At 39.6% G+C, this 72089-nt stretch overlaps 1 protein-coding gene across 1 annotated transcript; it reads left to right on the forward strand.

Moving 5' to 3' along the window:
• The first annotated feature begins 23805 nt into the window (after positions 1-23805).
• On the forward strand, positions 23806-51851 carry CDC42EP3 (CDC42 effector protein 3). The gene is made up of 2 exons (XM_074925734.1): positions 23806-23947; positions 49728-51851. The coding sequence occupies exon 2, from the start codon at positions 50013-50015 to the stop codon at positions 50778-50780; it is 768 nt and encodes a 255-aa protein (XP_074781835.1). The 5' UTR covers positions 23806-23947; positions 49728-50012; the 3' UTR covers positions 50781-51851.
• The last annotated feature ends 20238 nt before the right edge of the window (positions 51852-72089 follow it).

Below are 72089 nucleotides of genomic sequence, written 5' to 3' on the forward strand. Positions count from 1 at the left end.
AATATCTGGCAGATTCCCCAAAAACTGTCTTTGTAGTATAAATATGTCAAAGGGTTGACAGTTCCTAGACAGTTTTCTGTACTGCCTTCATTTCAGAAGACATGTTCAGCTGTAGGAGTGAGGATTAAGAGAACAGATGCACAGTCAAGGAAGCCTCTTGTTTAACTACTCCATGTGAAAAGAACCAGTTCCACCATCTTCTGCCTGCTGGGTGAAGGGCCGTGCACAGCTGCTCTCCTGCTCCACCACCTGCACTAAGCATGCCGTGAAGTACAGAGGTCTTAGTCGAGACTGAGACACACCTGCAGTGCTTTGCTAGAGGATTCCTGGGTGCCAGGGCAGTGAGGGTACCTAATACTGAAATGCTGTATTTCAGCATGCAACCTTAAGGTCTTGGGATATCTCCAGAGTGCTTGGGGGGTGTGGTAGTGTTGCACGTGGCTCCTAGTACTGTTGGGAATGGCACATTTCCCAGCCCAGAACCTGCAGCCCTCCTGGAAAGGCTCCTCTAATGCTTGACAGTGATTCATCCGTACCACCCACATCTGGCAACCTTTCTATGTAGTTCTGCATCTGCAGTATTCATACCGTTATCCTTCATCTTAGAGTCAAAAGGAGGGGAGAACTCATACAGGCCAAAGACCAGACCTGCAGACTAACAGCCTCACACATTCATCCCAGTTTTGTAACTGCTAAAATGCCTAGGGATTTTGGAAAACATTTAACTTTTGCTTTGAAGGAAAGAAATTTCTATTTCAGCTTTTGTCTAATGAAAGTAACTTAACTTATTCTGTCAGAAATAGTTCTCTGGATGTATGAAAGTTTCTGTTTCTCTCCGTTTACAGTGCACAGTTTGTAAGAAAATTCTGTAGTGGCAAAAAGCATGGTCTTGTCCAGAAGCTCAGCCCATTAATAATGCACAAAGATGCACTGTATTCTGCCAGGCAAAAACACCAGACAAGCTGGAAGCCAATATGGAAATATTTAATGATTTTTTCAGTAGAAGTGCCAGCTACTGTATTTCATTAAAAGGGAGGTGGATTTTAAACTAAATAACACATAGGTTTTGTAAAATGTGGGTATCATAATTTACAATGAGAATAATTTGGGTTTGGGTCACTGTAGTCACTGAAGATAAGCTGTTATTGAAAAAATGAACTGATTTTCATAAATGGTAGCTCAAAAAATGTCTCTGGAGAAAGCTCAATATATAATTTTTCTTAAATTTATATATATTTGCTCTGATCATTCTCTTATTTTATAATTTATATAAAAACTCAGGTAAAAACATGAGGAAGTTTGGTATTATTAAGGAGGAAAGAGTATATTTGTTTGAGTTTTCTTTCCTTGAATGGATTTTAGAAGATACTGTACTTTAGCTAGGAAGATCTACTGAGAGCTTTTCTGATCTTTGGCAGTAACAAGAGATACAGAGAAACTGAGCCAATACTGTAACTCAGAGTTACAACAGTAATCTGAGTGAAGTTATAAACTGTACTGGGTTGCATGTATTGCCGCCAGAGAGATACTGTTCCAAATAGCAGAGAGGAAATCTGTGGGAATTCCTTGGGTTGATCAGATCCCTGGATAATCAGTAGGAAGTGATGATAAAATACTATCAAGCCAAAAGAGTCATATTTCATATCTGCTTTCCACCACTGGAAGTGACCAGGTGATGGAGCACAGTGGCTATTGGAGTTACAGAGCCAGATATGTTTGGCTTTTAGAGCATATAGGATGTGTCTTTAGAACTTGATCTCAAAATTTCACCTTGCACTTCTGCATGTGCATCCACAAATAAGCCCTGAAATGTGCTTGTGCAAGCAGTCATATATCCCTGTATGAAAGACTTCTCAGTAATACATGGAATGATGCTGCCTGCGTGATTTGGCTTAAGTCATATAACCAACTGGTATAATGTTACATTGAAAATTAATCCATATACCTTTCTAACTGGAGGCAAGTCTCTCTAAAATGGAGGATAATTTTCTTTCCATTGATTCAATGTTATCCTACCTGTTTCCTGTGTACCTTTTATTTTTAATGTGCATTCTTCTGTTATATCTCAAGTACACTTCTGGGTTCCAAATATGAGTGTGATACTCCTGAAGATGATTTTAGTTCCTCTTCATTTCTCTCAGCACATTTATTATATAATACATTTTGCTCTTTGGGAAAAATCACTCTTGAACACTCTGAAAGGCAAAAGTTATAGTTCCAGGTTAACATGTGTCAAACTGATTTGTCTACAAAAAAGAAATAGGCATGTGGAATAAAGGAAGAGGATTTCCAGGCAGCCAAGTGTCATGATAACTGAGTGACTTATAGTGTTACCCAATCTTAGGGGCACTAATGCACTACAAGATAAAATCCCACCCTTCACAAGTCTCAGGAAATGCATATTATATGTGCTTCACAATCTCTGTCTGATTTACTGCTGATACTGTAAAGTGCTCTGTAATCTACATCCAGGCTCCAACTGTTCTTTAGGAGTACCATCAAGGAAATTAGCATTAATTAGATAGAGGAAAGATGAAAGACTCTAGGAAGCATTTAGGACCCAGTAATCATGTTTCCTAAAGAGAGAGACTGAGCGTGGTTAAATAAAGCTGCTGAGTGATTAGGTCAGAGGTTTCTGCTTTGCAAGGGCCAAATGCAGTGAAAAACGCTGAGCAGTCAGAGCTGAGAGGGGAGAGCAGCTCCACACTCGCTATTTCCATCTGAGCTTGTTCCCTCTTCCTTTCCTGCCTGCCCTTACCATAGCCATGGCCACAGGCTGTGAATTGAAGGCATCCCCCTCTGGCCCAGCTTGGCGTTCCTCGGAGAAATGCTTTGGTCACGTTTAATCTCTGAGGTGTCCAAAACCTGGAAAGTAAATAGTAGAAGTACTGAAATAATTGCCCTCTACTGGGGTTGTGTTCTAGTGGTTTAAACTGCAGCATTTCTCTGTTCTCAGTCCAGCTGCAGCCACCAGGCTGTATGTAGCTGTACGGAATGGTGAACAAACTGAGCGACAGTTCCCCAGAGCTGTGACTGCAGCAAGAGGGGAAATATACATGTACATGAAACAAGGCTTTTGTCAACAGTTAGTTCTTTAGATTGTGCCTGTAGAGGTATACAAGCCCTCCTATCACCACAGAAATTATCAGCAAGCTGGGCGTATCCTGCAGAAAGGACTCCAAGGTTTAGTGAGGGTCAAAGGGATGCAGTAGCCCAGAAGTAATGTTGAGAGCAGAAGAAAGGAGAAAAATAATATTTACAGACTGAGATAGCTTGTGTGAAGTAAGTATCTCCTACTCAACGTAACTGACCTGAGCTGGAGATGTGTCTAAATGAAGAGGTAAGGGTTTGGCTTTCAGGTCCCTGCCTTGGCATTGGTTCCCAAAGTGTGCCCACACCATCTGTAAAGCTATTGTATTTCTGACATGGGGTGTCATAATTTCAGAAAGGCAGTGGTAAGATTGTGCTGTAGAGATGATGGGTGCCTTGCTTTCATAGTCTTTGTTCTCCAGAATTTACATTTGGAGCAATGCAGTGTACTCCATCTGCCTTACCATGTGAGGAGCCTGATGACACTACAGACTGATATTAGAGTATGATTCATGTCCAGAGACCCCCACCACTTGTGGAATCCCTTCCACTTGTCTGGAAGTGCACAATGAATGTAAAATGTTACATTTCTGACTTGCAAGCAATTTATCTTCACCTTCTTTTGGTGGAAGCAACCACGTAAACTCTCAGAAAATCCAGTCTGCAGACTTCAGGGTCAGATAAATCAAATTCAGTCAGTAGTTGATTAACTAAAAATTACCATTTATAATGCAGGTTAACTACTGAAAAGCTTTGTTCACCTTTACTCTGTTATATGAATGTATCAAATTAATTGCCAGGGGGAAGACAATGTGCTCAGAAAATTGAAGCGTGATCTTCACCACATCATGGAATCAGCATCTGATGTCAGGTAAAACTGATCCATCCAAATTACTCCGTGCATAAAATGGAAGTCACTGCTACGTCAGAGGGGTTAAATTAGTAGATCAGTGATAATCAGTAGATAATTAGTTGATAATCAAATGTGCTTTGAATCAAAAAATGCTAAATATTATCAGGATTTACCTCTACAGTAGGATATGACTCATCCTTCAGTTTCTAACTGTTCACATAAGTATATAATTTGATGTCAATATTTTAATAAAACTTTCATTCTGATTTTATTGGACAGAATTAAGAGAGCCCTCTAGCGGACATAGTTTTGTCCGACAACAAGAATGTGACAAACTAGCACCAATCTTCCCAAAATAAAAAACGCATTTCCATTACAATTTTAAAATCTGATTATCTGATTCCTTCCCCACTGTGTGTAAGTTAAGCTAAAATGTTGAGGCTGGGGTTGGGTATACATCTGGAGCAATGCCTCTTTTTCTGGACGGATTCAGTGGCATTCAGCAGGGTTCAGCTGCGGAATGGGATTTTACGGGTATTTTAGCTATCTGTGGGCTTGCAATTTTAATCTGTATGAATGGCTCTGACATGGTGGGTGATGTGTGCATACCAGCGCCAGCACAGAGTCCTCTCCAAATCACTATCAGTCAACATCCATAGCTCCTCATATGACTTCTCAATGAACAGCAGATCTGATGGACGGACTGTTTTGTACATTTATGTTTTACTGAGTATGTCTTGTGCAACATATTGATGTCCAAGGTGGTAGTTTGAGAAACTTCAGCCAGCAGAAATTGGTATCAGCTGTTGATGGAGGAAGCAATCTTCCCCTGGCCTGAGCCATGCATACCCTTGCCCAGATTATCTATCTCCTACTTGGTGCCAATCCAAGTACTTGGGCAGCCACAGGGTGAGTTGGAGAACTGATATGGCTGAAAAAGAATGATACTGCCATAGAAGAAGCCCTCCCACCCCCAGAGAAGGGGACATGAATCTGGGGTAAGCAGAGGGAGAAAGACAGCACTGGCAACTTAAAACATTTCTCCAACTAAAGCTGAAAAGATCTGGTTCATGCATGGGAAGTAGCTTAGCTGCAATTACCACAGGGCTCTTTGAAAGACCATTTATCCTGCTGAGAGCCTTTATTAAACAGCTTCAGGTGGAAAATGTGTTTAGCTTATTATCAGAACCCTTTCACTGAATTAGGAAGTATAGGATAAACATATCTTGTGCCAGAGGTGCAAAGTTTGGTTTGAGAGTTTCACAAATATCAGGTGTTCCTGAATCACGAATGCCAATTTCAGTACACGTAGGGGGCTAATAACACCCAGTGTGGACCACGTGAGGCCTAAACAAATTGTATGTTACTGCTGTTTAAAGACCCTTGAAATATATATGTGTATGTACGTATACATGTGCACACATATATGTGTGTATGTGTGTGTGAAAAAACAAGTTATATGATTAAAAGATTTTCAAAGAATATGTACAGGTTCATTAAGGGAAGAAGAAATCCACTGCAAAGAGAAGGAATTTCTCAATATAATCATAAAACTCATTTATGATGATTCCACAAATCAGTAAGACAAGTGTCTAAGAAGGATTTGAATTCTTTATTTGGGTACTGCCAAATGAATGCAAGTCTGCTGAAGTACGGCAATCCTTCAATTGGCTCCAACCAGCCTTGAATTAGGTCTTGAATTTTCAGGAGGCAGTAGGGGATGGGGGACACATCTCATTGCAACAGCTGCTAATGCTGAAAGTCACAACAATTTTTGTCTATCAATTTGAAGAATAATGTAGCCAGTTGCTTCCCCATGTATTTGAACGTAATCCACACTAAATATGCCTAAAATGTGGAGACTGTTAATGTACCACTCATATTCCGTATTGAATGTTTCAAGTATAGAGTTTATCGGAAAGTAGCAAACTGTGCAGTGGTTTTCACATCTATTCTCGAGTTACTGTATTTTTCAAAACTGAGTGGTTTAGTAATGTTTGTATATAACATAAAGGCACTACAAACATTTGTGTTTCTGAATTATACACAGTATTAGAAATTCTAGTTCACCCATCTGCCTATTTTCATGGTAAGCATGGTGTATACAACATTCTAGATACAATGAACTGGAAATTTAAGATAGATTGTTTGGAGTTTTAAACCTTTTTTCAGTCCACTATTCATTTCTCATTCAGATTTCCTCACTATGGTTTCAAGTACATGCAAAAATGCAAGATCTATACTTAAAATTACCAATTTCATTTTGCAAACCAGACACTGATTTTTTTGACAGTTTCTCAAGCCCTTTGTAGACAGACTACTATATCTTTCCCCCTACATCACTTTAAATGTCCTTATATATATCTGGCAGGGGAGGAAAGCCAGAAAATTTTGAATGATGTTACAATGGCAGTACAGCTGCCAACATTACCTTTCACTCTAAGTCCTATGACATTTATTATGTTTCATAAAAACCTAGTTCCTGTAATTTTGTGCTGCAAAAAGCATGAACACTGGTACTATTAAATAAGTTCTAAATATACAAAAAAAGATCAAGAAAAGAGAAAAAAAGAATACAGCATTTATTTATTTTTTTAATACTGTGATTTGTAGGCTGACCTCAAGGCTTGACTCCTGTTTTGCAAAATGTTGGGACTGGTAAGGTTAAGTGAAGAAATACAGTACCTGGCTTATGCTTAAACAATATTAAGTCTTCATATTGGCTATAGCTAATATGTGTATGTGTAAACAGACACCATTTTAATAAGAAAGCTTGATTAATTTAATGCACATATGGCATGATTCTTACTTAGAAATACTTTCGATTTGAGTGAAACTGCACAGAAACCGATGATATGTCAGAGAGATCTGCTGAATGTCCAGGGACATAGTGAACTTTTAAGGAGAATGAAATACAATATCATGTGCTGGTTTTAGAACAAGGTATTACGCAGACTAAGTAGAAGGTCACACAAAGTGTATCTAACATCAAGGAATAAAACCAGCATCAGCATTTTTATAACTTAAAATCTTATGATATGGGAGAAACTATCTTATTATTTTTGGATGCCTGAGTTCTGCAATTGCATGAAATAAACTGCATGGTAAACCAGCTCCTGATAAAATTTTAACTGGTATGATCTGTCTGTTATTCTGACTGCTTTTACAGATCCCAGAGTAGCTTAGTTGGGAAGGGAATTGGTGTGTTATAAATGCAGTTAATATTTTAAATAAAACATTTTAGTCAAACAAACGGACTAAATTCCCTAGGATTTATAATCTTGGCAAAAGATTATTCTCCTTTTTTAATGTTTATCTTTGTTTCTATATTATATTATTTCTGGAAAAGAATGGATAGGGAACCCCTTCTTGATTGAAAATTCAGAATGAGAGAGTTAATGAAGCAAAACCATGTAATAAGCATAAACGCAACCACCATTAAAAGGTAAACATATATTTGAAAAGCTCACATATATGGAAATGCTACCAGCAGGCCTATCTGTGTACACATCTATCCCATACATCTATAAGCAAAGGACATTGCACAACCCAAAATGCAGGGCTTTTTTTTTTTTTTTAACTCTAGCTCATTCACCAAGCACCAGACAAGCACATCTTCAGTGATGAGAAAGCCACGGGGGTGGCATGTGCATTTTGCATAGAGGGCTGCATTCCATTCATGCACTGAAATTAAAGCTAAAGGGAAACTGGAGTTCCTCAGGGCAAGAACCATAACTTCTAATTACCAAAGGTAAAAGATAAGCTGGGAAAAAAATATTCTTTCAGATATGTCTAAAATTATGATGTGTCTTAGAAATATTTATCTTTCCTTCCATAAGTGAACATTCTTCTGGTAACTTGAAGTTTTTCTTGGACTGTTATTGCTGTTTCACAATGATCTAAGGGTTTATTTGTAGTCTTAGTGGTGCTTATGTAATTACATAAATCTAAAAAAAATAGAATGTCTGATTATTCTAAATTCCAATTAAAATGAGTCAATTGAAAAAAGGAACTATACCTCAGTGTTTCAGCTAACTTCAGAGGATCATATATTTCTGTGCCCAGCAGGCCACAGAATGAATGCTCTTGTCACAGGAGATCATCAGTAGTTCTTTGAAATCCCAAATATAATTAATGTCTAATGTGTATTCACAAATATACTAAGCCACAAAAGGCAGCAGTGTCCAAAATCTCTGGTAGTCCTGAAAAAACCCTAGAGCTGGGTCGAGTAAGAAACAAGACTACCTCTGCTGAGAGCTTGTCTCTGAGAAAGCACTCAAGAAAGCCAAGACTAACTGAAAGTATGGAATTAAAATTGATTAAATAGCTATTCTCATGCAATTGAGAATAGGACCAGCTGAAATCTGCCACAGATGCTTTATCTCTGTGTGGCACCGCCATAGATACTTCTGGGATTTCCTAGCCCTTCTGCTCCTCCACAGAGTCACCCTGCAACACCAGCCCAGTAATTAAAGCTGATTCTTCCTTTGAGCGTCAAACTGATTGCACAGGTCCAAGGTGGCTGTCTAATGCACATGGGGTATATCCTGTGCTTGCCAAACCACCAAGCATTGTGTGAGTGAAGTATATATCCATACTGTGTGTCCACACTCTGTGGTTGTCTTTGACCTCTGTATACAAGCCAGGTCCAAAACTGTCAGTTCATGTGTCAGTACAGGGCATATGCAAAACAGCTTCTGACCTTTCACCAAGAACTAGTCTCTAGGAAAACTGAAAATCTCAGACAAATATAGAAAGTGATCAAAATTTGCCCAAGCAAGATTTCCAGGCAGGAAAAGAGCACATACTGGTAAACAGAAAGCAAACAACAAACCAGGGATTGTGCCAGGAATGGCAGTTTTGCTGTATCATTCACAGCTGTTAAGGCATGCTATTGCTGTTGGAAAGTATGTAAAGAGCAATTTAAAAAGTCCTTCTGCAGAAGCATGTCTTTCTACTGACTAATCACATCATGTAATCAAAAGTCTGTATTATATTATATATTAATGACTAGAGCTGGATCAAGATCAATTCAGATTCATTGCATAATTTTCTATGATTACAGTTCATTTTTTTTCTATTGCTCAGGTCAGAAAAGTCTTATTAAAGATATAACTATAATTTCTCTTGTTTAGGAGGAATGAGACATGCTGAGAAATTCTCTCAGTAGTTGTTCATGACAAAACCCAAACACCTTACAAGATGATGTGATAAAAAATACAAAACATTTTTTAAATGCACACTGTTTAAAAGGAAACACGATTTGAATGACTAGAAGTGTAATGTGTTGCCAATAGAGTAAGCTGAATTTTGTAGGTGGAGTCCTTTGCAGAGCACAGTGGATCTGACTCTAAACTTTTCCAGATTACAAACTGAGTAACAATAGCTCTCATCTTTTGCACATGCTCTCCCCTGTGCTCCACAAGAATCTCTTGTGGGTGAGAAGTCCCTAAGCTTTTTGGCTGGCTGCCAGTCTCAGGATGTTCACTTTCTTTTTCAATGTAGGCTAGAGGCAAAAATGGCAAAAAAATGTAGGAAAACATTCAAGATAGCTCTTAGTACTGGATCCCACTCACTAGTGTGCTATTGTGTTTGGACTGCTAAAAAAAGGAACCAAGGCAGAAAGTCGAAGCAGATCAGAAATCACTGTATTTCCATACCGCACTAAGTACTATATGATGCCATGAGGAGTTTGGCTACCATGACCTTCTCATTTGGAGAAAACATTCTCCATCTAGTAGGAATTTGCTGAATGTTGAGTACCTCCCTATTAATTTTGAGTATCAGGGCCAAGAAATGTGCACCTGCAGATCCTGATACACAGCTGGAGCAACATTCCAGCAGGTTCCTGCAATGACTCATCAGCTCTGATCCAGTTCATCCCTCCAATTAATGAAAAAATAATACCTTCAAAGTCCAGTTTTAAGCCTTTTATCTAGAACCACTTGGCCATTGCTAAAAATAATGAATGACTTCCTCTAAGACACATGGAGAATCAGGTCATTTTACAGAGAACACTATAAAAGTATATTCGTCTTCATTTAAAAGCTGATTTTCATGTCAGTGCCTTAGTTTAGTCTGTTATATTAAGGACTTGCTTTTAAACAAAAAGTACAATGTTATCTACTTAGTGCAGACTCTTTTATTTCCTCTCTTATTCATGAATTTACAAAATTATCCAAATATAAGGTAGAAGAAAATCTAGACATATATGTTTTGGAAAAGAAAACAGGAATTAAATAATCCTTGTCAGGCTAAGATTTTGGTTTGCATCTTCTTCAAACTAAACTATCACCAAACACAGGACAGATATGAACACTACAGCTTTTCTTATAAATATCTGAGATCCAGTTATTATCACTGATATTTTTGCATTATGGCTCCCCTGATACCCGTGGAGTTTCCTTCTGATTCGCACTACAATTAATGAAAGTAGAATCAGCCCCTTAAAAGGCCATAATTTTATCAGAATTTGGCCTGTCAGCATATCCCTTTTTTTCTTACCCTAATAGTAATGAATGGGAGCTCTGAGTAGAGGCCTCAAGCACCAGACTTTTAATGTGGAGGATGATGAAGTGGCAAATTATCTCACCCTTTCCCATATATTAATTAAGCAATACAAAATGCTACATTATTTGATTATGCTATTTTCTTTATGAGACCTACATTATGGAAATGAATACTAATAGTGCCCATTTGGTTGCTGGCAAAAAGCATGTTAGCAAAAGGCACAGTTATTAGTAGAGTCTGTTGTTACATGGAATCATACGAAATTCCCTTTTCACTCTTTAAATCTTGGAAAAAAATACACAATGAAAACATAGGATGTGGATGAACTGTGAGGAAGAACAAACAGCCCTGATAAAAGTTACAAAATTATTGGGTAATTGCACAGACAGTTAAGAGAAAACACGTAAATCTGTGCAGTCAGCTACAGGATTAATCTGGTCCCTGCTTTCCTTTTGAGGTGCCCACAGCAGTCTTGCGGCAGCCATTGGAACTGTGAGTTTCTGCCAAACCCACTGCCTGTCTCTGCAGCATATCTCTCACTTCACTCCTGGCAGCTGCTTACCCCATGGCCAGAACACCAGCACCTGAGGGGGAGTCCTGTCCTGCTTGAAACACCCTGAGGCTGCACACCATCAGTGCAAGGAGCCCTCAGGTGGCAAGTGGGAAATGCCCAGTTCCTGCCTTCCCACTGTCCCCTACTCACCCGTCTGCCCCTAATTACACGTAATGACCATGGAGGGAGAAGGCGGCTGATCACCAGAAGGTCATTACTTCTGGAAGGTCAAGAAGCACCATATGGATGCTGTGGAAAGAACTTCAATGTGGGATGCAAACAAGGGTGAGGTGTGGCTCATGGGTTTTGAACCCAGAGAGGGGTGAGTCTCACGGTCAAACCAAACTATTGCTGTAGAACCAGCCTGAAACCTGCCTAAACTGGTGGATCCAGAAGTACTTCCCGTCCTCTGGGTGAGGGCAGCCCAGCTACTTCCCAGGTCTGTACTGAAGAGAAAGTCAGACGTGCACTGAGTCCTTCCTGTCTGGGTTTCTGCACGAAGCAATGTGGAAATTGAGCAGAGAGCTGCCAAGGCAAGACCTTGACAGAGCAATGAGGAGGCCAGGATCCTCACTATATACCACAGCAGGCATCTGCCCTCATCATGGATACAGCCTGGAGGTGTCAGCTGCATTTACGAGGGACCAGGGATACCTGTGTTCCACAGGGAATGGGAAAGATCCTTGAAAAACAACGGAGTGAGGTTTGTTTGTAGTAGCTATCAGCCCAGGGTGATCTAATGGTGCTGCAATTTCACGTACTCACATTCCTCGATTCAAACCTACCATGAGCTAATTGATGATCCATTTGTCTCCCCATTGGATAGCAAATAATAGGGCTTTAGATGCCAAATAGGAATGCAGCACAACGGGGGAAGTTTAAAGCTCCTTTTTATTTGGGACTTCCCCATATTGAGATTAGCAGCGATAGGAGGGCCAACTGAGCAGGAAGGATATTATGGACTATTGCCTGCTCTTTGCAATCAATTCCTTTCAAATCCGTGCAGGATGTAGCCTTGTCATCCTGTTTAAAAACATTCTTCGTATGTTGGAGTATTCAGTGGTAAGAGAAAAGGTGGCTGAAAGGTTTCTTATGGCCACAGGCATCAAGAGACACATATATTTGTAAGGATGAGCGTCACAGAATAACTCTATATCATCCTGCTGGCTCACTGCACCTGTGCAGGCATTGTGTTTTTTTAGGAAGTGTTTCAGTTTACAATATCCTGTGCTGCTCAGCTGAAGCCACAGCTATATACAGAAAACGGCAATACTACACCAAAATGAGAAGTGCTGGAATGTAGAAGTTCAGTGTTTCTTGATCCTTCTATAGTGCTGTCTGTCATATAGAAAAGATAATTTAGCTGTAAAGTAATTCAATTCAGATCAGTATTTACCTCTATGTTCAATGTTTTCCTTTCTGGTAATTCCTTTTGAGAAGAGTAAAACTTTCTTACCTTGCAGAAAAAGAATGCCCCAAACTGTAAGGCATGCATAATAATGCCATTAACACTATGTCCTTATAAGTCAGTTTGATGTCGGGGCAGGACTTTCTGTTAAGGGCATGTTTGGCCAAAATTCATCAGCAAGTACCAGCAAGTTCCATGGGAACTAATAGTGAACTATAAAGCCCACCTGTTTGCATACTGCATCGTTATGATAGCTTGCTTTTAATGACACTTTTCTGCTCACATTTTAATTTCCATTTCACTTTTAAGAGACAACATATTTCAAAATTCATTTCTGTAGGTGCTAATAATGTTAATTTGTTAACATTGTGGGGTTTTTGTGGAATGGGCTGCCCAGGGAGGTGGTGGAGGCCCCATCCCTGGAGGTGTTTAAGAGTCAGGTCCACATAGCGCTGAGGGATATGGTGTAGTTGGGAACTGTCAGTGTTAGGTTAACGGTTGGACTGGATGATCATCAAGGTCCTTTCCAACCTAGACGATTCTGTGATTCTGTTTTATTTATTCTAAATAATGGTATAGTTTAAAATTAGATATAAAAAACTTGCTAGTCAACATGCTTCCAACTTGTAAACCTTATTAGGCATATTGCCAGGCAGAGTTACCTGAAGTCAACAAACTTTTCTTTGAACTCAGTGTGGGTTGTAAGATAACCTCTGACAGGCAAAATCTCTGGGACTGATGCACTGCAGGGAGTGCTGTGCATGGTGATTGGCTATACAGACTAAGTCTTTAGCTTGGAAGTCTGCATTTTAAAAATTCAACAGTTTTACAGGTAATGTAGCATCGATGCGTGTAAGCTCATTAAATGTGACTTCCTATTTCAGTGTGTGTGGAGGGGTAGGCTCTGTGGGGCCTGTGAGCTGCCACCAAACACTATGGAAGACTTTTTAGGTGGGTAGACCTATACTCTGAAAGTCTGCACATCACAGAATAGGTTTCTGACAGAATTGTTAGAAGGATTTGTCAGCACTTGTTATGTTTCACAGCTCAGAAATGCAGTTTCATACAGAGAGGGTATTATTAACCAGCATGCAATTTCTGCAGGATGTCATGAATCACAGGTTGTGGGACATCCTCCTGAAAGGCTCCATAAATTCTGAGTCACTTTTAAAACAAACACTGCACAATGGCAAGCAAGGCCAAAGTATGGTAAATACGAAAACACTGAGATGCAGAAATAGAATCCCTTCATCTGTCTCCTCCCAGCTGATACCCTCCTCCCTTCTCCAATCCACTGGAATTGCTGAGAGCTCTGGCATCCCTTCAGGAAGGATCCCCCCTGCATCTCCACATGCACATCCTACCAAATCAGAGCCTGAGTAAATCTTTGTTCAGGACTTCAGGAACTGGTTGACTATGAGTAAACACTGAGTAAGACTCCTTCCTTTCTTGATGGAATCCACCAGGGAATTTATTGTAATGTGCTCTGGCATTTTTTTCTTTTCATATTTGGACATGCCATAAGAAAGTCATCACATGACATTTTTCCATGTTGCCAAGGTCTTTTTTTCCAAAAGATGTGCCTGTACTGCATAAAATACACAACTGAGATTTGCGTGTCAGTAGGAGTCCAGTTAAAAATGGAATAGACTGAGTAGAAAAGTCATCTCTTCAAGGATAGAAATGCAAGATAGCCACACGTGGCTGGAAATCCAAAGCTGAGCACTAATACCCTAGCTTTAAGCTGATGTGGCTCCAATATTAAACTGAAGATTGATGACTCTACCTAAAATATTTGTAAGGAACTTAAAGTTGGCAGGAAAAAAAGACACTCCCACTTCTTAGAAATAAGATCAAAATGGAGGAAAAATAGATATCTGAAAACAATTTCACATTTTTATATTTCTTTCAGGTTTACTTTTTACAGCCTTCAACAGACAAACAGAAAAATATAAAATGCATGCAACGGATTTTCTAAGTATTCAGACAGGCTGAATAAACAAATGGTTGGACAGCAGTGTGGTTTTCTGCTCTCTATGCATTACAAGCTCAGATCCAACAAGGTTTGTTAGATTCCATATTGTCTACACTTACAGGAGGGTTTGTGACAAACTTTGGGGCTTTTTATTTTTTAAAAATGTATAATCTGGTTTGGGATAGCACTCTGTGTAGCAACCTGAAAACTTAGACCAATTAGAAGGAGCTGTTCTTAGAGGTTTCAAATCACTGGCTGCTGCAAGTAATGGAAATCTTGCAACAAAAACACTTAGTGTATTTCTAGAAACTGGCAGATGTTACTAACTGACTGTATTTGTTCCACTCCAGTAGTTTTTACAGACATAAGTGTAATACACCTATAGTAAACAACTTAAAAAAAAAAAATAAAGCCAACATTAAACAAACAAAAACCTATAAGTATTGTGGTTACTTAAGAAAAACAAATTATGTCATTCAGCAGAAAGACAGTTGATTAAGGTTTGGTACACTTCTTTCTTCTCTAAAATATATATTCCATTTATACCAGTTTGCTGAAGAGGTTACTCAAAAGGAATAATTTAACTAAAACAGAATGGGATTAAAAATATTCACTGCCAAATTTCCCCCCAAAACATAAGCACCTGGTTCTGGACTGAGCTAGTGCAGGCAAAATTCCTACTGAATTAAGTGGGAGTTTTCTTATTCTAGGCTTTAAGTAAACTAGCAGGGCACTTTTTGCCTCTAGTTAACAGCTAGTTTGTAGGCTGTTACCACATTTAAAAAGATTAGTCCAGTTGCTTCCCAAATAATCTTCTAGGATGACAACATATTTATATATGTGTGGGATGGGGAGGAAGTGAGGGAAGGAGTTAATGACAGTTATATTCTTCAGATGAAAGTATTTTTGTCTGGGGAAAAAAACCACCACTATTTATCACAAGCAAATTATTTTTTCCAGCACTGTCTTATTATTATCCCATACAATCTGATCAGTGTTTTAATCACATACAGTATGTAATTTGTTTAGCCAGATGTCAGGTCAACTAGTTATATAACAGGAGCACTGGTAAAAACATTACCATAATTGATGTGAATATTATGAAAATTAAAACATATATGACAGTTATATATTTTATGGGTTTCCAGACATTTTTCTGCAAATGCACTAGGTATCTTACAAAATGGTATCTTTAAAAAATTTATTTCAGATTTTATCATGCTACCCATGTGTAAGAAAAAGATGTGAACCTGCATGTCCTGGATTAGCTACTTCCATCTTTCTCAAATTGTGGAGTCCTAAAAATTTTCCTGTGCAGATAAAAACCCACTGACAATCAACATTCTTTTCTTATTTATTTTTCATTAGAACCTCAGATGTGGGCATCAGGGGCCCAGAGACAACAGGTTCGAACTTCAATAGTAAGATAGCAGCTCATTTCTCTTAACTGCTTTGGGGACATTGGGCAACAGAAAAAAGTCAGACCTTTACAATCCTAGGATTTTTGGTGGTTTCAAGTTTTATGACTTGTGTAAATTGTGAACTAGAGAATATTTGTGGAACTGTGGAATAGGTAATTTCATTTTGCATTTTAAATGCAGATTTTGTTGATATTGATGTAGAGGATAGACATAGCTAATCACACCTGTGAGAAGGAGTAAGTGTCCAGTGTTTGTGAAGTCTATGGTAGAGGCAGTTGTGGTCCCAATCTACCGCGGACAGGAACTGCATACCTATGGTAACATAAGGAGATGCAGAAGTGCACACCATACTAAATACATAGTAAAGACACGCCTCTATGAAGTGCATTTCTTTAAGTGATGATTGCATTTAACTTCACACCAGCATCATGCCATTGATCTTATTCTCAACTTACAGTAAAATCAGCTGAGAACCAATTTCGTAGTACTTAAACAACGTGTGAAGGCCAGCACAAGAAAAGATGAAACATTCCTTTGTTTCTGGTGGGAATAGGGTTTCAAAAATATATTCATGACAAAGAAAATGGGCAATTGTTAATTTTTAGCTCAAGTCTAAGCACGTGAACAGCAGAGCTATCCTCAAAGTATATCCATCCTGGTACTGTAGTCAGTTATGAGACATACCATGATGTCTGGGGTTATATTTACTGGTTTTAACTGTATGCTCAATTGCACCATTCTGTGGTGTGCTGTGAGAAAACTGGTCTGTCCTTTGTGAGTACCTGTACAGATGAGACTTTGTCCCATAAACATAGTAAACTACTTTTAGCTTGGCGTGCTGAAGTTTTCTCTCAGCAACCTCTGTTCCAATTGGTGGTAAGGAATGAATCCAACTTGGAGCACTGATCTATTCCAGCTGTTGGCATTAATGCAACTTTCATTTTGGAACCAGGAGGTAAACACAAGACATGAGACATATTTGAAGGCATTTTCACAGTGACTTCTTGTTAGCCAGCAGCATGCCTGGCTAACAAAACAACATGAAGACACAGGGGCAGCTGATACAGATTTTTATAGCTGTGAAATCCCATAATGTTGATCAGTGATGCTGTGGTAAGGCTGCAAGCAGAGAGCAATGAAACAACCCTGTCTTGCAGACTAGAAGGGATGTCAGAAGAGCCAGATCTAGAAGAAGAGGAAGGTCCCGCGGAGCTATTGAAAGAGCTTGCCCCTTCACTTGTCCAGTAAAAATAAACCCTTAAGGAATCTGTAAAAGAAACCCCAGAAGAGCTTCTGATCCTCCGAATACATCCCATCCAGATTCAATAATGAAGAAAAACCGAAGCTCACAGCTGGTGTTGTCCCATCGTCCAGGTAGGACACTGTGGTCTACAGGTATTTGTGGTCTTTTGCTGCGTTATTTATACCTAGCTGAGGGAGTGGGCAAGAACTCAAAGGAGACTACTGGCTTGCTAAGCTTTTCTCATGTGATGGGGGAAGGGGCTCTGTAGTAGGTGATGTTGGGAAAACACAACTTTCTGTGAGGGCGTGCAGAAAAACTTCCTGGGAGAAACTGCGGCTGCCTCCCTCCACAACCTCTTCCTTCCAGCACTAAAAGCCAGAATAGAGCTCAAATTCTCATCTGCATCAAAATAAGAATGTGACCAAATTTGGTTTGTCCTGCTGGGTTCACAAAGTGTTTACAAAAGTTTCGTGGAAGTGAAACTTGGGGAGCAATTGTTTAGCTTAGTAGTGAGGGTATGAGGAATGTGAGAGATACGTATGTGATATCTGGATTCGGGACTGAAATCTACACTGTTACCTTTGCTTTATCCTCTGTGAACTCTCATTTTCAGTAAGTGAAGGTCATGTAAAATGACTCTTTACCAGCCCATATCCACACCCATCTGACTTCAGCATTTCCTAATTAGGTTATATTCAATCTTTATAATGTGCTTGTAATAGATGTGGTACTGCAGCATAATCTCAACTGATATTATTCACTTCCCAGGAATGTACAGCTGAAGCTGCTCTGCAGGCTCTGACTGAAAACAATGGGTGTGCAGCTGACAAATAAAAGTAGCTGTTTTACATGTCCTGGTCTATTTGGATGCCATTGTTTAAGCGATGTCTGCCGAACAGGTATTCACATTAGAAAAACAAGCACAATTACAGTTTTCTGATGTGGCAGCTATTTTTGAAACTCGTTAAAGCTTGCTAGTGCTTTTCCCATGCAATGAAAAACTGGAATTGCCTGTTGTAATATTGGCTGGCAGTTATGAATGGCTTCAGCTCACATTTTATAATGAAGAAATGAGCTCATGCTATATAATTGTGGGCTATCCCCAAGAATATTTTTATTCAGCGTTATTGTCAGAGTAAATTAAAACCGCCAAAGAGCCTGATTCCTCAAGATGTCAGGTGCTCTCAACTCCCGCAGTAGTTAATGGAAGGGAAGAGGACTCAGCAGTTTCAGAATTAGTCCCTAAATGCTGATAGTGATGCACAAATGTTCACAATAAGCAAGACGACATTTCACAGAGCTCTCATTGTTCTTTCACTTGTCTTTTTTTTTTTTTGTAAAGTAAACAATTATTGATAAAAGTAATATTTATTCTATGCTCTATGCATTTATCACATTTGTATAAGCTACTGCAATATCCTTTCAGGTGACTTTTGGTGTACTTTTCACCTTCTTAGCTTAAAAAAGACATTAATGTCCTTTTATTAAAAATTAATTAGTGATGCATTTGAAGCTGCTGGTGGTCCTAGACAGTGGCATTCGTCTGGCACTAGACTTGTTTGCATCCCATCCTGTCAAAGGTTGTGGAATTTTTGTCCTTTTCTCCCTGTGGAGTTCTGCAGAGAAAAGTGCTCTGAGCTTAGGGGACACAGAGAGAGCAGATGACAAAAGAGAGAAAAAGCCCTTTGGGGCAATGTATGAACTACCACCTCCCTTCACCAGTTGAATCACCACTTCACCCCATGCACTCCTTCAGGCAGTACTGGGCAGCCTGGGAAGACTGGGGAGAAGGGGGAGAAGATTGGTGCCCGTACACACGCCTGCTTCCACTTGGCGTTTCATAATGCAGTAAGCAAAGGCAGACTAAGAAAGCCAAATTTTGTGCAGTGTTTGAATACCAAAGAAGTTGAAAGTCAAACATCCATCATTAATATGTACAAGGTCAGGCAAAAAGCTTTGCTCAACTTGTGGGTCAATTAGTCCTTCTTTTCTCCCCTGAGTCCAAAGAGTTATCACCACAGAGGATAATGAGTTAAAGCCAAGTAAGGTCCTCTGGAGCTCCGAGGTCATGGAACAAGAGTCAAAAAAAATGGGTTCCAAATATTATAAGTCTTTCAACACTGTTTTCTAGGTATTCTTTTAAATATCCCACTGGGAGGCTTCTTTTCGTCAAACCTAACCACATTTCTTTGGACTTTCTTCTCTGAGTGATTTCAAATATATAAAGAATTTAGATGAAAAACAGATCTGTATTTTTTCATTGTTTAAAAAATGGTAGTAAATGCTCCTTCTCAGAAGAGTGATAGTGATTTTATTTATAGAAATTCCCAAAGTGACAGTTACAGAAATAATCTGTGGCAAACAAGTTGCAGGAGATTTTCTCCCTCAGTCAGATCATATTCTTTCTTTCCAATGCTGCATAATAATTTCCATTAAATGAAGCTGTATTATGTAGTCCTGATCATTGTTTTGACTTGGTGAGAGCAAACAGCAAGGAAAAACTGTAAGGCTGGGGAAAAGAACAGCCTCCAAATAAGATTGTTATAGGGAAGATGGTCTCACTGTTCTCCGGGCTGAGTGAGAGAACAAAGCAGACTAATTTGCAGCAGAGAGAGATGTAAGTTATGTATCTGTTGGGAAAAAGAAAAAATATGGATAGTGAAAAGATGAGACTATGGCGCTACCTCATGAGGTTGTGGAATTTCCATCAGTGGATGATTTTAGGAACAGAGGATAAATGAACAGATGTAGGAATAGCCTAGATGTGTGATTGGCCAACTTGCCCACAGTGCCACAGGGTCTGGGAGGGACTGTGAAAGGTGGCTGAGGAGACGAGTTTGTATGCATTACACAGCAGCCCATTTCAGGGACCTCTAAAGGCTCTACATCTCTCCCAGAAAACAGCATCGTGAGGTCTGGAGATTTTGGAAGTTTTTAGAAGTTAAGTGCTTGATCCTGCATTGGGGTACAATGTGGAGGAGATGACCCCAAAATCGCTTCTGACCCTACAGTTCTGTCAGTTCATAAAGTAACTTATAAGAAATGTTGTATGTTTGGGTATGTGTGCATTGGTAATCCATGGGAATTTTAAAAACGAGACAAATATTTAAACTATTCCTATATAGTATTGCTAAACACTATTTAGAAATAGCATTTTGAAATGCAATCTTCAGGAACACTGGAAAATAGTATTAGACAGTTTTTTTAAAAGGGTTTTAGTAACATTTTCTTGTTTATGGTGGTAATATGGAGAATGTTTACATCAACTAGTTTAACTTCTGAGCTTCCAGAGCTTATGTTAATCATGTACATTAAGGATCATAAAACCTTTGTCAAAGTACAGCTTTTAAACAGACAATTTCAAAGCATAACAGACTGCTTAGCAATTCTCACTAAACTAATAATCCAGCTCCATCTGAAAGAAATGCAAAAGCACCATGGACTTGGGAAGGGCATATAAAAATAAAAACAATATTATGACAAATAGGAGTTGTCCTGATTCAGCAAAGCACTTAACAGATACTTATATTCTCTAGATATCACAGGGACCTAAGTATTCAAGTATTTAAGTATTCAATCATACCTGCCATTTAGGAATCTTAAGACCATATTTTAAACTCCAGTTTTAGTTCCTAATGAGAGAGGTTTGAAATGATGGGAGAAACAGCGTAAATTTGTGGTGGAAAGAGACCAAACAGCTGAGGATCCCATCACTCCTTCCTGATGAGCAATTCAGAATCTGCATGCTATTAATAATGCTGATACTTTAACTGCTAAGATGTTGAAGAAATTCAGAACTTGAGGTTTCCTAGGAACGTTGGTTCTGTCTCTGGCCTTCTGTCTTACAGGGTTTCCCATAACACGCTAAGCTGGGAAAGGGATCAGCATTTTTTCTGCAGAGAAACGGAAACTTTTCTCTAAACCGTTACTGCCTCAAAACGCTAACTGTACGTGTACACAAAACACTTTCCTATTAACATGCACTTTGCTTCTTCATAAGAGAACAAACCAGTATCATTATGGCCTATGACAGTACACTTGGGTGCAGTGCAGGGTAAAGAACATACTCCTTGTACTGGGGAATGCAGCCTGCCTTTGATAACCTTGGGATGAATAACATGGGATTGAAAAAGGTAAGCGGGATGGTACAAGAACAACAGAAATGGCATGGCTGCAGCTTTGGGCCAAAAAGGCTTTTAGAGCTAAAGAGAGGCAGGTCATCTCTTCACCACAGTGCAAACAAGCATGAATCCCAGAAGGGGTAAAGACAAGGGAAAACTGAAGAGGAAAAGCTGAAACAGGTGCTGCAGGAGGCCACAGTGCGAAAGAGCGCAAGAGAGAAACTTGAGTTAAACCAACTGTGGCACAGTGCAGTCATACACAGAGGTTTGAAACCCAGCTCTGAAAAAGAAGAACCACAGAAAGGGTTCAGAAGACGCAGGGATGTGTGACCTAACTGGGACAAGGTTTTGAGGGCATTGCTGTAAAATGTTGCCAGCTGTTATTATAGCAAATGAATCCGTGTCTGTCTTGTTTTGTCCTCAGAAACGTTTGGGTGGATTTTCTTCAGCTTCAGCACATGGAATCACACACATGCATGCCCACACACATGTAATTTCTGAACTAAAAAGAAGTATGAGCAATGTCATCCCTTGAGTGTCCCTTTTAAAAAGTTTAAAACCACTTAAATTAGGTTCCTAAATGAGAAAGTAGTCTCAAGAGTACAGCTGGTAGATTAAAGGTAGCGTGGAGTGCATTCACGCAGGAAAAATAATTGAATAATTGCGAAGCTGGAAACATATCCAAAGAAGCCAGGATTTATTACAGAATTCTTTTTTTCTTTTGCTTACACAAACTTTATAATAGCTGTTTTCTCTGACTGTCCTTTTGCATAAACTGGGAGCAGCCTCTGGGCTGCTCTCAAATTTACTTTGGCTTCTGCAATAGCAATTAAGAATTACTGGAACTGTGCAGTCTCTGGCCATGCCTGCAGTCCTGTCGGAGGCTGGGGCACCGAGCCATCCCGCTCCCTTGGGCAGTGGTGGGGCTGCTCCCTCCAACCACCTGCTCAGTCGGGGCCTGCTCCCAGCTGGGGGGCCAGAGGCCGGGCACCAGGAGGGACCACTTGCACGAAGTCCTTGCCCCAGCATAGCAAGCAACATCACCCTCAACTATTAAACCGACACAGAGAGGGCTTGGGTTTTGTTTGTTTGTTTGTTTGTTTGTTTTTAAATCATGTTATAGAAATCAAATGACTGAAAGGATTTTCACGGAATTGAAAATACTTTAGCAGTGAGCAATTTTATGTAAGGGCAGTATTTTCTGTGTAAGTTTTATTTCAAATAGCAGGATCAGGGTACAAACTGCTGTGTATGACCTGATGTTTCCTGCCCAGAGACATCACCCTGGCTGGGTAAGGGCACAGCAGTGTGCAGGCACGCTGAATCTTAGTCTCGACACCTTGAAATGAAAATGTTCTCTGAATTTGGGTATGCTATTTACAGAAAAGAAAACACAACTGCCCTGTGGTAAAGTGCTTCAGCATTAAAGTGCTCCAATGCTAACAATTGCAGAGAGCAAAGGGGAAAATTCTCTCACCCAGATGTGGGTATGTAAACATATTTTAAACTAAGTACACATTTATATACAATGCATTCACTGTTTACACTTATTTTTAAACACCATGCGTAATGAAAATTATGCAAATATTTATAAAAATACCTGAGCCTGGGTAAGGTATGTACCACACTTAATTTTCAGTAAATGCACATGCAATGCTTGTATGGCAGTGCCAAAGGTAACATTCTGAAAAATGACCCTTTGGTAAAACTCTCAGGCACAGAGTGTTGAGTTCAGGTACCTGCCAACAGAAACCTCTGGGAGGATGTCACTGGGAGAAGTGAAACAATACCGGGGTCTCTATCTGGATTAACCAAGGAACCTGTAAAAAATTTACCATCAGGCCAGTATTTATGGGCTTCCTAGTCAGCAATCTGCTGGACTGCCAACAGCTATTTTGAGCCCTTTCTCGTTGTGGGCAAGGCAGTTTCACTCGTATAAAACAGACGGGCAGGTGCCCTGAAATCTAGCATCAAAGGGCCCTTGGCCGCGGCGGGTTCCGCAGAGGCGCTGCCAGATGCTCCGCGCCCCGCGCAGCAGCTCCTCGCCGCTGCCCCGCCGCTGGGCGGGCGGAGCCGCCCCTGCGCCTTCGGCGGCTCGGGCAGCCTTTGCCGTTTACCCGCAAACCGCAGGGCGCGGAGCCCCGCAAGCCCGAGCGCTCCCCCAAACCGCGCCGATAATGGAGGAGAGGCAGGAGGAATGAGCGCGGCGGGCGGGCTGCAGGGCGCATCGGGGCGTCGGGGAGGTGAGGGGGAAGAGGGTTGGGCCGAAAAATCATCAGGTTTAAGCCTCTCTGCGAGCTGGCCGTGCTCGGGGGAGGGCGGGGGGTGCTGCCCACCCGGGGGCTCCAGCGGGACACTGCTGGGGTGGGGGGGCCCGGCGGGGGCCCTCCCGGCGCTGCCTGCAACGCCCCCACCCCCACAATGAGCTTTAAAAAGAAAAAAAGGAAAAGAAAGGGGGGGTGTGGGGTGTGGAACCCCGTTTATTGTTACTGTGGCTGTTTCTCGGCTGCCCCGCCCGCCTCCCGGGCAGCGCTCCGCGGTGCCAGGATTTCCCTGCAGCCCCGCCGGCAGCGCCGCCTCCCCGCCGCCCCCCGGGACACGGGGCACCGCCCCCCCGGGACACCGGCCGCTGCCGCCGCCGCCCGCGCACTGCCGGGCGCTCACAGGTGCCGCGCTCGGCCCGGGTCGCGGAGGGGTGGCCCCGCTGCCCGCTCGGCTCCGCACCGGCGGCAGGGGGGGAGGGAGGAGCGGCGGGGGAACGACCGGCAGCGCTGTAAGTCGGGGCGCGGCGTGTGTGCGGAGCGGGGCGCGGAGCGGAGCGGGGCGGGTCGGGTCGCCGAGCTGTGCGGCCGAGGCCGGTCAAGGGGCCCCGGCACGGCCCCTCCGTCCCTGTGGAGCGGCAACGGGGCCGCACCGCGCCCGCTCGGGGGCAGGGAGGGAGGCTGGGCGGGAGGGGAGGCATTTCGGGGTGGCCAGGGAGAGTGTCCGTTAATCCCCGTGTTTGGCTGCCGGGGGGGATATGCCGGAGCAACGCATTGCTGAGACCCTCCCGGGGTGTTTCTACAGCTCTGATGGTCCGGGCTGAAATTCGCCCCTGTCATCGGTTTAAATTTTCTTCCCAGCATCTTTTGACATGCCGATTCTATGCCCTTGTCTCGGAGGCAGAAGGCATACCTGCGTCACCCTGAAACAGCGCGCGTGTGTGTGCATTTTTTTTTTTTTTGTGCGGGGTGTCCCTTTTTGTCGCGCCTTTCCGCCTGAGTTTAAAAATGCCCGTGCGCTTGAATGCGCCGCCGCTGGCTGCCCAGCCCGGGCTGGGGCTGCACCGGGGGCAGATACTGGGCTGGGAGAAAGGTGATGGCCCGGTGTGGTAGCTGGCGAACAAAGAGGTCAGGTCGCGAAGTCACGTAAGAATTTGTATTGGGTTGCTGATGAAAAAATGCGGGCAGTAGATTAATAAGAGGGACTTGGTTTATTTTCAGTTGAAATTAAAAAGAGACCAAAATAGAGGAAGTAATTAATTAGGACTTGCGTCACTGTAGGTTGTTGTTATCCTTTAAAAATAGGAAGAGGTCTTATTATGAAATGTTTAAAGTAACAAATATGATCCTGATCTCTTACTTTGCTTTGCAAAATATTTGGGGAGGGAGGCAAGGAGAGCTCCTGGGAGTGAAACTACTCTTGCATAGAGCATTGGTTTTAGGTACATATAGGTTATAAGCACGTAATATAGTTCAGCAAAGCATAAGGAAAAAGTTAGAGGCTTTAAGGTAATGAAAATATAAAGCTGAACAATTCTTAAGATGCACACTACCAGAAATCTTATAATCCATGTGCCGTGGTTCAGATGTTTAGAGGAATGACAGAGATACCAAAAAAGGCATCATGATACTCAGCGCAATTCCAGGAGCAGAATTTTCTCCTTCCCTACTGAAAAGGAAAGTGCATTTCTGGAAGCAAGTGACAGATGTGGCATCTCAGCAGCTGGCTAAACATAAAAGCATGTATCAGCAGGTGATTACTGTCACAAGGATTTATTTTTAAAGTGGCTTGTACTGAAAGGGTGCAGCCTTTTTTAGCATTACTGTTAAGATTTACTTTAGCTCTATGGCACGTTAAAAATAGTCTTCCAGCAAAAGCATTCAGAAAAGTAAGAGAAAACTCCTGTGTCTAAGGCGCTCCTGGCTTTGAACATTTGTTTTTTATTACAGCATGCAGAGGAGAGGAACTGAGCAGGTTCTTTGGTTGGTAGGATCCTACTGAAGGGGACAATTTTTCCTGGCCTCAGCACAAGCCAATGGCATCTGGGGAAGGAAACAATAGGGCCTATCTCCTCCTTAGGTTAAAGACAATCACAGTTACTGTTCTCTCAGGAGCACCTTGTGCATCCACAGAAGTGAAAATCAGGCTGCAGAACCTACCTCTGTGGTTCTACCTCTCTTCTGTGATTGGTAAAGCCAGCCAGAATCACCAGAAGGTGGCCTGGATGAGTTTTGGAAAGGAAAGAGATGGGTATCATCTAAGAGGCAGCCCAGAGCCACTCTTTCCCTGAGGCAGCGTGGCTCCGCACCATCCCTATTTGACTGCTGTGGCTAAATGTCACATTGACTTCAAAGAGGCATCTAAAACTGTTCCAAACCATTTATATCTGCTTTACTGTAACCAAAGAAAGCCAACGTTCATGGCAAAACATGTTTTGCTCTCAGCTTTTTATAATTAGGTATGCTGCTTTGGTTTATAGTCTTCTATAAGAAGTCATATGGCTTAGAAGAAATTCTGGCCCTCTGCCTAAGTCTTGAGAAATAGTTTGGGGTAGGAGAGGGAACTGGCACTTAAAAACAAATTTCCCTCTACCGTACAGAATTTGCCATCAAGTTCTCCTTCACTGCTTGCAGTGAGGCTCTGTCCCTGGGGCTGAGCAATGCTCTCTGACCAGTTCTTCCTCCTGTTCCTCACCCTCGTTGACAGAATTGCTGTGGATCTGGTCACCTGGTACCTGTTTTGACCTTTCATAATAATGTAAAACACCACAGGCTTTTGCCTTCCTGCATGCAAATTTTATTTTTTGAAAAACAAACAAACAAAAGCATCACTTCTTTGACTCTTCCCCACCCCTTATCATGATCAAGGCAGAGTAAATATGTTTTATCGAGATCTGAACCATCTCATGGAGAACTGGCTGCCTCTCCCTCCACCAGTGGCACAGCTGAACTAATTGGGTGGTCTGTGCTTGATAGACACAGCCATGCTGCAGAGACATGGTATCCCCACGGGTACAGCACTGGCAGTTGGGCTGTGGTTGGTTGGTTTGGTTGTTTTTTTGTGTGATAGCAAGGTGAATTTCCCCAATGAACTGAAGTCTGGACTTAAATGGCGATGTGGGGAGAATTGTGTTCAAGTGTAGGATGGAGGACTGTTTTAAAATTATTTCCTTTCACTGCAAAGCAGGCCAGTTACTAGCCAGTGAAAGCAGCTATCTGGTGCTCATGGATTTACTCATGGATGTGTCTGGGTAGAGCAGTGAGAGCAGATTTGAAGCATCACCTATGTAGGCGAGGGTTTTCTGTGAAGCAGGATGGCAGCATGAGGTGTAACTACCGAGTACAAGCTCAGAGAAAGTTCATGCTGAAGAAGAGATCTATTTCTAGCGCTATGGTTTCTGGATGACATACGTGAAGACAAGCATTGCTTACAATATTTTACAATGTTCTGTATTTACATTCATAATGTTATTGAGCAAAGATATTGATCCAGCATGGTGACTACCAGGGAAATGAGTGTAACAGGAGCAGCTGGAACAGGCTGACGAGAAGACTGGCTTCCTCATAGTTTAAGGGTTAAGTCAAAATGCAGTAAATGTTCAGAAAACACACTGCCAAGATAAAATGAGATGATTACAGATGGGCAGAGTTGGCCAGGGTGACAAGATATATTTATACCTTTACTCGGGTTTCATTGACATTTATGGAACTGTCAGGTGTAGAAACAAATGTTTGTCTTATGGTTCTGTCACTAGTTCAGACCACAAGAGCACAGTTAGTTAATAACTTTTGTAAGCAACTGTGAGGTGGGTTTTTTTTTTGAGAAGCTAGTGAACTGTTGAATGTGTTTTATTGATTTTTGTTTGTGTTGTGGTTTGTTGTTTGGGTTTTTTGTTGGTTGTTTTTTTTTTTTTAAAGGGGGGAGACAAGCTCTTTACAGGTCAAGCCTACATTCCAGTAGCGCATTTGAATACCTAAAGTTCTGAAAATGTGAAAGCAGTAGTTGAATACTCAAACTAAATCGTATCTTCATGACTATAATAGCTTTTAATATGAGACCATTTTACTGAAATGTATATTTAACAAAAGTGATTTGAAATACTGTTATATTTGAAATTATTCAAGTTGTGCAATACTCTTAAAACTTGATGACTAGTATCTCATGAATTCCAGGGAGCCAAGTTAAGGGTTTCAACCCCCACTATGTGTGGGACAACAACATACAATTTAGCTATGTAAATGTTGCATTCATGTTGTCTATTTGCACCTGAATAATAGAAGAAAACTTACCAAGTCTGATACACTGCTTTGATTTCTATCATAAAGGTCAACAGGGAACAAGTTAGATAAGAAATTAAATGGACTGATATAGTAAGTTATTGTGCTGGGGTTCATTCTGAATGAGCTAAGTGAACTTTTCTGTGGTTACATGTAAACATCAGCTGACCTTCTGTACAGGTACAAGTGCTGATGATGAGCTGTGGTCACTGAAACTAGGTATGACTTAGGTCTGCAAACTTGTTTAGATGCATTTAGATGGCAATTTTTTTTGTCATCTGTAGAGAACTTTCTAAAAATAAATGCTTCTTCATGGCTTTGCTGGGAAGATCTAAAATGTAGGGGTTAGTGTATTTTTTAATTCTGCCCCTTTGAAATACCAGATGTTTCAAGTCTGTTTCTCACTGTTGTGCTGTAGAAATGTTATGTGTATCTGAATATTTGTGTTGTACCTTAAACAAAGGAAACAGGTGATGAATCTTCATTCCAAATATCTTTTTCATATTAGAATATTAGACACTACCATAAAAATAGTAAATAAAAGCCAAATGTTAGTCTGAAAAATCCCTTTTTCAGTTAACTTTTTAAAAAGTCTGTACAGTAAAACAGTAAAGTCAAGCAAACCCAAAAACCTAAAGCCTGTTATGCTGGCAAAAGCAAGTATCCATAAGTTGGAAAATGCCTGTAGAAAATGGTGATATGTGTGTAAGTGCATTATTTCTCATAGCCCTCTTCCCTCAAACAGTATGTGGGGTGAATGAGGTGAGACATAACAAAAAGAGGATCTGTTTGAAATTCTGAGCTGAAGCTGAAGGTCCTGCTCTGTCATAGTCCTTTTGGGTGGTGCTGGGCAACGTTGTAACACTGATGGTGAAGGAACCAAATAATGGTTGCACAACGAATATAATCTTGGGATTTCCTAATTTTGCATTCTTTGACTTTGCAACCTTAGTGTTCCACATATGATATTTCTAATTATGGGGTTCAGAATTCTCAGTGATACTCTGCAAGGAAGATCAAAGGTGCTTTGCTGCCACCACAGTCAGCATCTATGAAGCGTTTCTCCAAAGAGGTTGTGAAACCAGCTTTCTAGCCAGCAGAGCTCTCTGTCATGATCTTCACAAGGAGCAACCCTGATACCTATAAGAGTGTGAGTAATACTGTTCCAAATCTTCAGCAGAAAGCAAAGAAGAGACAGGGAGGAGATGTTAGACAAGACTTGAGGCTTAAGTCTACTGAAGGAGAGGCTGATGGATCTTGTTGCTTTGATAAAGACCTTGTCTGTTTCTCCTATTCTAGTAAAGCTCCTTATTGACTTTGAAGAAGGTGCTTTTCTCAAGCTATAAGACTGGGTCAGGTCCTGCGTAGTAGACAGTTTTTTGTTTGGTTGGTTTTTCTAGTGCTTCAGTGGTTCACTAGTACCAGGTGATGTACAGGAATATAATGCAGTGTTGCTGGGGAGTTTTTCCCCAAATTTACATTCTTGCCGTTTTATTTTTTCCCTTGTTTCATTTCTATTGCCAAGAAGTGTATGACAGCACTAATAGATTCTCATTAAGAAAGCTTTTAAATTTTACAAAAAACAATACTTAAGTAATTTAGGACCTTAAAACCAATTTTTGGATGTTTCTCTTAATTCTGAATACTTATTAAATCTAACCTTTTAAACTGTATTAATCGATATTGTGATCAGAAACAAGTTCCATTCTTTCTTCCTTCTATGCATATCTCCAGTCCTAGTTAAATAAAGCCTAAATCTTGTGCGGTTAGATGTGATTTTTTTCATGAAGGTCTAAGTATTTTCTAGAAACTTCTAACTTTGTGGTTTTTATCTCAGTTAATATGATTCAGTGTATTTTTTTTATTTAGTTTGGCTTTAATTGTTTATGCATAAAATTGGGTAAACTGGATCTGAAACTGAGGCAAGGATTAGTCCAAGTTGTGGTGGAGCTTAAGGTGAATGTTTCTATTTGCTTTTTTCCTCCTCTTTTCTGTGCTTGAGATGCACACCATAAATATCCTGTCTTTAATGTGACAGACCACCATTAAGGAACATCATCTCGTTCAGGCACTCCTGCCACTTGTTTTAATGATTAATTCTGTTGGGGAATACTCGTCAGTATTACTTTTTGGTCTTTACTTTTGGATAATTTGATAAACTGTCTTTGGGAACTAAAGCATAGTTTCAGTTTGGTTAAAATTTGTCTCCAGAGAATGGTTAGGCCAATCTTCTCAGTGTTCATATTTCAAATGATAGCTTAATCAATTTTAGTTTTACAGGCTCTCTGTCATTTGAAGCATTTATGTGACTCATTGGTTCTTTGAGAGTATATGTTTCTTTAACCACAAAGAATAAAAACAAAGGCATCTCTGACAATAAAAGCTGTATGCCACAGTAAGGGTGAAGGAAAAAGAAAATGCAGGTTCTGCCTTTTGTAGTTTGATGTAAAGGCCAGCTATACCATTTCTCCCCAGCAGTGTGGTCCTTGCAGAGGCACTTTCCTCTAGCTTTTGCATGACTTGTCTGTATTCATTTGGAGGATCTTATGCGTCTGTGTAGTCTTTGGTGTCTCCCTTCTTTAAGGATGTGTGGCTCCCACAAATAATATTAGGGACTAGCCTCATTTAAACTTGAACAGTAGAAGAGCTACATGGTGATTTAAAGACAAGGCAAGAATAGTGCCATTGATTGTCTTGCGTGTCAGATGCAGCTCACGTGTTCCTGTTCCAGATACAAAAAATTCCTGATCTTCATCAAGTTTAAGCTGGTTCTGTGCTTGCTTATGGCTCTATAGCAGATGGTCTTGGAAGAATAACCACAGCTCACAAAAGGGTAAGATGCAGTGTATCTGGGGGACTTTTCTGTTTGGATGTTTAAAAGCCAGATGGGAATATGGAGGTAAAGAATGGAATGTTTCCATGGATAGGCTGTATATATGGCACATAGAATTGTATTTTTCTTCAGCTCAAACAATTGAGTGGAGAGGTGAAATAGGAGGGAGGTGATGCTCACAACAGTTACAGTTTTGTTGCTAAGCTAACAATATTCCCTGCCCCAAAAGATGTAACAACTGAAGAATTACCTTTTGTAAGATTATGCAGACATAAAATGACAACAACAAAATTCTTCATATACTAGGTACCTGGCCTGTGATTAGGGCTTCTCAAGCTACAATAATACAAATTTGTGGTAATACATTGCTCAGTTTCGTCATCTCACCTAGAAGTAAATTGTAGAATCTAGTCAGTTTGAAGAAAACCTTAAATGAAAGATTGGATTGTTAATGTTATCATATCTGCTCTAACTTGTTTCTTATTAATGATATGCCAAGTGATTAGTGGTACAGAGAAGTTGCACAGACTGAATAGAAAATCTATTGTTAGGAACAAGATAGTTGACTCAGACCAGTAATTTGTATGGCAGCTGCTCTATTCCTGCATGTCCCTTCCATGCTATGATTTTAGTGAGGAGGGAAGCTATATTTCTTCTGATTTTGTCTATATGCGCCCTCAGGCATGATGAATACCTGTCTCAGTCTCCAGAGTCTTTTAGATAAGATCCACTAAGGTCAACAGCAAAGACAACAAAGTCATCAATTTTATGGCAGAGTGGGCTGTACAGCTCTCTTAAAAGTACATATTTCTAGTCTGAAAGAAGAAAAGTTACAATAGCAAGAGCCCAAGTAGGTTAAGAATCTGTAGGAGTTCCTAAAGGAATTTGTGAGGACAAAAATAAAATCCACTTCTTCAAGTGGAAGCAGTGAACAATCAAGTAGTTTATGCTGCAGACAGCTTTCAGATTTTTGTCTGAGAATTAATTTCATTTTTAGTTGCAGTAGTTATTTTACCTTGAGACTACAACGTTGCATCTACTTTGGCAGAGGAATGTGCATTGTAAATGAGGTATTTTGTGGCACGGTATAACAATTGGATTGCTGGGATATGCTCTGACAACCTTATAGGAGGAAGAGACAGGAGTAGCATCTAATGAAGCAACAACAGAGAAGTTGGAAGCTTTTTGACACTGCCTTTGGTAAGAACAGTATATCCACTGAAATGTAAATTTTTAAGTGTATTCAAGTAATCTCTGAAAATACACAGATATAATCTGCATAAAACTGAAGAATCTGTAAGGAAAGAAGCAGGCTTCAGTGCCCACATGAGCAATCTAAGCATGAAATTATCATAGAAACATATAATAGTTTGGATTGGAAGGGACCTTAAAGATCAACTTGTTCCAACCCCCCTGCTGTGGGCAGGGACACCTTCCACCAGACCAGGTTGCTCAAAGCCCCGTCCAGCCTGGCCTTGAACACTGCCAGGGAGGGGGCAGCCACAGCTTCTCTGGGCAACCTGTGCCAGTGCCTCACCACCCTTGCAGTTAAGAATTTCTTCCTTATATCTAATATAAATCTAACCTCTTCCAGCTTAAAGCTGTTACCCCTCGTCCTATCACTACACTACCTGATAAAGAGTCCCTCCCCACCTTTCCTGTAGTTCCCTTTAAGTACTAGAAGGCCGCTATAAGGTCTCCCCAGAGCCTTCTTTTCTCTAGGCTGAAGAACTCCAGCTCTCTCTCAGCCTGTCCTCATAAGGGAGGTGCTCCAGCCCCCTGATCATCTTCGTGGGCCTCCTCTGGACCCACTCGAATATGTCTGTGTCCTTATGCTGGGGGCCCCAACATAAGGAGACACTAAGCTGCTGAATTTTGCAAAAAATAAACAATTAAAACACCTTAAAATTGACTGTCCTGGAAATTCACAGTGACAGAAAGGGACACATTCCCAGACACAAACTTGAATGTCAGGACTAGCTTTAAACATACAGAAGTGCCAGAACTTTTTAGCAAGGCTGTGGATTTTGATGCATGGTATATGCATAGGAGTAAAGGACATCACCGTAGAGCAGGGGAATAGAAATACATAATTTTGTTTTGTTTCATTAGAGAAACAGTTTAAAAATTTTGGTTAAAATTCTCCCACCTCTTTCTAAGCCTCTGAATAAACAAACATATACAGATTGCTGCAGATGAAGGATAGAAAATGTTGGTTTGAATGGCAAAGTCTGATATTTATAAACAACTCTGAAAATGAACTTTAAAGTGGAAGCTTCCAAGACATCTGAAGGGTAGGTGGATGTGTTAAAAAGGCATCATCTAAGAAATTGTGTGTATTCTCTCTGTAATAAAACAGTGTGGTATCTGTGAAGTAGGAGCAGCTGTCTCTGAATGTGTACATTAAAGATCCTTGTCTGAAATGGTACCAGATAATTTCTCAGGTGCTCTGATTCAGTGTGTTCTTTCAGTCCATCTGGTGAGGTAGCTGTCAGTAGTCATTGGGCTTTCTGAATCTCAGAATTTGTACTTCTTGGGTTAATATCCTGAAAGTACAAATGTGGTCCCGAAGTAAAATTTTATAGTGTAGGAATATAGAAACATATAGGAAATGTAGCTCGAAGAAATAATAGTTATATTGTCAAATTCAAGAGTTATGTCAGTTTCTCTTGAATAAATGTGAATGAAGCCACATCTCATTTGTTCATTATGCTTTTCTTCAAAACTGAGTATCTGAAGTTGGATATTGGATTCTGCTCAGTCATGGATTTGAGAGACCCTTGTTAGAAAGCTGTACTTTAAAATGTTTAGTTTTCCTTGTTCTTTTGAATAGGCTAAGTTGCTGTGAAATATGTGCCCTTCTGCTTGCAGAGCATCAGAGGAGAAACATCTTTTAAAGCTTGCAGATCTCAAACTGTTCATGGCAATCTGACAGCAAAGAATTTATTCAGTTCTCCATGCAGGATTTGAAATAGTGTCATATCTTTTTTTTTTTTTTCTATTTTGTGCTGAAAGACAAGAATTTTCCAAACACAACAGTTTGGATGAGAGCTCTATTTTGATAACTTCCAGGGGATTTGCCCTTTCAACCTTCATAATCATCTTGATGGCCAAGAAAACATAATCTGTGGACAAAAATGTTCTAAAAATTTGGTATGGCTTTCCCTAGATAAAAATGCTTTTCAAAATATTTAATTCTTAAGAGAAATATAATGTATTAGAGAAAAATACTGTTCATATCTTGAATGAAAGAACCCAGAACAGACCATTGGGAACCTGTCTGTGACAAGTTGTAGGCCTTTCCTGAATTGTTACTCAGTTCACTGTCAGTATGACTCCTGGCTCTGCCTGAATGCCAATGAACGTTTTTAGAAAATAATTATTCTTTTTTAAATAGAAATCCAAATAACAGAGAATTCACCACAAACCTTGATAAATTGTTCCTGCTATTATGAAAAGGTACATTTTCTTTCTTACCTTGCTTAGCCTAGTTTCAGTCTAGCAAACGTGATAGTATCAGTATTATGGCTCTCCTAAAACCCTCGTTTGTTTAGTGGCATCCTCCTGGAATTGTTCCTACTGGCCTGGACATGGTGATGGCCAAGTAGAGTTGCTGGACCTTCCCTTTCTCTTGTCAGTGCCCTCTTATGTAGCAGGGAATTGCAGCAGCCCTTTGTGATTACAGCACAAGAGGATGAGGTTCAGCTGATTATCTCTTCTGACCTGCAAAACTCATTACTGTTTCTGAGCACAGTCTTCCCTCCTGAAAGTGAGGCCTATGTGATTTAGTCTTAAATTTTAATCTTGAATGCATGACTTCAGCTACTGTTAAAACTCAAGTGTCTTGCTGATGTTCAGATATCAGCTAATCAAGATAATTCTCTTCCTCTCATTTCCATTGTCTACCTGTTAATTTTCCTTTTCTCCCTCTGATTCCCAGTCCTCTGGTGCAGGTCATTTTAGGACAATACTCCAACCGAAATGGATGAATTAAAGGCAAAGAGTTTAAGAGCATCCACTGGCAATGCAGGTTGAGAGTCTTTCTGCTGAGCAGAAAGCCCACATGAGTCTGAATGCCCGGGGTGGGGGGGGGGGGGAAGCCACAACTTCTGTTTGTATCATCAATCTGATTTCTGATTTGTGAGTAGCACTACCTTTTACAGTGTACAAACAGGGAGAAAATCCTATGGAATTAGGCATCTTAAGCTGGTATATAAGAAATCATAATTGGTCTACTCTGAGATTCCGTGACAGGAAAAAAGAATATTAAGTGGGTGTACTGGAAGAGGAGCTGTGTATATTGAGTGAGGAGCTGTGTATATTGAGTGTTGTACAGACCTATCCTTCCATTGCAGATGCACTGGTTTTGTTATCTTGTCACCTATTTACTAAAGCAAGAGTCCTGATTCTGATCTGATTTGCATTAGTTACATCCTCCAATAGTTACACTGATTTAGTTATTGCTAACCTGGTGAGAGAAGATGTGGACTAAGTGACTCACAAAGTTAATGTTGGTTGGTTTTTAAGCTATCGGGAAAGTGCCGTTAGTAGCTGTTAGCTGCTACAGTGTTTCAACATGTTAATTTTGCTTAATTCCTTCTTCTTGCATTTAATACTGGAATATTCTACGAAAAAGAACAGAAATAGGAGTTCATTGTACTTCCTGGGGTGAGGGGTTGTTGCTTTCCAAATGCAGCAATACTAAGATGTTCATTATATTGGTAAACTTTGTTGTGCTCTGCTGAGGACATGAATGCTCCATTTGACCAAGGAGCAAATGGCTATTTCCAGATGCCTAGTAAATGATAATGTTTCAATGGAAAGCCCAAGAAGAGTGTTTCAGTGTCTGGAAAAACATGTAACAATTTTCTGTATCTTCACCTGCATAAGAAGGGTCACTAGCAAGAGGTATGAAGGGTGTTTTAATATTTATTAGGCTTAATCAAGTTCTAAAGCAGCACTTAGTTCATCTTGTTGGATATCAAGTCACTGAGAATGTAACAGCCAAAATGCAAGGCAGATTATGAGCCTCTCTGGACTTTTAAGATAATCACAATACTTTTGTTTTTAAAATTGAGATTTCACTTTAAGATGTAATACTCTTTCAATTTGTGTTGGTACCCTGGGTGAAGCTACCTGCCTTGTTTCAGACAGTCTGAAAGCTCACTCTGGGAGGTGTGAACTTTCTTAAGCAGCAGCCACTAACCTGGTGACTATTAAAAGTTAACTGTTCTACTGCAGGCTGCTAATATCTGGAGCGGTTTGGTTTACTGATTAGGTGCAGATTTTCTTCTTTTCATTGTTGTTTGGACCTTTCTTCCCATGATGAATTGTCTCTACCTTTCCACTTTTGTTCTCTGAAGTGAATGGATTATGATCTTTTCAGGAATGGCAAGAGTATAAAAGCAGTGTCTGTGGCAGGATTTTTGTTTAAGAAAAAAAAATATGTATTGGAATTATTGTAGGATAACTGATATTTAGTGTTCTGAGAACTTAAACAACTACAAAATTCTATTTTCCCCAAGGATGTGGTTTAACTTAAGAAGCATAGGACTATAGCAGTAGGGAAGTTGATGAACTATTTCTAACATGGATCTTTGTATCTGGCTGTGAACAATTTAATGATTTCCTCCAGTAAGGATTTCCTTGGGCTCCTTCCTTGGAGCACAAATATGCTGCCCCACTGCTTCTGCAGCCAGAAGGAGCATACCTCTGGTGAATCCAGGTAGCGCCCACGTACAGAGGAAAAGAAGGAATGCCAGTTTGGTAATATCATCTTCCTTCTAGAAGTTGCTGTAGCTGCCTTTGTCTGGGACTGTGTTTCAAAAGTATTTTTGTTATGATATTTCTATTCCTTCCCATGTGAGCTATATCCAGAGAATCTGTGGAACAGACACTACATTAATTTCTTCCTGTCTAGTACTAAGCAGCAACACTGAGATGTTGATGCCCTCCTCGGATGCAAGTTCCCTCTTAAATTTCTTGAGTGTACTGTCTCTTTTGACCATGTGCTCTTCTGTAATTCAGGGAGCCAAAGCCGGTTGCTTACCTGTTTCTATAGAGATTATCTCTGTGGAAAGAAAGAGTCTGGACTTTCACAAGAGAAGAGAGGACCACACTGTGCCTTAAATGACTGCAGTCCTAATGCATTGATACAGTATTATATGGGGGATTTTTTTTTTCTTGATATGGTTTGAATTTGCATTCAGGACAAAGCAGTTGACCAAAGTAATTGGCTTGGATTCTGACCATCTTTCCATTGTTCTTGTTTTCTGAGTTGGTGGTTTGGTTTTTTGTTTGGGGGGGGGGGGGGGTGTGTTTGGTTTTTTTGTTGTTTTTGTTGTTGTTGTTTTGTTTGGTTTTGGTTTGGGGTTTTGTTTGTTTGTTGTCTAGAGTTTGAACAAAGGTCAGCATTTTTTGTCAGCATTACTGCTCAGATGTCCTGAGCTCTACAAGGTGTCACCTTTTATTAAATTTCCAAAGGATGGTAAGCCACACTAAGCAACATATCACTCCTCCCATGACTTGAATTCTTACTCCCTGGAGCTTGCAGAAACCATTAGAAATTTGCTTTAAATAGCCTTCCGTAAAGGCAGACGTTCATCTTACCTACTTATTAAAGGATTAAGCAAATAAATGTGCCCTTTACACAGGAAAGTACGTTCTTGAATTATGTTCCTTTATTTTTCTGCCTACACGCCATTGCCTTCCATACCAGCTGTATGAATTAGTACATGAAGGACTTGCAGCATGTGGTAACAGCTTATTCTTGGTCAAGAGAGACACGCATCCATGCCTGAAGGGATTGCTGCACCTCATTTCTGTGCTGCTAGAGTTGTATACATAAGACATGTGATGACCAAGCAAAGTTGTAACAGTTTAGCACCAAGTGTCACAATGAAGTGTAAGAGCTTGATATATGTGGACTCTGTTCCAGAACTAGCTTCTCTCTGATTTAGTGCAACCTAGATAAAATACAGGCTTAGTATATTTGGCTGGTGTTAGTTTAGTCAGACCTAAACATAGCTTTTGCTTTGTGCAACTGATTGTTTCTCCTACCTGTCCCTCAGTACTCTGTATCACGTGAGGGGGAAAATGTCTGAGATTCCTAAGAGGTAGGCTGAAGCATTACTAAAAAGCCAGGTTGTTGTTAAATTCAGGTTGAATTTGGCTGTCAGGCACCTGGTATAGGTCTCCTCAGTACCCTGGGAGAGGAGTGCCACTGCTGATCAGTCTTAATTCTACAGACAATGGTTTTGGCAATGGATTATATATTTAATGGTCGACTTCAGGATCTCTCTTCCCTTTGTTTTGATCTGGCATCAGAAGTAGCATAAGGAACACAGTGACTGGTGCTGAGGAGCATGTTTAGCAGTTAGTTGGCTTTTGTAAAGGGTCGAGTGAAAGGGACCTGCAAATGCAAGGCTCTGCTTCTGAAGTAGGAGGGAGGGAGAGGAGTTGACTTGCTGGACTCGGTGATCTTAAAGGTCTTTTCCAAGAAGAACCTGAATGGTTCTATGATTCTATTTGGCCTGTGAGGGCTGCAGAGAGGTGCAGCTGGGTGTTGTAATCTGTGTTACCTAACGTCTAGCCTAGTTTCTGTTGAAAGATCTGATTAATTTTGGGGTTTCATTAATGTGGGTTTTGGAACAAATTAAATGTGACCAAGGTTCCATCAAGGATCTGAAATTTGTTTTCTGCTGAAGAACTCTTTATACAAATGAACACCAATTTGCATCATTAAGCACACGTTTCATTCAGGCTGCCCAACAGGATTGAACACAGACAGAAATTGCCTCTTGCAATGTCTTTCTTGGTGACCACCACTTAGGCCCAACTCGTGCTTTGGCTTGTGTGTGTGTTCTTTTACAGCCTTTCTCAGGAGGTGATAATTGTTTTATAGCAGTCTGGGTTTGCTGTGATCCCCTTGAAAAAGGCCATGTATCTAGTATGTCTTTAGATACTAACTAGCAATTGGATATTCCCCTCTCACTCCCTGTATTCCCCAGGGATTTACAGTGTTTTAAGGTGTGTGAGAGAGTTTGTTGAGGTAGGAGAACTCAGCATAAAAAGTTGTGACTTGTTTCTTGCAACAAAGGCAAGTTGTTGTTTTGGCTGAGTATGGTATTACACCACTGTGTTTGTCAGTGTCGATTTATGCCAGGCTTTAAATAGGATCCTCTGCAATGAGTTTGTTTTCTGGTAGTCTGTAATCCTTTCAGGCTAGCTAACATTAACGAGCGGCAGCATTACTGTGGCTGGTTTTCTTTTGATCATGCACAGCGCTAGTCAGGAAATGGGTGAGGAGCATGAGTCATGATTACATTACCCTAATGTGACTGCCTACTAGAAGTTTTCTTTTTGCTGCCAATATGCTTTCCCTTGACACTACTTCTGAAAACAAAATGTCCATTTTGGAGCACTTTGAAATATTGACCATTAAACAGAGGGATTTATGTTCTCTTGCAGTCTCAAGGCAAAGTTCTAAAGCAGGAGACCCTGCAGAGTGTAGAGAGAACATGAACGTCTGCAAAATGCTTTTCCAAAAAGCTGCAAAGGACAGGACTTGACTTGCAGTACATTAGGTCTGTTTGGGTTCATTGGATACAGCATGTTTCCCTGACCCATTTAATTATTCTGTCACGTTGCCTGCACATGCAAGCTTGAGATCCAGTCTTCTCTGTATACAGATGTTGTCATCTCACTCACCATTTGGCTTAAGCTGTATCTTAGAGCTGTACTTATCTCTTGAAATATGGCTGCAGTAATGGGAAGATAGGTGCTGAATACTGGCTGAGGTAAAACCCAGAGTGCTGAGAAGGTAGCTTTAGTGGGATTTGAAACAGCAGTATTTCAAACAGTTTAATTAAAGACATGGGGTTTAGAGTTTGATTAACAGCTGATACTTCTTTCAATAAACTAGCTTTAGCACTGAATCGCTACTCTGCCACTCTGAATATTCAGACGGCATACCTCTGCACAAGTGCTGAGTATATTAATTTCTTTCACATTAAGCTGATTAACTCTGCCTGGTTTTAAGAGCAGTAAGTGAAATATGACTTGGCACAGAGAGTGAACGCATTCTGATACTATTTGATATATTCCAGAAAAAAGAATTCTGATCAATTTAGTACAAGCAACTCAAGTTAACAGAACTGAGCATCTGTGGCAGAAAGATCTCAGGAGGAAGTGAGGACCCCTTTGCTGCTGTCCAGTGTAATGCGTCCCCATCAGCAGGGTCATGTCACAAATGTCACTGACATGCTGCAGAGCAGAGCCAGAATATTACATGTCTTTCAGTTGTCACTTATTTCTTCAGATTCTTACCTCTGCTCAAATGGTGCCTTCACATAGCTGAGTTGTTTTGTTAGGAGTATAGTATAAACTCACAATGAAGATATAATTTCTATTTTTTTCCTTTTGTTTCATGTAAGGGTTATAAGACAGTTACTTTAGTTGTATTAACAATCTACTTTGAATTGCGTATAGATAACAAAATTTTAGAAGTCCTATTTACCGCATGATTTTATCCTCATTCCTTAAAGAGGACATGAGTTGTATCAATAAAGCAATTTAGTGATGATTTTTGTAATCCATTGAAGAATTTCCTTTCTTTCATCTACCCCAACCCCACACTCTTTGATCTCATCTTGATGACCATTAAACTCTCTGAAGGAGGCAGAACTTCAACAGGGCAGAGGATTCATCCTTTTTCTATGTAATAAAACAAAATTCCTGTGCAAATTTATGTTTTTCTATAGCTTTGTACCTCTACCTCATTGTTAGTCTTTGCATATAGAGGGCTCTTTGGTTTTCAAGTTTGTTTTAAACCTAGTTTATCAGCCACTTCAAGATGGCAAATACTTATTCCAAGTGAAAAGCTTTGAGAATTGAATGATAGGATAACTGATGATCATAATATTCCTATGTCACTTGTGTGCTTCAAGGAGATGATAAAGAATATTTGACTTACCAATGAAGGGTATTTGAGAATTGGAGGTGGGGAGTTCAGGATAGAGTGTGGGGGATTTTGGGGTTTTGTTTTTTTTTTTCTATTGGGATTTTGCAAGATGCTTTTATTTTAGATTGCCTTTTATCAGGAGCTACCAGTTAAGGAAATGTTAAGCTAGGGATCCTTTTTTAAAAAATAGTAATAATAATAACTTAACTATAGTTGGAAAAAACTCATTTCAACATGACAGCAGCCTTGGGAACCCTGAGGCAGAAGCTAGTGGAGCTACTAAGCCGTTTTTGCATCAGAAGTTAATAAAATCTGGATGTAATTCCATGGACGTTTTTTCTTGCAGAAGAGTTGGTAAAGAATTGCCCACCCCTTCTGATAGAACTCCTTGCTCTAAGTGTGATGTTTCACAAGACAGCTAAGCTATTCAAATGACTTGTTGCAACTGAAAGCAGCAGTCTCGCTCCTATCCTTGTGATCTTACCGACCTTTCCTAGTTAGTTTTTACACAGTTCAGTGTGCTGAACTGGCTTATAAGGGGTCAAGTGTGTGCACACAGTAGGGAGGAAGGGGAGAATGCCTTTGACAGCAACAGTTATATTGGGCTTGAACTCTCTCGAGGCATTGCCATCAGTTGCACTGCAGCTGTTGATAAGCCTTTACTGTAAACTGAGTTAGTGGGGAGAATTGCTGCTGTGAACAGTTTGCAGTGTGGCTTGTAGGTCTGCCAGCCCACAGAGGGTACAAGGATGCAGCGCAGAACTGGGAACCAGCAGTCAGGAGTGAGGAATCCAGGGTAGGAACTTCTTAAACCATCTTTGAGAGCAGAGCTGGGTTGGGGAACTACACCCTCTGTGTCAAAAGAGAAAGACATCTATGCTAACCTGCTTAGAATTACAAAGGGTGTGGATTCATAATCCACTTAGACTGATATGAGTGCTGTCTGACATCAAAAGGGACAGTACTGCCTGCCTCAATCCACATCTTCCCAAGTTCTTCCATACAGCAATACTGGCACTTACATGAACATGCCTTGAGCGTCATCAGGCAGCTGCTTTGGCTAAAACTGTTCCTTTCTTGTCCCTCAGCAGATGAGATTTCAATCAGAGCAGTTACCCAATCTTTAGGTGGCACAAAGGCTCAGGTTATAGGGTTTAGGTTTTTTGCCCCCTTTCACAATGGTTTTCCTTTGGCCTAAGAGAATTGATGGACAGGCTTTTAAGCCTCTCTGTCTTGTGGCTTATGAGTTTATGGTCCCCAGCTATTTGCTCATCTGGTCTGCTGGCTTTGTAGGAGGAAATGTGTGACTATGCTTCAGTGCACAGTCTGTCTGATGTAGCATAACCTCACCTTCACCGGCTGCATGAGCTAAGGTGCTAGACTTGCTACTGAAATGTACCTGTGCCTAAATCTGCCTGGTCTTGCACTCACCCAGTTTTTAAAAGCCAATGATAAAGGTGAACTATATGGTATTAAATATGTACGTGCAAATGTACCAGTCAACAAAGCTAAGGAGAAGGTAATAAAGAGGGACCTGTTTCAGTCCATGGAGGACAACAACAGAATATAGTGAACTCATTAAATTCCTGTCTCTGAGGAAGAGAAGAAAAAAGGTTTTTATTATTCTAGAAAAGATGCTACCTTTTCAAAGCTGAAAGCAAGTTGTGACTGAAACCTGTTGGAAGGTGAAAAATTGCCTGATTAAAAAAACGACAGGAATTATTTAAGACATTCTAATGAGTGGTAAAAAGCACAACTGCAAAAACAGACTCTATAAGGCATTTGACTTAATATTGCATCACAGCCAGATTTTTAAAACATTAGTCCTCTTCAGTGTCAACAAAGCATGTATTAAAAACATTTGGAATCTCAGAGTAAATGTCAGGAAGAAGCCAGTATCAAAGAGGGATGTATTTCTATTGAAATAATGCAGGGATTTTTTTTTTTTTTTTTTTTGTACAGCATGGGGCTGCACCGTATTTTTTATGAGCAGCCTGTAAACAAGTGAAATATGTGTAAAATTGTTGCGGTACAAATTTGCATGTGATAAGAGATTGTTGAGGAAGTATATTGATGAGGAAGATGGAGAAACCTCATATGATTTGCTGATTGACAGCTTGAGCACATTCAAATAAAATATTTTCTCTTTCTGAAGTATGGCCTTGCTTTTTATCCTAAAGAATATAAATCCATCTTATTTGCTGGAGGAAGCTTAGAAAGTTTTTTTTTTTCTTCCTAAGGAATAGAGTCTTACCAGACAAACGGTGTCATGTGAGCACTGCCATTGGCTGTGCTGGGAAAATTTGTCAATTGAATGAATATATGTGTATTTTCATCCTAAAAATTAGAATGGGGATGCCCACTCCGAACCAAGAAATAGTAGTGATAACAAATTTCTACTTCTGCCAATATAGTTGATTCTGCTTGAAGAATTCTGGTTTTTTGTTACACCAGCACAAGAACGCTTAAATGGTTTGTAATATAATGCTACCCTGTAAATACAGGAGAAATCCTGTTGTAAGATGTTGAGGATAAAAGCAGAAATATGATCTTGTTTATAAACAAGGCAGCAATGATGGGAAGAAAGAAGTGATTTTTATCTCTGTATTTGCTGTTGGGGAGAATGATATTGAAATGATGTCACTAATTCTGATCTGCTCTGAAAAGGATGTTGGAAAATTGGAGAGGGTTCAAAGGAGAGAGACAGACACGTATTTGAAGGCTTAAAATTACTCCCCCACCATCACCACATGAGGAATTCCCCCTGTTCACTTCGATCAAAAAGGATGACTGAAAAACAACTTGGTTACTATTCAAGTACCTTAACAGGGTTGAAGGTTACTGGTTGATAAAGGGCCTTTGTAATCTCACAGTCTGATACAGAACAAAATAATAACTGTAGACTGGGGCCAGTTGCTCAAATTAAACAGCAGCCCCAAATTAAATAACTACAGCAGGTCCTTCCTGCTGTGCTGGTACAACTGTTGGAAGGAAACAATGAACTGTGAAAATTATTATTATTTTTTTTAACCAGATTGGCTTTCCTTTATTTCTTTTTCTTACAAGCTAAAGTGAAAACTCTTAAATAGGTGAACTAACTAATTCATTTCAATATAATGCACAAGTACTTTAATGGTTTAAAGCTGATGGTGTTCCCTGGTTAATATGATTTACTCTGGCTTGATCCATTTGAAAGGGTACTATGCCAGGAAAGGTGGCAAGATTTAGAGGGCTCAACAATTAAAAATCATTTTGGAAACTTGTTTTTTCTTCATTTGTGAACCTAGTTTTTATGGGGGGGGGGGAAGAGGAGGGTGCTGGAGAAGAGGAAGATACCTGGAGAGAAAGACACTGTATACAGCCTGTCTTTATCTGTGCTTACACTTAATGACAATTAACACTTCTTCAGGTGGACTGCTCACAGCTAGTGTACTATTTGTATTTGATTTACATGGGGAAAAAGTATTTATAGCAAGAGATGTAGATGTATCCCTATATGATTTTTCTTTACATTTCCCTTTCACTTTCCCTTCCAAAGATGACTGATAATTAATTACTTTGCTTTAAAAAAAAAAATCTCCCCAGCTAGTGTATAGCTGAAGTTTTCCAAGCCTTCCTTGTCTTTCACTAATATATCTGTATTATGGAGCATATTCACATTTCCTTACTCCCCCCTGAGCAGACATTGTTTCAAGAATTCAAGCTTCTTCAAGTAGTAGTACCTTGGAATATTTATTTAGCCACTGTTAACCTGGAAAGATATATCAGGTGGAACTCTGCAGGACTGTCTTCCATCTCTGTTACTACACAATATTTTCATGAATGACTTAAATGTATGCTTATTACATCCACAGATGATGCTAAACTTGTATGCTGTAGAGGCCAAGATTAAAATTCCAAGTGATCCTGACCATCTGAAGTGTTTGAAATGCATAGAATGTAATTCAGTGAGTATGGAGGCTTTGCTACAGAGGCATAATCAAGAACAAGGTGAAGAATAACTGGCTAGACAACAGTTCTTCACTGAAGATTTTTAATGGACTACAAACTAAACATATGCCAACAATGCTGTGATGCTGAAAGAAAAATGCAGACACTATTAAGAGTGAAATTGAGATCTCATCTTGAATATTGTGTTTGCTTTTGGGCATATTTAAAGAAGGACTTGAGCTGAGGGGAGGAAGACCAGAAAAGGAGGTTGGGGGGAAGCTATTCAAGCTCCAGAAAACATGACCTGCGTTGAAAGATTGAAATATTTGTGTTGTTTAATCTGAGGAAAAGGAGGCTGAGAAGAGAAGTAGAATGCATAAAATAATGAACTGTATTCATCGGGGCCCAGATTAGAGCAGGGGAGACTTCAGGTGCATCTTCTCTGATGACTAGCCTCTGTGAAGTAAATGATTGTGTGCAGTCTGCACCTGTAGGGAATTTTTTAAGAGGAGAGTGGACAACATTCTTCTAGGACTAGTAGAAGACATCTGGGTCTTTGCAGGATGATGGAGAAATTAATGAGTTGCATCGTAGGGTCCCCTTTTGACCTGTGTTTCTGTAGCTGTAGGAAGGATTGGGGATTTTTTTCCCTTCATTTTCTAAATGTGACAATGGGATAAAATAAGTTAGATTTGACCTAGTAAAGTAGGTTGAGTGCAGTTTGAGAAAATTAGTTGAACTGAAGTGTGATTAGCCTGATTGTTTTTATAAAGTAATTAGATCTGTAGCTTTAATCAGAAAGGTGCAAGTTCTTTGATGGAGGGAGAAACAAAGGGCTGAGTACTCCTAATCTGATCAGGGAACTTCAATGTTGACAGATGAATTCAAAGACTGGGCCTCTTATAAACAAGGTAAATTTAGATGAACAAGCTGGAGGGTAAAGTGTTAACACCCAGTTTGGTTAAAGCTACTCAGAAAGTGGTAGCTTTCTAAGCAGAGGCTTCCTGGTGGCCTGGTCTAGAAGTGGCCTCTCATCTTCAGAGGCTGCCAGTCCACCGGAGCATGGTCTATGGTGCATCACCTGTTGCTTTTCTTGTACCTGAAGACTTGGTTATACTGGCAGTTTGTTTTACCAACATTCAGGAATTGTGACTGCATGAGTTCAAGCCCCTGTTACAAAAACAGTGAAAATGTGGTTTGTGCTGATGTTGTTTCAGGCATAGTTAAAGTAACAGCATTGACAAGGATGTTCTCAACAGTTTGTTTTTGCTGCTGAAAGCTACTGGTAGCTAAAACCTAAAATGAACCCCTAAAGCCTAATTCTTCTATGCTTGCAGATATTTCATTCTGTAGAAAAGTTGCAGCAGCTTATTTCATAGCTTGTGTCTGTCTTTTGCTGTGTTACTTTATTCTCATTTAGATATTTAAATAATATACAGACTCTGTTTTCTCCTAGTGACTTGCTCCACAAAATAATTCAGTATTGTTTTAAATGATGCCTTGGAAATGGGTTTCTCTAAAGTTCACATACTTCTAGCCAGTGATGTCTAAAGCAGAGCCCTTGCAAGGGATTGTCCTGTAGAAAGCCCATAGGCTTCCCAGAGTGCACACTTACTTCTGGTCCTGCTCTGTGGAACTAGGATATTCTTTCTATCATTTCTTTGCCTAGGACACTGTTTAAGGATATAGGTCCCTTAGGATTTGTGCACAAATAAGATTTTGCACCTTGACCCTTATTTGTCTCTGGCTTTGTAAGTTTAGCTGTTGAAATATTTGCTGAGAGTCTGATCTTTTAAAAAGCACTGTGGAATAAACTAAGGCATCCATGAAAAACTTTGAGCTGTGTGGATGGTGATGATTGGTGAGTGGACAGAAGGGTTCACAAGGCAGATTGAGAAGTGCCTCTGAAAATATTAGTCTTTGTTACCAAGGAAAACACTTATTATGAGAGTGTGAAGTGATAGGAATGAAAATGGGCAAGTGTTACAGCCAAACTAAAACTTTAATTTTCACTGGGCTGAAGTTTCTCTGTCTTGGATCTTCTTAGGAGAGGGATATCTCTTTAACTGGAAGAAAAATCCTTTCATGTTGTTTTTCTTTCAATTTAAGATCTTCCACTGTAGGCCGACTGTCTGGGACTGTGGATTTTTGGTTATGCATTTGGTTTTCTGGTAATTTCTCACTCAGCTTTCCAGTTTGGCTATGCATTCACTTAGTTACTGAGTTGGAATTAATCAAAACAGAGACCCTTTTAGCAGCAAGATCAGAAAAAGGTCTCATTTTAAGACAAGGTGAACTTTACTGTGAGCCTGGTATGGAGATTGGAGTGTGTTCTGTTCCTTCTCTTAGCCTGTGTGTACTCATGATTTCATTAAATCTTGCTGAATACAGGGAGTGTGTAAGGTTCTTGTGAAAATTCTGTGCACTAATTTCTTAGTTTTGCAGGAGTTGAGCCTGGAGGCTTAGTCTCATTAAGCCTTTCTTCATTTGCCAAAGTCGGATTTATATTTTTTTTTCTAAAAAAGAATTTCTAAAATTTTTTTCACTAAAAGAACAACCTTTTTTTTAAAAAAAAAAAAAAAAGGCACGTTGTATATTGATATAAGTTCTTCCTTATTTAATTGTAAATGAAATATGAGTAAAACCAGTATTTTAGGTTAAGTAAATAGATCCAGTTTTATGATATATTTCAGCTGGTCAAAGTAGCTTAAAACCTGTACACCTTAGCTGACAAAGAGGATAGGTATGCAAGAACAAAGTAAAGTTGCTCTGAAGCCTATGTTATGCTGTATGTGGAAAGCCTGTCTTTTGAGGAAGGAACTCTTATCTTTTATTTACATGGTGTAATTTGCAGATTTTCAGTAGAGTGGCTAGTGAAATCTACAGTAAGGGTAGCCTTTGTTTTCAGCAGAGAAAGGGATGCTTGCAGTACGAACCTAATTGTCAAAGTTCTTTTCAAATGTAAAGCGTCTTGCACTGGCCAAATGGAAGGCAAGGCCTTCACAATTGCAGGGACTGCTGTATAGAGAGCGATTATAGTTCTTGACGTGGGAGTCTCTTGCAGCATCCTCTGAGGTACTGTGGTTTTACACTGCCCCTTACTGGGGCACTCTCATAGTGCAAGAACTAAAGGACATTTGGATGCCCAAATGTTTGCTCTATTTTGGGTTATTGCATTTTTTTCTTCCTGAGCTATGAGCTAAATAAAATACTGAGCGGTCGTGTGTCAAAATGGCTTATTTATATTAAAAGTTATTTTACACTTGATTGTAGTATTTATTGATGTTCAGATGTTTTATTTGTCCAGGTTTCTTTGAAATCTCTTTGTGGAGATGGGTGATAATGGTTTTTGGTACACATCCAAACTGGTGGAAGCCATGAAAGATTTGAATGAACTAGGATTTGTCTTTCATTTTTACACTAGTGACCAACAAGCATGACTTTGTACCACATTGACACTACCTTGCCATTCATTCCAGATTGAAAGATCTGAAAGAATGAGGAACTGGAATCAGAGGGAATTTGGCCTGTTATTCCTGTGAAGCGAGATCGAGCCGAGTTCACTAGATAAACATAAAACAACCTCACCATTCGGCTTTGTTCGATGAGAGATCTTATTTAGGACTCTTGTATTTGACAGTACTGACATGGAGTTAAGTTGGTGGAGTTTTGGTATGTAGTATGAATCTCCTAATATTCTTTAGATCCTAATGAATTACCATTTTGTTGAGTAGAAGGAAGCTTTAGAATGCTTTTAACTGATTGATGCAATCAATCATATATTCAAAATTGAGCTTAAAGTGTAAAATGTCATAACTTATTGAACATTGAGCTTATTTTGTATGATGGCTTTCATCTGTTTGTATCTGTTGTACTTTTTGGGGAGGGCTTTTCAATGACATCTGAAGTGCAGTAGATAACTGGTGGGAATCAAAAACCAAAATACTAACCTGGCTAGATTCCCAGCTCTCCTTGTGATGGACTGTTAAGTACTCCACTGTAGGAACTAATTACTCAGGTTATAGGATTTATGAAAATTCTTAAATACTTCTTGACAATCTGTCTGTATAGCCATACAGTATGAAGTTTTAAAACTGGTGATTCTTACTGGGCTTGATTTGATGAAGGAAAATATTGGCTGGGACATGGATAAAAGGCAGCAAAAGCAGCCCTTGTTACAGACGGCTTCCCTTCCCTTCTTATACAGAACAGTCTTTCTGTGCAAAAATGGCAAGCTCCTTTACAGAGTGAGGATGGTGATGGACAGAATGTATGGGATTTGTGGCTGAGTATTCTGGTGAGGAGTGACCTGTGACACTCTGATTGTCCATGGACTTAATAGGGGAAAGTACAAAAATGTCCAGGGAAAAAAAGAATTTATTCTGAGATTGCTCGAGATTTGGGAACTGGTCCTATAAGGAAGAAATACACCATTAAGGCGTTAATGAAGTGTGGTTTTTTCCATAGCTTGTTGACCCGATAGCCTATTGTAGACTGTTTTATCAGACTTTTTGGAGATCACATTCTAATATGACAACTTGGTTTGCAAGCACTGTTTCATTTGGTTGCACAGAGCAACTCTGAGTCACTGTGGCCTCATGATCTAGATAATTCATGAGCTAGACTACAACTAATTGCTGTGAAGAATTCCTGTAGTCTAAAGGCTGAAGTCACAAGAATCAGTCTCTTCTAAGACACCTGCATTTGGATGTATCTAATTGTAAAGACCTGGACTAGCACTTTTTTTCAAGTACCTAAAACTATTCTTTTAAATGGGTACAATTACCAGAAACGTTGTGGGTGACAGTTTGTGAGAGTTCCAGCACTAAATGGGAGTATCTGAAGTTTTCGAATCCAAAGTGGTCTCCCCCATTTCCAAAAAGGTTTCCTGAATGATTCTGTCAATCTTCCTGGGTATACCAAAAGCCTGATGTTGTTGAATGTTATAAATGTGTTTCTGCATATGCTCTCAAAGGCCAGCATTTTGAATGCCAGAATAAGAAGAAAGATTGAGATAGTGATATTTATCAAATGAATTGTGCTCAGCAACCGTGTCTAAGAAACTCTGACTTCAAAAAAAGCTATGGAGTCAGAGAAAGGTTAGCTAGCCCTTGTTAATCTAAACTCTTTTATCCTGCCTAATGAAGGGAAGCAACATCATAAAGCTAATCTGCAGGCTGGAACTGTCAGTACCATTACTTTTTTTTTTTTTTTTTTTTTTTTGTAAAAACAAGACTGAATGAACCATGAAAAATAAATTAATGATAACCTGATTTTGTATCCCATGCAGGTTTCTCAAGTTCTGGAAGTAGCAGGGCATTTGGTTGCTAACTGACCTGAAACTTGTGCTGTACCTTGGAAAAATCTGCAGTGGGAGACATTCACCTTCACATACACCACAGCTCTCTGCATCAGAAGAAAAGGACTTCATGTGAAAGAGTGGTTCAAGATGGTGATGTAATGTTGATAATGCTGAAGAAGCTCTCCTGAGAATAACTGACATTGTAAGAGGCTTCTCCCTCCCCTTCCTTTTTTTTTTTTTTAGTAACTTCCTCTCTCAGAAACTACAAGCAAGATGCCAGCCAAGACACCCATCTACCTGAAAGCTGCTAACAATAAAAAAGGGAAGAAATTCAAACTGAGGGATATCTTATCTCCTGATATGATCAGTCCACCACTTGGAGATTTTCGTCACACCATACACATTGGAAAAGAGGGACAACATGATGTTTTTGGAGACATCTCCTTTTTGCAGGGCAACTATGAGCTATTGCCTGGAAATGAAGGAGAAACCAGAGTTAGCCAGTCTGGTGGCCATAATGAATTCTTAAGGGCAAACAGCACCTCTGAATCCATGTTTACAGAAACTCCATCACCAGTGCTCAAAAATGCTATTTCCCTTCCTGCCATTGGGGGTTCTCAAGCCCTTATGTTGCCCTTATTGTCACCAGTGACGTTTAATTCAAAGCAAGAATCCATCAGGTCATCAAGAAATCCTAGGCTTAGCTGTGAGCCAGTAATAGAAGAGAAATTGCAGGAGAAAAGTAAACAGGTGAAGGATGGAGAAACATACAAAGATGACATATGGGAACAAAATGGTGGTTCTTCACCTCTTACTAATGGTAGAGACAGTCACTCATCCAGCTTTTCTGAACGATGCACTGACTGGCAAACAGTTGATTTATTTGATGATAGTCAACTTTCATGTGAACTAACCAAGACAAAGACTAAGTCAGAAGAATCGCTTTCAGATCTTGCAGGCTCTCTTCTCTCATTACAACTTGACTTGGGACCTTCACTTTTGGATGAGGTCCTCAATGTAATGGACAAGAATAAATCTTAGAACTGGTACTCCCTTGCTGCTTTATAAGTGATTCACTTAAACAAAAACAAACAAAAGAAACGTAATTCAAAGGCAGAGACACTTAAAAATCAGTTGTATTTGCAGTTGTTTAACGGGTTTCCTAAAAATATTCTGAAAAAACTATTTTTTTACCTATTGTTTTTCATTATTTTTATTACACTAAATTCTTGTAGCAGGAAGGTAAATTTTAATAACAGTTTTCAGCAAATATAAAATCTTTTAAAGTACCAGTATTAATGATCAGAAACTTAAGAAACAAAGTTTGAGGATGATACCGATTTGTGACATTTGGTTACTTCACTTCTACAGGTTACTTCTACTTCTGAATATATGAGAATCTCTAAGCATCAGAAAGGAGACTGATATTATTCATTTTTATAAATTATTACAACATCACTTTACAGGTAGGCCTCTTTCTAGAACTTTGTGTTTGAGGGTTTGATAGTGTTTGCCTTCATTTTCCATAGTACCATTTCTGTTATACCTTCACTGTACCTACTTTCTCAGCCTTATACTACCACTCTGTATTCACATGTGAACAAATTGAAGGCGCTTTCAGCTTGGACACCTGGTCCAGAGTCTCAGCTGCTTTAAATGAGTATGCACAAATTTACACAAGTTGAGGCTTGGGCCTGATTGTATATGAAATGATATGTTGTAAACAGGTGACACATGCAAGATGTTATGGTTAAATTATTTTAAAAGTTGAAATATATTTTTTGTGTGCATATTGGCTTTTTACTGCAGAGCCTACACATACAGTATCTCATCAAAATAGTTGCTTGGCATTATTGGTGCTCTTCTGAAATTTGTATATTTGTGTGTTTGAAAAGAAATATGTATTGATACTCCTTGCTTTTTTTCTTCATTTATTGCCACATATGCTTAACTTGCAACCAATTATTTTAATTTTTGAAGAAGGCACTGGTTATTCACAGTGCTTGTGATGTGTGCTGCAACAGCCAATGTTTTGGAAAATGTGGATCCTTTAATACAGTACCTACATGGATTGCATAGATACCGTGTGCAATACAATAAAAAAACCCTTTAAATTGCTACGTCTTTGTGATTCAGTACACAGCCTCATCAGAACACCAAGTTTTGTTTTCTGCTGTAATGAAACAGACTGCAGTGGAGTTGCAGAGATATGGAACCAAGGGGCAGATCAATTCTACTATCTTAATTCAGTTGAATTCTCCAATTCAGGTTCAAAACTTTGTGAGGTTTTAAGGCCAAAATCCAAGTAGGTAGGACCCTCTGATATACACTGATTTTAAGTAATTGGAGACAAGAGAGCAATACTTTGGCCCTAGTGAAGTTAACGGCAAAGTTCCAGCAGCTTTCACTGAAGTCTTTATAAACTGTGTCAGGATCTTACCTAGACTGTTCTTCATTAGATAACCACGTTTATTTGTATCTTCCTGTCAGGGCAAGTCAGTCATGGATGTTTTAATTTATATTATATTTATCCTTAAAATTTCTAGGGAGTCAATGCCAATTAATTCCATTCCTCCAGTGTGTTTTAGGAACACAGTCGTTACCCCTGTTTCCAGTTTAGCACTTACATTATTGTGCATTAATGAGACATGCAGCTACAGTCTCATATTATTCTGGGCCATTCTACATCTCAGTTCCTCATTTACAAGAACTGTGTTTATTTTTAAGATAATGCTTAATTGCCTTTGACGTCACGTTATCTGTGTATAAGCCTAGACCAAACTTCCAGTCTATTCATGATCCAAGAAGAATGATGGTTCTGTGACTATAGTGCTTTTTGTATTTTAGAAAGCAGGTTCAAGGCTCTGCTTGGTCACATGTTTCTTATGGGACCCAAAGATTTAGAACCTAATGAGAATTTAGCCCAAAACTTTCACTGGAAAAAGCTGTTGGTCATGAGCGTAGGGGAAGTCTGGGTGAAATGGGGAATTAGGTATTTTCTGTGTAGACCAGCTTCAAATACTATAATTAGAACATTAAAAGTATTTGCTGAATGAAAAGACATTGTCTTGCAGGACTGTTCAAGTAACTATTCCCTAGAAAGCAGAAACAGATTCTTACAGCAGTTATTGAAGTCATGTTATTTGTGCTTTGTTCTGTTTTATACTTGATTTCCTGGCTTAGTCTACTGAAGAATGTCTCACTATGCAAGAGTTTTTGGTCCTTCCTATCTCATCTTGTAACTTTGTAAATCCTTAGGTCTTGTGATGAGGGTGGGTGGTCTGAACTAAAATAACCATCACTCCAGGCAAGAAGAACTGTGTTGTGGAGGAGGACCTTTGCTCAAGTCAAGAACAGGACTTTTACACTGGCAAAGTATATTTCATTTTTCTTTAAAGCCTTCTTGTTACTTTCCTCAAAAGCTGGATCCCTGAATTGTTCAGATCTGCTGTCTTTTACATGTAAAGCCTAGAAGATGCAAAGTTGAAATGTGCTCAGTAAAATACTGCAAATTCTGTAAAATACTCTTAATCTTATCTTGCATCTCAGCTGTCACAATACAGCGTGTCAGACCAAAACCTTGAAGCTCTGGTTTGTGAGAAGTTCTGCTCTCCTGAAGCCTTGACAAAATTCTGAATGGAAATTAGACTTTCCAAGGGGAAGTTACATGGTGGTTTCCTGAAAACCAAGATACCACTGCAAGCTGGCCTTCTGTCTGGAACGGAGGACTGGAAGGAGTTGCCTTGCATATCACATTAATTTTCTGTGGCCTCAGGGAAAAATATGCTAACTGTACAACTGCCCAGATAGTTCCACAGATGCTTTACAAGTCTTGTGGTATGCCAGAAAACACTGATCTCTTCTAACTGAAGAAGTACAGTGAAGACCTAAAGGTGTAATCTAAATGTGCTAGAGGAAAAAAACAGAAGCCATAAAGCATATGCCTAATTCCTGCATGAGTATTTGCTAAATTCCTACAAGCTGGGCTATGCACAATGCAATACAATAACATAATAGAAAGTCTAATAATCATCCAATTCAAGAACGCTTCAATGCCTGTCCCAGTTCCCCTGCCAGCCTGAGTGATCAGTATTGTGCTAAGGATGTCAGTGGCAGATAAAAAGCATGTGAAATGCTGGAAGTGCAAAACTTCACATTGCTCTCTGTCTTTTTCTAACAAGGACCAAATCCAATGCCTTAGAGGAAACTGAAAAGCAAAACAAACCTTCCAAGCTGGATCACAACTGAAGGTTGGAAAACAGCCTGACGAGGAGGCTAACCCAAGACAGGTTCGATGCAAACATACAGTTTGTCTAAACACACAGTTTCTCTTGGAAGTCCCTTGTGTAGCTACATCAAGTAATTAATGACTTCCACAGCAACCTTACTTTCCTCCCCACATTGTCAAAGCTACATGATATTGCTAAAAATTGTCTATCATTGATATTTGGTTGAATTTACACTCTTGAAACTTTAATATACTGAAGGTGTCCATTTCATTTCACCTGTTTACCCATGCCCCTGCAAAGTATATGCTGGACAGAACCATCTAGATTTGCTGGTAAATGGGTATAAATAACTACAGTATGTGAAAATGACAGAAAAGGACAGAAAATTAAAAAAAAAATTGAAGTCATAAACAATACCTTGTTTAAGGATGATTTTACTTTATAGTCCTTCTTTTTTGCATTTACTGGTGTTAACAAGGAAGCTAATTATCAGGGTTAGGGCTGAAGGATGTTCTCTAATTTGTGCAGGAAACGGACAACAAGAACAGGCTGAGACCAGGGAGACAGGGGAGGTGTAACAGCTCGAAATTTTTTTCATTCCTGCTAGAATTAGTGAGAGAAGGGGCACTTTGGGTGGCTGTCTTTTTGAGAATGTCAGTCGGACCAGAATTGGAAGCAGCTGTTCAATATGTCAAATACAAAGAACCTAGATGCAATCCTAGCAGGGAAGGTGTTGAACCTGGCATAGTGAGGCCAAATAAAGTTTGGATGATGCAAGAAGAAACTAAGAAAGAGACACACTAGACTTTATTCCAGTGAAAGAAATTAATGGCTGTTGTAAGCAAATTAATTAAACTAGCAGTAACCTAACTGTTCTGCTTGCATCCATTTGCTTTTCATATGAACACAAAGTCCATAATGCATCTGTTTTCTATAAATGCTTTCATTTTATGTGTTGTTTTAAAAGGGTTTCCTGACTCCAAATGTAAGGCTGGATCCATCACTAACTGCTTCTCTCTAGTTAGCATTTTACAAGGGCTTGAAAATCAAGGAAGTACTTGATACTTTGTTTACTTTTGAATATTGTAAGCTATTTTCTCCCTGTAATAGTTATAAAAGGAATTATTTTTCTCCTGATATAAATTAACTTCAATAAAGTCATAGATTCTGATTTATACCAGAGTATTCCCAGAGAGAAATAAATAGCCCAGAATATTTACACCTGGGAGAATATTCTTTTTCACAGGTACATTGCAGTATGACCTAACACATTCTTCAACCTATTTCTTTTCCTCATTGCCCAAGACAGTTCATTCTTAGCTTGTGCTCAGAGAAACTAGGACTTCAGCTTTGTGAATGCATGACTTTTAGCCATTTTAACCACCATTAGTGCTATGTTTCCTTTGCTTCTTAAGATATTCATATATTTAAGAGCCTTTCTTCTATTAGAACCTCCTGTCAGGGTGCCACATGAACTGTGGCAGAGTTAGAGAACAGCACTCCTATGGCATCACAAGAGCAGGGACTAAAGGCCCTAGGCTAAGCTGAAATGGGGCAGGAGTGGGTCCCACTTGAGAACCCTGCCATCTCTGACAGATTTTTGTGGGTAATACTTTTGACCTGAGAGATTAAACTTAATTTTCTCTTCATTAAGTCATAAATAGTCACAGAAGCCATCCAACATGCTATTAGATTTTGGTTCAGTACAAATGAAGGAGTCTTGGGCCATTCCCTGTTTGCTACATAGGATGAAAACATCCGTAAAGAAAAGTCAAACGCATTTGTTCATTTAAAAAATTGCCATTGTCATTCCAGGGCACCTAACTGCCTAAATAAAAAATGCTGCAGTTTTACAAGATAAAATGCTGATCGATTAAACTACTTCTCAAGAAAAAAGTTGATCCTGCATATTGTGAATGTATCTCTATTTTGGTAAAATTCACACCATGTTAGATACCACATGTCAGCAGTTAGCCGAGTGGATTTTTTGCCAGTCCCTTTTGGCCTCCCTTCAGCTGCAAGTGCTTTGAGGTCACAGTCCCTAGATACTCCCCAGAGACAGTCACATTACACTCTAAGATACTGTCTCATGCATTTTTGAAAGATCAGTGGACCTGGACCTTTCCTTGCCTCTTGACAGACTCCTCCATATATACTAGATCCAGAACTAGCTGTAGTGGAAACCACTCACCATAATTTGGTCCCCAGGAGCTATCTGTTGCAATCATACGGAGTCAGACAGACCAGATGGAAGAAGCAGCAGAAAGGACCAGGAACAGCTCTAGTTGGAAGGCACAGGACCAAGAACCTCACATGAACAGCACTGCTGCAGATTAGGAGTCCTGCCTTATGAACTGCTTTGTCAACTGAGGGTTTTGGTTTTCTTCCTCTGGGCACACTTAACAGCTCCCCGTGCTTTGCCAAAAGGGAAGTCTGGCTCTCCGGCTGCGTGGAGTGTGCCTTTTGCCATACACAGGGGAGTTATGCTTGTCACAGTGCCTGATCAACACGAGGTTTTCACCTGGCACACCGAAGCTACCCACATCCAACAACTTTCCACTGTCAGGATGTTGTCTTCCTTCTCCTCCTCCTCCCAAGCTTATGGTGCCTGCATCCCATGGCAGAATTTTAAAAGCGAATGAGACACAGTCATGGAAATGCAGTAAAGTTAGGTTAGACCAGGCTCAATCCCTCCACCTGGCCCAACAAATGATAAATAGTCATGTCAAATTTCAGAAAATGACTTGGGGGTCATAAATCTGAACTACATTCTCAGGTAGTAACTTTGTGAGAAGTTTCCTAGGATAGCAGCTATCTCCACCGACCTTTCACAGTGTCTATAAACACCTTCACCAGTGAATATTTAGCTTGGCTTCCCCCCTCATCTTGTGGGAAGAGGTACTTTTCTAGGTCTGAAATTACACTGATGAGTGTCACAGGAACGTAAGAACAGCTGTCTGGATCACATCAGACTCCATCTAGCCAATATCCTGTTGCAAGAGTGAGTGCCCAGGGCAGAGTACTGTGATCTTGCTTTTGCCTGGCTTCTTCTTCTCAAGAGCCAGAATTCCACCACCTTATGGTCACTGTACTACAACCAAGTCTGCCCCCAGTCTTCAAATCCCCAACTGGTTGTGATCCATATGGCGCGTACTTAAAAAGAAAAATGTGCACCAAGAATAATATTTAAGAAACCCATGCTCACTGCCACTATGTTTAGACATCCAGAAGGAAAAAAATACCTTAACTGAAAACATTTATGCCGGGCTCCTTAGACACCTGTCTAAAGGCAGTATCAGAATCAAAAGAAAATATTTTAAACACTTCCCAAACAGCTATCATTGCCATCTATTTTACAATGTAATAACTGGATAGCTTATTTGTTTTCTAATATGTATTCTCTTTATAGGAAACAGAATTCCAGCCATTACTTTCTGTTTCTGAATGATACAGTAGGATGTTAGCCCTGTCTCTCAAGGCTTCCACCTATTCCTTTTTGACAAAGCACTCTGCTGCAGTACAGAAAATTTTCTGGGGATGTATTCTCTTTTCTTCCACCTTAATTTCTAGTAAATTTTATCTGGTGGGCTGGAAAAATGGTGAGAATAGATTTATAATATTTCTGCTTCCTCTCCTGGCAGATAAACATATCTACAGTTCATGGTTCGTGTATTTATGTTTAATCATGAAGTATTTTCTAAATTCAGAAGAGCTTCACATCACTTGTTATTTTATCGAAACTGTTCTCACTAGAACAATGCAGATGGAGACAGCAACTTAACAAGCTGACTGTAAATGTTGACCTTCTGCATCCACAGGGTTGCAAGAATTTTCACTGTTTGGCTTTTGAAATCACTTTTGAATGTAAACCACAAATATGTTAAATGTTAACTAGGATTCTATAGTGAGCCCTATATCCTGTGGCATTTTTGAGGGAATCCTAACCACACTAAGAATGTGCACACTGAGGAATAGCATTTCTCATACTGGAAGTAATATGCTTTCCAACACTCATAGCTGTGCTTGCACTGGTACAGTGTAGGGAGTTTCCCTAGCATTGCCAGGGCAGACAATCAGGCTAATAGGAAGAACAAAGGGAAAGGGAAAGTTTCCTCTGACTACAGCATCAACCTGACCTTCTAGGCTCTCTTGGCTCTAGCACAGACTTGAACTGTAGGCATGAACTTGGACAAATCATTTAATCTCTCCACAGCTGAGACTGACATCTCTAGAATAAGAAAATTAACAGTAAGCTTCTATCAGATTTTGCCTGTTCTGTCAAATTAGATGAAAAATTTTGCAGGTAAGTTGTTTGGAGTGCAGTGCTTAGCCTAAGAGGTATCGAAGGAGTAGTACTGTTATATGGAACTGCAGTGCTTTACTGGACTATACACAACATGGTATTGTGAATATGTATGTTCAACAGGTTGCATAAAGGTTTCAGTGATAGATGCCTTAAAATCATATTTTCTATAAACTTCCATGAAAAACTATATCTTTTGAAGAAAAAATCTAGGCTTTGCTCTCAGTTTGAACTATAATCAATCATAAGGCAATATGATTATGTGACTTGGAAAAGAAGGAAAGATGGGATAGTGATGGCTTCAGGAAATCTAATATTCAGGGATCACAAGCAAGGCATCTAATTTATTTGACTACTATCATTTTGACTTTTTGGAACAGTGCTAGGGAGCAAGGCATCCCCTGTGTCTGGAGAGCTGTTAGAATAACATGGCTGTCACCACAGTTCAATAAATAATACGACACATGTCCAGCAACAGCAGGATATTCACTATGCCATGACATGTTAGCAGAGATGTCAGACAGGTCAAATTTGTGGGGAATCAGTTAAGTGTGAACAGGTGCAACCAGACCACCATGAAATAACTCTCTGGTTAAGTCGTTCTAAATGAGGCATGAGACATGCTACCATAATGGTATTTGTAACCTTAAACCACCTGATAGCCACAGAATATCTGACACTATTTCTAAAGCAAGCAAGTGAGAGAAATGGACATCCTTAATTACAGCTGCATCATGAAAAATATTTATCCTGTTAAAATTGTGGATTGCTCCCTGAAGTGGGAGTAATCAAAGGATATTTTCCTTTCCTACTGTTACTGAATGAAGGGAGGAAAACTGTAAGTAGTCTGCCTGTGGGGTGGCATCCATTCACCAGATCATTTCATCAGGGTGGGAGAGAGTCGTATAGCAAGAGGATTACTTTGCAGTTCATGCAACAAAAAAATGGCTCTGAGAGCCCAAGACATAGCTGGCCCGCAATCTTCAGGAGGCTGTGCCATTTCTCACCAAGTCTTGGTGCCTTCACACCAACTTGAAAGCCCTCTTCCACTTAACTTAGAAATTAATTCATTCAGACTGTGTTGGCGGCGTACAGAGACAACGGAGACACCAACGCTAAGATCCTTTGGCAAAACAGCCAAGATGTAGCTAAAACATGTCTATCTCCCCTCTGCCCCATATGTTCAGTTCCTTCTATTGAAAACTGAGCATAGGAATGGAAAATTAATGTCTCCTTGGGTATTGCTCTGCTCTCAGACAGGGTGTTGCCAGGGCATACCCCGTAGCCAGAAGCCCAAGAGCACACCAGTTTATGTATCGCCCGAGAGCTTTCCGCTGCTGGAATTGTGGTCTTTGCCTCTTCACCATGCACCTTTTGAAGTGTCACTCAGATGAAAGTGTGTCCACTGTGCCTTGCTTTCTGTCTATCATATAACACGACAACAAGCCAAATATAAATTACTTGCTTTTCCATTTGTAGGGCTCCTCCTGCAATTCTGAAAACTGGATAAAAATGGATCCAAAAAAAGCCCTACTGCATCCCTCTCCACTGTTAGCTTGCATTTGCAAGGTGCATTCTGAAAGCTTCCTTCCTACATTACATCATAACCATGTACCCCTTGGAATGTTGGAAGATACATCATGCCAGTGGGCAGATCTGAGAAAAGAACATGAGGTAGTGGCTGACCCACTGGGTAATGCAGCTTTTTCTGCTATAGAATAAAACTCAATCTATAACATTATATGCATATTAGGAGATAAGTACACACACTTATATGAATAAACCAGCATTGCTAATGCATAATTGGTTTTTAAGAGCTTTCACATCTTTGGGAACAGAGGAGATCCTGCTGAGTGGACTCTCCCATGTCTAAAAAAGGCTCCTTTCATGATAGTCTTTTCTGCATTGGTGGAGTATAGGCATACTAAAAGGGGCTTTCTCAGCTGTCTGGCTGCTTATTTTCATCAGGTTTGTAGAAAACAGAGCTGAGCTATCTACCTATCCATCAACTCTGACTGAAACAGACCAAGATTTTCAAAAGTGCTTCAGGGTTTCACACACATATGAACCCATAAAGAGATTTCCAAACTGCTTTTCTCTGTAAAGCCAGGCCAACTGTGTACTGTGTGGTATCCCACACTGAAGTCTAGGAAGTCAGGTAAAGTATAAATTGATGCTGAATTTGACTTAGTGTTTTGATATTCAGATGAGTGCTAAGTGCAAATAAATTTAAATACTGTGGAGTCCAATTTTGGATTGTTTTTTCATTGTTTTGTAATACAACTTTCAATCTTCTGTGGACAATTCTCTCTCTTCCTTTTTAGGAAATGTCTTAAAGATATAATTTAAACTATCTCATAAAAAGTTCATCACTGTCAGGCAGAGATATGTACAATTGAGCTTGCACATGGCTATTTTTTGGATTCTGTGAACTGTTTCCTTTTAGGGGAAAATCTATTGACAGGGCAAACTTCTACTAGTCTTCATTCAAGAAAGGTAGATATACACTGTTATTTGCATTCTATACCTGCTATTTCATATTCATTATAGTTTCTACCAGCTTTAAATGTGTATCAAAAGCCATCTTTTCAGATCAGCCAGCTCTTTTCGTTTATGTATACAAAAAGTCTGCACATGATGGAGTTAACCTAGGGTGGACACAAAATCTGAAATATTGAACTTTGACATTTTCCTTCTAAAACTCATACAATAATCCATTCAATCACATTTCCTGATTAAATTGACATTTCTTTTGCACATGTTTTCCTTTCCAGTTTAAGGGCTTTTCTAGTAACAAAGGTGTATATGATGTAGGAGAGTTCAAAAAGTTACGAAGCTTTTTTCACCGTTAGAAAGCTGTGCTACTGGGAAATATCCTTAGATATTCTAACTGAATAAACCAAAAGTTCATAACTTAAGCTGCAAAAAACCACCTTGAAAATCAAAATATGACAGTTTTTGTGGTTTTTCTTCTTTCCACAATGTAAGGTGTTGCTTTAAATAGGATTTCACATGCGTTCCATAAAACTCAGTGATGTCTGGACTTGATAAAGGAAGAAAGGAAATGAAGAGATATCTCAAATCCATCCATAAAGCTGTAACAATTTACACCTATGAAGGATTCTCACAATACCAATTAGGCTTGATGAAATTAGGATTTCTCTACTGTAAAACTGTTTAACAAACCGAAAGCTGTAGATCTGACCTGAGGATAAATGGAGTCCATGATGCTCTGTGAATTTTCTTGTTGAATATCCTTCAGATCATTTTTACACTGAAGCAGGGTTTAGCTCCCGTGGAATGAAGGAAGAATTATCACTTTAAAATATATTATCTATAGATCTGAATGGTTGTCAGAAAGCAATCAGAAAATAGAGCTATCTGCAGAAAGCTATATGAGTTTATAATGCTCCGGTGATCCTGGGCTTGCCCTCTTCCTCTTCCCCCCAGTTCCTTCAAACAAGGCCACAGTAATGTGCTAAGCATACCTTTCTTCTGGCACCACTCCCTGACCAGTCTAGAGCACAAGCAATGTATGCAGAAATGAATACTGACTTGGGAAAGCCTTCACAGAATCCCCAGTTATATTTCCAGTAATACATAGGTGGCCTTGGAAGTTTCTCATTCAGCATAGTTTAGACCATGGGTCTGAAATGTAACCATGAAAGGATCCTACTCTGGAATAACATTATTCAGTGTTCCTCAGAAAGAATCAGGTATCTCTTGAACTCAAAGATAATCACCACTTGTTTTCTATGGTAATTTATTCCTGATGTTTATCTGGGGGGAATTTCAAGATGATCTCATAAATCTTCTTCATCTCATCCATTTATAGGATTGTTTTCCCCTTCTCTTATTTGCACTGCTAGATCCAACTGGCCTAAACCCTCCCTACAGTAACTGCTTTACACTAGAGAACATTTTTTTAATTGTGTTTTATAAATAAATAGTTTAGATCATTGGGTAAGATTACCCATTAGCTTAATATGCTGAAAGATACTTTTTAGTATCTTTTTATTTTTATACTTTTATAGTCTGCCTGAAAGCACTTACTATACTAGATGAACAGTTTCTTCTGATCAGACAAAATATAATGAGGACTTTAAAACCTGCAAACCTAAACCGGATCATAAAAAGATGTGGCTCTAATACTTTGTTTCTGTCATTTAAGACTTGTGAAGAGGAGTCAGTCATTTTAAGACAAGTCACACATCCAAGCAAGGCCTCACTGTGTTGCATGGAAATGTGGAAGCCCAGTGGACACCTCTGTGTCTCTTCTCAGCAATAGGACAAGGAAAACACAGACTGTCTTTAGAGACCCTTTTTATCTGTTCTGACTAGAGGATCAGAAGGACTTTCATCAAGAGCATGAGAATACAAGGCCATCATGAAAGTCTAAGAAGTTTTGTATAGTCTCTAGATGTAGTATGACAGAAAGAGAATTCTAAGAGCAGTCATAAGCCTGCTCATATGTAAAGGCAAAGTCTTTTTGCCAAGTTATTTATTAATACAGTACTGCAAAACTTAAAGTAACTCTGAAATTATTTTTCTAAGTTCTGAAGATGTCTAAGAACACATTGTAGAAGAAACTGCTCTAAGCAAATGGTGAGAAATCCTTCATTAAAGGACACCTGTCTATGCTTCTCAAAAATTTTTCAGAACAAACATTTTATAACTTTTATTAAAGTCACAGCAACACTTTTTTTTCTCGCTTGCTCTTTCTCCCCAGGTGTAGAAACAACAAAAAGATCATTAAAATCAGAACATGTCTATGTGCCTATAAAGCTTACTGTAGGAAACCAAGCAAATTAGTTTTATATTTAGTTATGAATGTAGTGAGATCTGAAGCTCATCTTTAGTCCTTCAAGTAACATATTCCAAATGTAGTAAAGCCAAGTCCTTGTCTCTCTTGCTCACGAGGGAGCCTGGACTCATTTCATAGTTCTTGTGGAATGCCGCTGCTGTGTGAAGGTCCTGCTCACAGCTGGAGAGGCAATGGCTGGACTTGTTTCAGTACATGTTTGTTTGTAGACTAGGTCTTAAAAAGATAAAACTACACTATCACAGTTATCAAGACCAATCTCCCACATCATAGCTAGTCCCATGATATAGGCCATTTCATAGCTAGGTCCAACCCCATCTTAAACCCTTTATTTCCACTGCTGTTGTCATAACTCCAGCATTTCACTCTTGCAGCAACCTACGCCTTGATTTTCCAGTCTAAAATCATTAAGGGTCAGTTTGTACCCTTGTGCCAGTGCTGACTTTTACCCTAAATAGCTTTTCCTTCTATTGTTTACTCCTCTTCACTAGTGTGTTTGTTGATGGCATTCATTTTCTCTCTGGATCTTCATTTTGCTAAACTAAACAAGTTGTTCTGTTTAAATCTCTTAAAAGGCCTTTAATTCTCTAAAGATCCTTTCAGCTCTTTTCTGCAAACATTCCAGTTTAAGTTCATCCTTCCGGTACATAGATGATTATGCAATTTCCCAAAAGTGATTTCACTAGTGCCTGTACTTCCCAATTTGTACTGGAAGAGCCTGCAAGAGCCTTGGCCTTGATTAGCATTAGCGATTCTCTATAACCTCCTGAAATGAGAAGCCACTACAGACTGCAAAATGAGATGCTAGTGCTGGCTTTCATTGCTAAGTAGAAAGCCTGCCATGCAGTGAACCAGTTACACGATACATTATGTGTTTTTATTCCTAGCTAAGTTATGGTAACACAGTCCTGAATTTCTGAATTTACAGATCACTGTGGGCAGGCCTCCTTCTGAAAGGGAGGTCCAGCCTTAGGCATAAGAAAACATTATTTGGATACCTAATAGAACTGAAATGCTTGAAAGAACCTAAAAGTTGAACACTTATGTGAATTACATAATTTTCCATAGTACTTCCCTCTTCTTGCTGCAAGGCTGTCTTTGTGTCCCACTCACTTCCAGCTGGCTGTTCTCAAAGCAGTGGTTGGTTTTACTTTGATAGAAAGCTGGAGGGTTGTGCCATGTGTATTTGAAAGGAAGACCCTGTAGGCCTGGATACTGTCCACCCACTACTCATACTGTATGCTGCCTTGCCACCCACCCTCCTGCATCATGACCCAGACTGTAGCAGCAAAACTGTTGGCTCTCTGCAGGTCTCTTATGGAGCTATTATCACCAGTAAATCGTCATGAAGTAAAAGGATGCACCTGAGCTACACCCCTCCTGCACATCCATGGTGGCGAGAAATCTCAGTTTCCATCCAGTTTCCATCTCATCCTTTATTGATAAGGTGTTGTGGGGTCCCCAAATACCTGGGAAGGCTGGAATCTGATACAGCTGAACCACCCCTGAGTGTCATCCTTAGGACTGGGGAAAATGGAAGCATACCACAGAGGTAGCTCTCAATCCTTCTAGAAACAGTGGCTATGAATGTATTGTGTGCATATAATTTTCATTTCCTGAGAAAATTTCTCATTTTTTCATGCCACTGTGAAAGGGGGAAGAAAATCCATCTGGAGTGTATCTAGACAGATAGAGTTGCAAAATCTGGTGAAAATTTGGTTTCATTTAAAGTAATGTCAAAACTCCTTTTGACTTTTCTGGGGCCCAAACGTCCTGGATGTTAACCATAAGGTATAGTATTACAGCTTCTATTTGTCATCCTCTTTGGTAAAGCCAGAAATTCTGCACATGGCTTATTTTTAATGGATTTTAATATCTGTAACCCAAATATTATTGCAGAGAAGGTGAATTATAGCAATATGTGACAACTGAGCAAGAGATCCTCAGCTGCTGAGAATTGTCACAGTTTAGCTGAAATCACATTATGTTAGCAAAGAATGTTCCATACACATTTAAAATACAAGAATATTGAAGGTGTTAGGAACTGTAAATGTGTGGGAAGCAACTTCATGATTCACTTTGGTTAGCGTTGGGGAGCCCCAGCTTCATGTGTTGGAGAAGTGCTCCAGACTATGTTAGAAAAACTGAATAACATACTCAGAATGTAAGACTTATCAACTTTGAAAGAAGTGAAGCTATTGTATATTACATGCACAGACCCACAAACAAAGAAATAATGTGAAAAAATTACTGGAAACCTGTATTTAAAATATGATACCTTCCAAAAAAATTTCTACAAGCAGTAAGAGTTAATGCATTGTGAACAAAACACTGTTTTCACTATAAACCTTTAAAAAGGAAAAAGGTTCAGGGCAAAAAGTCTGCAGTTAAATCTATGACGATGTAGGCTTTCTCTTTTTAAAGTATTAATAATTTATCAAGAAGTTCAAGGGTTTTCAGAAGAATAACTCCATGCTAGCTCATTTTGAAGAAACTTTGGATCTTTCCTTTTGTTTTCAATTTGTTCTAGTTGCATTCCTTCTGAGTGGGAAAAATAAACCAAGTATTTCTAAGATATAAATAGTTTAGGATGAGATGAGTAATTAAGTGAGAAGAAACCAGAGTTGATTGGTGATAGATCTAAGTGACATTACAATGAAATTTCATTCTTTCCTATTAGCTCAGCATCGAGGAGGTGATGATTTTATGAAACAATGCTCCATAAAAATACAATCTATTGCAGAACATTGTTGTATCTCCCCCAAGATAAAAATTAACAACAAAACATGAATACAAAAATTACCTTTTAGTTTACAAAAGAGAGGCAAACTGTTGCACATTAGGTCATTTCAAGAGTTTCTCCAGGTGTTCTTGCTGCAGTTTTGGACCTTGGGATACCAGCCACCCCCTCACTAAGTAAGCCTTACTTTTCTCCAGCTGTCACCAGCTCTCACTCACCTGCCTGCTTTAGGACCTGCTCCTTCTCAGTAGTAGGAATAGTAGCTGGTAAGGAGGAGGCACATTTTTCACAGTTCGGCACCCTTCTTATTACACCTTTAGTATTTTGGGTTTTTTCCCTCAAAGCATTAAGAATACAAAACAAAAGACCATCAGGAAATCAAATAGTTTATGTCTCTTGTTTACTCTAAAACTAATAATACTCCTATTCCTCTAATAGAATCAGTAAATAGATGTAAACACATGTAAAATGTAAATACATATATTTGCTTTATTTAATTAATTGGTTATTTAGAGAAGTTATTTTAATCTGTCTTTGAAGGATTATAAATAAACAATGATTGAAATGAAGCGCATTTGGTCTACATCGTCTTGCCATGCTCCATTTTTACTTTTACTTCCCTGTAGACTGAGCATCAATGTGTCTATTACTATTGAAACAACAGAGCTTAAATGAACTGAAATTAAATGGTGAAGGCTCCCTGGATCCTCTTTTGACATCCATGTACTTAACATATTTAAATTTTTCTTCAGTGTGAAAGATCTGTGCTATTCAAGTAAATATTGCAAGCCATTTTATATCACTGACTGAGAGAATATTTTAAAGGTTAAAGATCAAAAAGTGAGTCCTAATTTAATGGAACAGGTGCCAAGTGAAGAATATAACATACCATTGCTACTGGGGAAGGGAGTCACATTCACTTCACCTGATAGGAGAATGAAGCTCATTGATAAAAAACATATGCCCTTCCTCCCTATTGTACAAGAGTTTTGTAAAGTTAGGTTTGGGGAACAGGGGAAAGGCTTATTGTTTATTATTCCTAGATGAGCCACAGATTGCTATAGAAGCCTTATCTACAGTAGTTTTACTGCTATGAGGTTTTACAGAATTTCCTTAGTGCAGAAGAACATGCTTATTCAAGCACAGCTTATTCTAGAAGCTGTATTAGCTATTTCAGTGTAAAGCATTTACATATGGGTGTCAACCCAACAGCCTTTCCTGCATATAACTATTTTGGTAAAACAGTACACTCTGAATCAAAATGGTAATAACAGTAAAACTTTTTAAAGTATATCAGATTTGAATGACCTTTGGATTCTCAATAGTCCCGCAGTGGAAACTTCTCTTTCTTCCTTTTTAGGAAATGCTCATCAAGATTAATTTATCTCATAGAAAGATCATCACAGGAACAATAGATTGGACAATAGAGGTCTTGCGATCTCAGTCACACAACTGATGTGAATGTCAAATCTATTGATACAAGAGTCATTGTGAAAAAACATAAAATTATCAAAACTGGGAATGCTGGAAGGTTAAATGTAAAAATAGTTCATTTTAATCTCTAAAACAGGCCAAATATTTGTGCTACTTAGGAGCACCATTGAAACCATTCAGTAACACAGGAGCACTATCTGGGGTAAAGCCAGCTCAGGTTCACTTATACTACCTCCCTGATATTGTAAAAGAATACTGTTAAGGAATGGTGCTAAGTTTAGAACAATTACCTGTTGAGCTTGTGATGGAAGGATTATGCCTAGCTGGAGAGCTGTTCCTTGGGAAAGCTTGTGCTCTCTCTGGATTTCTGCTGGTAGTAAGGTATCATCTCCTTGCCATTCACAGGAACATTTTCCTTCTCATCTGAAATGAAGATGACTGCAAAGGAAAGGGGAAAAATGGTGAGGTTACCAACTTCTGTCAGTAGGAGTAAGTATAATAGTTGAAAATGACCTTGTAAGCGGTCTTTTGTGCTCTATCCTGTCAAAGACTCCCCAGCGTGTGCTTCTCTTTTGTTTTAGTAGCAGAAATATTGCGTATGTGTCAACTAGTCTATCCTACAGGCTCATGGAAGCAAAAGTGGTCTCCTTAGCAACAGCCTTTGAGACATAAGAAGGAAATTCCCCAGTCTCTCTGACCTGGAGGCTCAAACCCTCCCTCTGGGGACCAGCGGCCATCTTCTGTCTCTATCTTAATTTTTAAAACATTTTAGCTTTGATCTGTGTTTATATTGACAAAAAGAATCTGTATAAAATAAATGAGGAAAGTTCAGCTGGGTAAACCTGCACGCTGCCTCAGCAAGAGGCAGAAGCAACAACACTGATAGAAACCTTCAGCGTATTCCATTAATGTATAGAGACAAATAAACCGGCATTATTGCTGTCTTCAGTAGTTCTTACAAACATGGTGAAGTACGTACTTCCACATGGACAGAGAGCAAAGGCAACTTATGTTCTCTCTTCTGTGCAGATTATAGTTTAGTGAACCTCACTTCAACACTAGTCCTGCAAATATTAACTTATGTTTAATTTCAAATATATGAGAAATCTATTAATGCTAGGTGACATTTGTAAAACACTGCAAGACCAGGGTACTTATCATGTCTGCCAGTTACATCCAGGCCAGCCTACTGCAATATGAGGAACTACATTAATATGCCAGTTTTGCTGCTGCTGCTGCTGTCTTTTTATGTGGAAAAAGTTAGTAGGTCATTGAATTACCTCTTAGCTGCAGCACAAAAAGAGCCTGAGAAAGTATGTATAAATCAAAAAATTCACACTGTCATGCTCTGGGAAAGCCTTTTAAGGAACATGGCTGAATCCCACCTGCATCTATCCAGTTAACTCCCAGCTGGTAAAAAAAAAAAAAAAAAAAAAAAAGTAAAAAAAAAAAAAGTGGCATTAAGAGAAATCAATGCTGCATAGAAAAGCTCTAGTTCAAGGTCCTGTCTGAGTGATTCCTCAGCTGAGGGTTCCTTCTAATGCACTGGCAGTAGAAGCTTTGAGGCAGGGTCCTAGTTGTTGACTTTTACTAGGATTTCTCTCAATTTTGAACTGTCTGTTGCTAATAAATAGGTACTTCATAAAAGGATTGATATGCTGTCTCTAGTCAGAGTTTCGATGATGCGTTGCCCTGGCTGGCTCTACATGGCATTGAGGAAGACTGGTCTAATGCCAGGCTTGATGGAAAGCTCTTGTGCATGTACATGTTTATACTCTGGTTTGCTTTCTACCCTAACAAGTGACTGGGTGAGCCAATGCCTAGGATCAAGTTTGTTTCCCTTGGTGGAACCACAGCAGTAACATTCAATGTGCTTCTTGTCTCATTCTGCTATTGCTTCACTGCCTGAGAAGACCTACAGAGCATGCTAGTTCACGGACCTGCTTTTATCTCCATTTCTTCCTACACTGTTATTCATGAGGTGGGAACACAGCATGGCTTACACAAATATTCCACTGTGTAAATCAGTCTGACCCTAAAACTGAATGTTAAAATGCAACTTGTAAGTAAGCACATCTAAAACCGATATTGAGGTAGAATTACTGCTCTGCTCTAAAATGGTTTTGTTAAGAATGCAAACAAGCTAGTGTTAGCTTGAGACATTTTAATCTGTTACTTTATTTGTAAGAAAAATAAAACATACTAGTAGTGCTAGCAAAGATCAGAGCTAAGCAATTTCATGGGGTGATTATACAGCAGAGTTCTGGAAACCTTCTGTCTACTGCAGCTCTTAGATATTAACACAAGTAGCAGACTAAACAATTGTACCCTGTTTGTACTGCCAGCTGACAAACGAAGGTAATTAATGGGCAGCTATAAGGTGGAAGAGTCTGGAAAATACCAAAACTTGTCATCCTGAAATGCATAGCACCGATGCCAGAATATTGATTTAACTGTGTTACTGTTGCTAAGTAATCTTGTATAGTTTTACATTATGTGTTCATGTTCACAGCCTATTATTTTTTCCTATTTCTTTTCTATCAGATTTTCCCTCTGAACATTTATTGCTAGCTGGACATTAGACAAAAATATTTCCCATATCAAGTGCAGCTATTAAAGGTAATAGGACTTGACACTTGTCATGGTTTTTTGAAGTTAGGTTTCAATTCTCTTTTTTTTGTAACATGGACTCTGCTAGTGGATAATTACAATGAATATGCCTAGTAAAATTAAAATCAATTACATCTATGTCTGTTCTTTGGGCAAATTATCAATATGGACAAAAAAGTTTTTCAAATACTCTTTTGGAAGTGGCCAGTACTAAATGAAACTGGAAAGAGAAGATGCATGACTGTATACCACTTGCATTACTCTGGGCTGATTACTTTCTCTAAAATCTGTAGTTGTGTAAGGTGAACTAACCGTATTTGACCTTAACTGTACAGTATCCTCCAAATTCATAGTTCTCTGCAGGTCACTCAGGGCATCTTCTCTGCAGTGGAATCAGGGAAGGAACACTCCAGCTTCAGCTTTCATGTCATCTTTGTTAGAAAAAGTATTGCTTGTCTTGAAGACTATCAGCCTATAGCTTGTTAGGTACAGAGGACGGTAATCATGGTTCATAGTTAAAAAGGGATGGTTATAATGGTCTGGCCTGACCTGATCTCCTGCCTGTCATAACCAGCAATTTCCATGGTTACCCAAAAACTTCACTAGAAAATATCTTTTTATAAAGACAGACAATTCAAATTTAAGGAGTGTAAAACATGGTGAGTTTTCCATGCCTATGGTAAACTGCTCCAGTAGTTATATACCTCAGTGTTAAAAATATTTTTTATTTCCTTTTCAAAATTTGCTGATTTAAATTTCAACCACTGCATTTTGCTATGTCTTTGTACTAGAAACTCTTCATTCTACCTTCAGCACTGATCAAAACCATTCTGTCTATGGGATGGGAAGAGGAGTAAGAGTAAAGCTAAAAAGCAATGGATTGGCTCTCTCCAGTTTTCCATGAGAGGCATAAAAAAATAAGTTTCGTAAGTTGCTAAATTTTATCACACCCAAGAGAGTTTACCAAGATAATGCCAATAAAAACACATTATTAGATCATGTTATTAGATTAATCCATATGCAGGTTATAATGCTTTCTTCTGCACAACATTTTTCTCATGGTTTTACTGTGCGATTTTTAAGAAATATATTCACATCCCACAGTTGAAAAGTTACAGGCATTTGTATGAGTGTATTGGTTTGCACAGGGCAAGCTAACATGACTGTCTAGAAGGATGTTTCCCTGAACAAAGCCTTGAGAATAAGCACATCTAGGCATTGTGGCAGGATCTGTTTTTCACCCATGAAAGGGGCTCAGGCTACATTTCAGCCATTGTAGCATAATGGTAAAATCAGTTCCTAAATATTAGAAAAGTAATTTTTGTCCTAGGAATTCTTTTTGGTTTAGAAAGGAGAAAACTAATTGCTGGTAGCCCTTGTCAGCAGTGAAAGAAGCGGTGAGAGCTGCTTGAACCATGTCCCAAAATGGTGGCAGCACACCACTGACATGTACCAGTGACTGAAAAGCCTGACAATGCCAGGCTGATACACCTGGTTTTCAGAGTTAAAATGAAACAAAGACTTAAATTCAACAAACTGATCAAACATGGTCAAGAGGAGACTTAATCTCTCCCTCTTCCCATTTCTCCTGGTGCTGGCTATGCACCTCCTTTCTTAGACCTGGTCTGGCACACTCTGGGCTCTGCTGTGATCTAATTTAACTCACTAGTATGGCAGAGACCTATTCAGTTTTTCATCGTGAGTTTTTTGGGGGGGTTTTTGCTATTTTAGCTAAAGGAATCGGCACATAGGAAGGGCTCTGGCAAGCACCAGCACCAGCTTGACAGTGAGGAGGGCAGAGGAGGTGGGTGAGCACACACCCCCCTCTTTGATGGCAGTGAGCTTTAGATCGGCCTGCTGTGCCTTTTGAAATAATGCTCTTAAGTTTTAACCAGAGGGTAATAAATACATGTGATACCTTGAAATGAAGACACCTGTCACGGATCCAGAAGGCAGCAGGGTGGTGGGAGCCTGGAGAGACTGTGGCTGCCCAAAGCAAGGAGATGGGGAGAGCAGAGGGTTTCTTTCAGGTCTCCCACTCTCTCTGTGAGGGTCCTGTGTGCATCACTTGCCCCTTCCTGTGCACTGAGGTGAAGCAGAGGTAGCTCCAAAACAGCCCCACGCATGGAGGCAGCCCACGGTGCTGAGGGGACTGCAGGGCCGAAGGAGACCCTCACCCTCTGCCCCAGCAGCTGAGATACTGGGTGAAGGG

Source organism: Athene noctua, chromosome 1 (assembly GCF_965140245.1).
Source record: "Athene noctua chromosome 1, bAthNoc1.hap1.1, whole genome shotgun sequence".
In the NCBI taxonomy this organism is placed as follows: Eukaryota; Metazoa; Chordata; class Aves; order Strigiformes; family Strigidae; genus Athene; species Athene noctua.

Excerpts from the sequence above, each read along its gene's own strand:
- CDC42EP3 (XM_074925734.1), top strand. The coding sequence starts at position 50,013 with ATGCCAGCCAAGACACCCATCTACCTGAAAGCTGCTAACAATAAAAAA.